The sequence below is a fragment of the Vicia villosa genome, unplaced genomic scaffold (assembly GCF_029867415.1).
Source record: "Vicia villosa cultivar HV-30 ecotype Madison, WI unplaced genomic scaffold, Vvil1.0 ctg.000032F_1_1_3, whole genome shotgun sequence".
Lineage (NCBI taxonomy): Eukaryota > Viridiplantae > Streptophyta > Magnoliopsida > Fabales > Fabaceae > Vicia > Vicia villosa.
In genome coordinates this window covers 600,188-672,276 of record NW_026704967.1, presented here as the reverse complement: position 1 = coordinate 672,276, position 72,089 = coordinate 600,188, and the positions used below count along the sequence as shown (strand labels likewise).

At 35.4% G+C, this 72,089-nt stretch overlaps 3 protein-coding genes and 1 non-coding gene across 5 annotated transcripts; 3 read left to right on the top strand and 1 right to left on the bottom strand.

Annotated features, from left to right (window-relative positions):
- Positions 1-31,683: 31,683 nt before the first annotated feature.
- On the top strand, positions 31,684-34,843 carry LOC131622546 (transcription factor SPEECHLESS-like). Its single transcript, XM_058893583.1, has 3 exons — positions 31,684-32,178; positions 32,519-33,058; positions 34,484-34,843. The coding sequence occupies exons 1-3, from the start codon at positions 31,783-31,785 to the stop codon at positions 34,547-34,549; spliced, it is 1,002 nt and encodes a 333-aa protein (XP_058749566.1). The 5' UTR covers positions 31,684-31,782; the 3' UTR covers positions 34,550-34,843.
- Positions 34,844-41,372: 6,529 nt separating this feature from the next.
- Positions 41,373-41,444, top strand: TRNAH-GUG (transfer RNA histidin (anticodon GUG)). The gene has a single exon. It is a non-coding gene; the product is annotated as a tRNA-His (tRNA).
- A 192-nt stretch (positions 41,445-41,636) lies between these two features.
- LOC131622577 (arabinogalactan protein 41-like) lies at positions 41,637-42,241 on the top strand. The gene is made up of 2 exons (XM_058893618.1): positions 41,637-41,878; positions 41,972-42,241. Exons 1-2 carry the CDS (start codon positions 41,773-41,775, stop codon positions 42,043-42,045), a joined length of 180 nt encoding a protein of 59 aa, XP_058749601.1. The 5' UTR covers positions 41,637-41,772; the 3' UTR covers positions 42,046-42,241.
- Positions 42,242-42,614: 373 nt separating this feature from the next.
- LOC131622576 (mitochondrial carrier protein MTM1-like) lies at positions 42,615-46,883 on the bottom strand. Of its 2 annotated transcripts, XM_058893615.1 has the most exons (11): positions 46,754-46,883; positions 46,392-46,594; positions 46,172-46,261; positions 45,646-45,774; positions 45,460-45,519; positions 45,182-45,352; positions 44,493-44,595; positions 43,951-44,042; positions 43,713-43,865; positions 43,392-43,450; positions 42,615-43,134 (listed from the first exon to the last, which is right to left on the bottom strand). In XM_058893615.1, exons 2-11 carry the CDS (start codon positions 46,590-46,592, stop codon positions 43,002-43,004), a joined length of 1,191 nt encoding a protein of 396 aa, XP_058749598.1. In that variant the 5' UTR covers positions 46,593-46,594; positions 46,754-46,883; the 3' UTR covers positions 42,615-43,001. The 2 variants fall into 2 exon arrangements, with proteins under 2 accessions (XP_058749598.1, XP_058749597.1); XM_058893614.1 differs by lacking the exon at positions 46,754-46,883 and having other exon boundaries at positions 46,392-46,747.
- Between the last annotated feature and the right edge of the window lie 25,206 nt (positions 46,884-72,089).

Here is a 72,089-nt window from a genome sequence, read left to right as displayed (position 1 = left end):
TCCTAAACAATCCCACTCACTGAAATTCAAAGGTCAACTTCACTTGTAAAAACTAAAAGAGCTCTACGGCTCATAATATCTTCTATTTAGGGTTATTGAAAAAAACATGAACTGAACTGATCCGGCGAATCGAACTGAACTGAGTTGTAGTTAAAATAATTGAAACATAATTAGTAGTTAGTGAATTAAACATATAAATAATTAATTTTAATACTCCATTAATCAGTTTTATTTGTTATATTTTATAATTTACCTTTTTTAATAATATTTTATAATTTATTATTGGAACTTGGTTAGTAGAATGTAAATATTAATTATTAAATTTTATATTTTAATGTTAGAATTTGGTTAATATTACATAATTTATTCGTTAAAAAAGTAGTAAATTTGATCAATAAATTATAAATTAATATATAATTAATAACATGTATTTTTGTGATTAATACAATAGTAAAATTAATTAATATTAAATTGGCTTAAATTCACTTTTGATCCTCCTACTTTAATTTTTTAATCTTTTAATTTCTTTTTTAAAAAAAAACTAATATTTTGGTCCCTCTATTGAATATTTCCTGAATATTTTTTTGTCCCCTTTACGTCACATTAAAAAAAAATTAATAAATTGAATGAATAGTATTTATCAAATTAAATATTTATTAAGTGCCACGTGTCAATATATAATTGGACAAATAATATTTAGGCAAGAAAAATTGTTTCGAACCAATGGATTTCGATCCTACACTCTTTTGAAAGAGCATTAAGCTTCTCGCCATTAGTACCACATTGCAATCGTGTCAGACTTCATCATTTTGAACAATTACTACACCAGATTCAGCACCTTTATATGCTTCTGATTTTGTTAGAAAGTTGTTATCTTTATCTTCTGCATCTTTTAACTATAGAAACAAAACGAGAGAAAGGCATCATTATAATAATAAATAAGTATAAGAGCAAATAAAGTAAAAAAAACATGATCATGCAATTTGGTTTCTATCCATAATCAAAGTAAGATTTATTTTGCCTCCATAATAATACAAACATCAAAGAGTGGAATACAATAATAAGAAAGATAATTGAAGATGTTTAGATTGTGAATAACATTATTAAGCAAAACATATAAATATATGAAGAAATTTATCAACCCTTAGGTGTAGAAGAAGCATCCTGCTCCATGATGATGATTATATAAGAAACTAAACATGTTTTTGACTTTTTGTTGAAATAGGAGTTTATTATGTTATACCAAACCATCCATATAATCATTCTTTTCATTTTTGTGGCCTCCTTTGCAAATCAAATACCTTTAGAAAATATAATAGTTTATTTGATTGGCGTGTATATGATTATTCGGTGGTGTTTGAAAGTATTCCAATTTGGTTTATTAGATTCTCCAGACTTCAATTATCTTCTAAACCACCGGAATGATAAGAATTTGTATCAGGTTATCTATAAATGGATGTGCGAGACTTCCATGATTTTATTGTTGTTCGGAACCCTTCGAAGGGAGAGTGTGTTCGAAACCCACTTGTTGCATTAATTTTGCTTGCCTAATATTCTTTGCCCAATCATATATTGAAACGTAGCATTGAATAAATATTTGATTTGATAAATAATATTTATTCAACTTATTAATTTTTTTAATGTAACGTGGCAAAAATATGTGACATGGTGCCAAGTGTAATTGCCACATAACTGCCACCTCCACAAATCTGAAGGGGGACCAAAAAATATTCAGGAAATATTCAACAGAGGGATCAAAATACTGATTTTAATTAAATATTGGTCAACTAAATTACTGAGTTATGCATGGAAGGTTCACTTAGTTAAAAGCATATCTTTTGCAATTGCGAATTATTGGCTCATGGTTGTTCCTCTTTCGAAAATGGTTATTAAGAAAATCAATGCAGTCTGTAGAACCTATATCTAGACAAGTGCTGATCTAGGTAGCATGAAAAGTCCTGTGTCCTGGGAAAATGTTTGCAAACCGGCTAAACAAGGAGGCCTTGGGCTTGTGGACCTAGAGACTTGGAATAAATGTGCTTTTATTAAGCTTCTATGGAACTTATGTAACAAAAGAGATAACATGTGAATAAAATGGGTAAATTCATAATACTTAAAGGATGGAGACATTAAGGATGCCAAGATAAAAACTGATAGCACTTGGATCCTTCGAAAAATTCTGGAGGAGAGGGATTACATTGAGTCTCACCATAGTACTTGGGACGATATGACTGCAAAAAAGGAATTTAAGATGCATGAGGTCTATTTGTCGTTGAGCCACTCTCCAATTGTTAACTGGCATAAGCTTCTGCTGAGAAATCCAGCAAGACCAAGGGCTAATTTCATACTCTGGCTTGCGTGTCACGAGTGTCTTGTTACTAAGGAAAGACTCTTGAAGTTTGACATGATTTATAATTCTGATTGTATCTTTTGTAGAGAGGAAGAGACTAATGGGCATGTTTTGTTTGATTGCGAGGAGTTGCAGTTCATTTGGGTAACAATTCTGAATTGGATCAATGTTATTCATGTCCCAATGAGTTGGCAGCAAGAAATCAATTGGTATATCACTCATGGCACAAAAAAAGGGTGGAGAGCAATTCTTTTGAGACTAACTTTAGCAGAGACTGTTTACGGCATTTGGTCCTATAGGAATACTATTTCATATGGCGGAAAAGCGGATCGTAATGTTATCATTCAAGAGATAAAGAACAAGATTGTGTATCGGAGTTGGGGTGTAGATCTATCAAGCCTAATCTAATTAGCCTTATGATAGATTAGCTTCTCTTCTTGTTGTTTTGATTTATAGGCTAGCTGGATCCTAGGATCACTTTGTACTTATCTGTTTTTGGTTAATAAAGTCCTTTATTCCAAAAAAATAATAATAAATACTGATTTTTTTAAGGGGATTAAAAGACTAAAAAAATTAAAATAAGAGGGCCAAAAATACATTCAAGCTTAATATATTTTATATTTATTTTATAAAATAATTTTTATAAATTTTATTTTAAAAAACGTTGTACGATAAACAATGCTTAGTGCAACTATTTGGTGTACACAATAGTTAGGAATAATAACATTACTCTTTAAACTGATCAAAGCACTACAAATCACTCGCTATACCGTTTTCGCTCTATACTAAGAGCAAAATTGAAAATATAATTCAAATCACTTTTTGTGGGACATCGATCATTACATTAACAACCCCGTCGAAGAATAAATAAGTATGTCTTTTATTATTTGTCTTCAATCCTGTCAAAATATTAAAATTACTTGTCTTCAATCTTCATAAATAACGGATAATTTATGGTAGGAGCTAGGGGTGTACATGGGTTGGGTTGGACAAAACTTGACCCAACCCGTTACCCAACTCATTCAAACTTCAATGGATTGGGTTCGCCATCCAACCCGCAATTTCATTATCAAAACCAACCCGAATCGACCTGTTCTTTTATGTTTGGGTTGGATTGGGTTTGTGGGTTGTGTTTCAAATTAAAAAATAATAATTTTTTAAATTTTTTAAATATTATAACATAATTCAACATATTTATACTCATTTCTAACACACAAAATGGATGAAGCACATGTTAGAACAAGATTTGTTCTGATCAATTATCTTAGTTTTGATGATAACAATAATATGAATTTTGCTTAAGATAATATGGTACTCTAATCCAATGCAATTTCCCTTTCAGGAAATATATAAAGAGTACGCATAATTCAGCGCTCAGAAGCTTTGTCTCAAGGGTTCAGCATGCAACATCAGAACATGGTCTGGCAAGACATCAGAAGATGGTCGAAGCAGAATCAGAACATGGGTCTATGGAAGCATCAGAAGAACAAGAGATCAGAAGCACTGAAGCTCAGAAGATGGTATCACGCTCAGAAGCACTTCAAGGTCAGAAGATCAGAAGATGCTATGCACCAAGCTGTTTGACTCTGATGATATTCAAACGTTGTATTCACAAACATCAGATCAGAAGAAAGTACAAGTGGCAAGCTACGCTGACTGACAAAAGGAACGTTAAAAGCTATTAAAGGCTACGTCAGTAGACACAGCGTGAACAAGGCTCGAGGTAGTTGACAAAAGCGTATAACATTAAATGCGATGCTGTACGGAACACGCAAAGCATTAAATGCATTCAAACGGTCATCTTCTCCAACGCCTATAAATATGAAGTTCTGATGAGAAGCAAGGTTAACAATACTGAACAAAACAACGCTTATCAACTTGCTGAAACTTTGTTCAAATCTAAACTCAGAATCTTCATCTTCATCAAAGCTCACTACATTGCTGTTGTAATATTTTAGTGAGATTAAGCTTAAACGTTAAGAGAAATATCACAGTTGTGATTATCGCTTTTAAGAAGCATTTGTAATACTCTTAGATTGATTACATTAAGTTGTAAGGAACTAGAGTGATCGTGTGGATCAGAATACTCTAGGAAGTCTTAGGAGTGAACTAAGCAAGTTGTAACTAGAGTGATCGTGTTGATCAGTAGACTCTAGAAAAGTCTTAGAGGGTATCTAAGCAGTTGTTCCTGGAGTGATCAGTGTGTGATCAGAAGACTCTGGAAGACTTAGTTGCGGACTAAGTGGAAAACCATTGTAATCCGTGCGATTAGTGGATTAAATCCTCAGTTGAGGTAAATCATCTCTGCGGGGGTGGACTGGAGTAGTTTAGTTAACAACGAACCAGGATAAAAATAACTGTGCAATTTATTTTTATCTGTCAAGTTTTTAAAGCTACACTTATTCAAACCCCCCCTTTCTAAGTGTTTTTCTATCCTTCAATTGGCATCAGAGCGCCGGTTCTAAGGTGCAAGCACTTAACCGTGTTTAGAAAAGATTCAGGAAGAGAAAAACGCTTCAGTAAAAGATGGTTGATGAAAGTGAAAAGTCTACACCTACACCTGCATCTACATCTGGCTCTGCTGAGCAATACAACGGTAACAATGGTTATACTAGACCGCCGGTATTTGATGGTGAAAACTTTGAATACTGGAAAGATAAACTGGAAAGTTACTTTCTTGGTCTAGATGGTGATCTATGGGATCTTCTGATGGATGGTTACAAACATCCAGTAAATGCCAGTGGCGTAAAGCTGTCTAGGCAAGAAATGAATGATGATCAGAAGAAGCTTTTCAGGAATCATCATAAATGCAGAACTGTTTTGCTGAATGCTATCTCTCATGCTGAGTATGAGAAGATATCTAACAGGGAAACGGCCTATGACATATATGAGTCCTTGAAAATGACTCATGAAGGAAACGCTCAAGTCAAGGAGACTAAAGCTCTAGCTTTAATCCAGAAGTATGAAGCCTTCAAGATGGAGGATGATGAAGACATTGAAAAGATGTTTTCAAGATTTCAAACTCTTACTGCTGGATTGAGAGTTCTTGACAAGGGATACACCAAGGCTGATCAAGTAAAGAAGATCATCAGAAGCTTACCCAGAAGATGGGGTCCTATGGTGACTGCATTCAAGATTGCAAAGAATCTGAATGAAGTTTCTCTGGAAGAGCTTATCAGTGCCTTGAGGAGTCATGAAATAGAGCTAGACGCAAATGAGCCTCAAAAGAAAGGTAAGTCTATTGCATTAAAATCTAATATCAAGAAATGCACTAACGCTTTTCAGGCTAGAGAAGAAGATCCTGAAGAATCAGAATCTGAAGAAGAAGATGAACTGTCCTTAATCTCCAGAAGGCTAAATCAACTCTGGAAGACCAAGCAAAGGAAGTTCAGAGGCTTCAGAAGTTCAAAGAAATTTGAACGTGGAGAATCTTCTGATGACAGAAGAGTTGACAAGAAGAAGGTCATGTGCTATGAATGCAATGAGCCTGGACACTACAAGAATGAATGTCCAAATCTTCAGAAGGAAAATCCCAAGAAGAAGTTTCATAAGAAGAAAGGTCTTATGGCAACCTGGGATGAGTCAGAAGATGACTCAGAAGATGAGCAGGCTAACTGTGCGCTGATGGCGACAGAAGATGACGGATCAGAATCTACATCAGAATCAGATTCTGAAGAGGTATTTTCTGAACTTACTAGAGATGAGTTAGTTTCCGGTCTAACTGAACTACTGGAACTCAAGTCTCAGATTAGTCTCAAATACAAAAAGCTGAAAAAGCAATTTGAATTTGAAACAAAGAAGCTTGAGTTGGAAAATTCTGAACTAAAAGAAAAACTTTTAAAATTATCCAATAATGTTGGATCTCCTTCTGATTCAGAAAAATCCACTCCTAGTCTAAACCATATTCTGAAAGAATATGATTTAAGTTTCAGGAAGTTCCTATCTAGAAGTATTGGCAGAAGTCAGCTAGCTTCTATGATATATGCTGTGTCTGGAAACAAAAGAGTAGGCATTGGTTTTGAGGGTGAAACCCCATACAAACTTGAACCTGTTGATGAAATGAAAATCACATACAAGCCATTGTATGATCAGTTCAAGTATGGCCACTCCCATGATATTAGGCACACTTCACATGCTCAAAGTTTTCACATAACACACACCAAAAAGCATGTGACACAACCTAGGAAATATCATGAAACTCACATTAAGAATTATCATGCTGTTCCTCCTTCTGCTTACAATGTTAAACCTAAGTTCAATCAGAACTTGAGGAGAACTAACAAGAAAGGACCCAAGAAAATGTGGGTACCAAAGAAAAAGACTATTTCTTTTGCAGATTCTCTTGGTGACAAAGAAGATAAAAGTCAACATGACATGTCTCCTGGACTCAAGTTGGTCTCAACACTTGAAGGGAAGAAAGATTGTCTTCCAAGTTCTGGTTCTTAAATCTGTTGAAGAAACTATGCTTGTAGGAAATCAGAAAAGAAGTTTATTAGTCTTGGAACCATCTGTATTGTTTGTCTCTAAAGCATTGATGCTTCTTTCTTGATTATTCTGAATGCTCTAAATGCTACAGAATATACAACATTGAAACATTGATTGTGGACAAATCAATAAACATCTGTTTTGATGATAAACTTGTTTCTGATGAAACAAAGAGCTTAAGAATTTCTGCAGATACAGTTTTGTCTTATCAGAAGCTGCAGAACAAAGAAGTGAACCTCCAGAAGCTGTGTATATCAGAAGTAATGGATCAGAAGATCATTCAGATTTATATCAGCACACTTCAGAAGGAGTGTTTCCAAAAGAGAAACTTGATCAGATCAGAAGTAGTAATCAGAATCTGAAGGCGTAAAGTCTATTCTGAATTGTACAGCTGTCATCTATTATCTGATGGTGAACACGTGTCTGTACGGTTTGTACAAAGCGTGCAGTTGAAAAGACGCCGACCTAGGTAACTGTATTAAATCATTTCATTTACTGTGTTCTCTCTCCTAATGTCATTTCTCATTAAATGCATAATGATTTCTTTTTAAATCTTTTAAATAACCCGCTTCATCTTCATTCCCTCTTTTTCTCTCTTTCTCTCTCTTTTGTGCATTCACTTCGTTGCATCTCTCTTCAAACCCTAGTTCTTGATTTGATCTCAAAGCTTTATCATAATGAATCCATCTTCTCGTTCATCAATCTCTAAAGATAGAATCACTTCCACACAGAACCGTTTAAGCAAAAATGATGCTCCATTGAAAACATGCTTAATACCCACGAAAGAACTGGAAGTTCTATGTGAATCGGCTGTGGACGTCAACAACCTTAAAGCAAATGGCTTTCAGTGTGATGCAAGAATCTTTGAGCAAGGATGGTCTAAATATCTTGATAGATTGGTTGGTCCAATTTATCCTGAACTTGTAAAGGATTTTTGGGTACATGCAACAGTTACCCCAACTGCCATCATTTCATTCGTGCTAGGGCATGAAGTGATTATCACTGAGAAACTCATCAGAAAGCTGTACAATCTTGATGATGAAGAAGGTTGGTCTGAGCTTCAACCCCATACAGTTGACTGGACTTTAGTTGAAAAACAAATCTCTACGGTTGTTGGAACTGATTCTCATTTTACGGGAAACTTAAAGCCTTTTTATAAAGTATGGGCTGAGATTATTCTGGGTTCTCTTCACCATAGAAAAAGGATGCTCTGCTCCTCCTACATCAGTCCGACTCACAAGTATACTCTTTTCTGCATTGGCAAAAAGATAGAGATCAACATCTCTCATATTCTATTTGAGAATCTGAAAACCTCTATCTTTGAGTCAAGAGAAGATGAAAGGGCGAAGTACCCTCATATTCCAAGAACAACCATTCCTTTCGGAAGGATGATTTCAGACATTCTGATTGAAAGCAAAGTGGTGGACTCCATCAGAAATCGTAATGCCTCGCATTTTCTTGGAGTAACTCAAGGTCCCATCTTCAATGGTGTTGATCTGTTCGGACTGGAAGTCATTAAGAATGTACCTGTTATGTGCACAAGCTTTCCTGACATTCTGTCAAGAAGAATTGCTGTTGAAGGATTCATATCTTTGTATCATAAAGAACTTGATCAAGTTGTCAAGTTTTACTTGGAAGATTGTGTGAGGAAGCAATCAGACGTTGATCCTGCTTGGATCCGTGGCAGAGTACTTCCATCCAAAGATGATATTCTGAAGAAGGATAAAAAGGAACGTCAGGCAAGGCTAAAAAGAAAGGCACAAGAAGATGAGGCTGAGAGAGCCAAGAAGTTGAGGGTCACCTATGATCCTGACAAGGTGGACTCTAAAGAACGAAGAGATAAAAGGATCAGAGATTCCTTTCGCAGAACCAGATCTTCTTCTTCTTCTGTACAAATCTCCAGAAAGGTCTTTACTCCACCTCCTTCTGTCCCTAAACCATCTTTCCAATCACCTCCATCTGAACCAAAAGTAAACTTCACCCTACCAAATCCTTCTCCATCATCCTTCTTCTCTCCCATTCTAAACCCCACACCTTTAAGTATTCTTCCCCCAACTCCTTCTGATAAATCTCTCTCACCAATTCCCTTTACAAACACTCCATCCTCGTCTCAATCCATCATTTCTGATATTCCATCCTCATCAATCATTCTCTCAGATATCCCCTCTTCCTCATCCACCGTACCTCCAACTTCTATATCCCATCCCTTACCTACCGAAAAATCTGAACCTTACTGTCTTCTCTATCCTGACTACAAATTCACCTTCAATCCGCCTGAACCTGAACCCTATACCTACCTGGAACTTTTCAGACATGAGGTGATTAGCAGTCTAGACCTTCTGAAGGATGCATTCCTAAATGGTCTGGATGATGTTTCTACAAGAAATCTCTGGAGAAGATTTCGCAAGGATTTTCAAGTAGAAGCAATAGGAGTACAGAAAAGACTAGTGGCTGCTGCCCCTGGTTACCCTGGTTACCTTCTGGAGGAAGATAATGGTATATACGACCATCCTCTCAGAAATTGTGTTGCTGCTGAGGAGAAGCCCTTTGTGGATGAATTGGAACAATTAAGACTCGCTGCTGCATTGGAAGCAAATCCTTGCAGGGAGATTGTGGTTTGGATACCTCAATATCCTGTTCTGCTCGGAGATTTCAAGACTCTCTTTGACTATCTGAGGGAAAACCCGTCTGAGAAAGATCCAAACTTGGTCATTCCAGAAGTTGTTGACCCACCAGTAGTTGAAGGTCCTTCTGCTCCCAGGAATCTAGCTGCCATTCTTCAGGCACTTGAGAATGGAGACTCGGAAATTCCTGCTGCAGAATATGGAGATGCTTCTATGCAAGAAGCAGATGCTGAAGATCATGTTGCCAAAACTGTTCCTGTTGAGGAAATTCCTGCAAATGATCTATCTATGGAAGCTGCAGATCAACATGCCATTCCTGTGGTTGAAAGCGGTGAAGCTTCTTCTGGTGAATCTTCTCGTCTTGCAAGGACTCTAGAAGAAATTCAGAAGAGACAGGATGAGCAAAGCTCACTCAATGATCAGTATAGCGCTTTCATGGTGAGGCAAGAAGGACACAACAATATGGTTCAAGAGATGCTGACCAAGATCTTGTCAAGACTAGGGCCATCTTAGATTGAGTCCGTGTTCTTTCTTTCTTCTCGTTGCATCTGTCTTTGTGCATCTGATCTTTCTTATCTTCATGTACTTCTGTACCTGCTGTTTGCACTTCAATGAAATCATCTTCTTTCTCCGTGTGTTTCATTTTATTTGTCGTTTTATGCATCTAAATCTTTTGAAATATTCTTTTTGATGTTATGACAAAAAGGGGGAGAAGATAAATGATAAATGATTTGATTAATCTATCAGTTGCTGGGTAAAGCTCCCACACATTCACTAACAAGAACTGCAAGTTCTACATGGTTTAAGTGTTTTGCAGGTATAAAGAAGTGAAGAGAATCTTCAAAGCAAAAAGCAAACACAGAAGCAAAACCATGGAAACTGAAGCAAGCCGAGTGCTGTCAAGCTTCAGAGATCAGAAGCAAGAAAGAAGAATAAATCAGAAGCACTGATAATAGAATTTGATCTATATTTGTCTATTTATTCTGACAAAATTCTATTTGCTCTGATACATATAATGTTATGGCTCTGATACATTATTTGCTCTGATACATTATTTCAGCCTATATGGCTCTGATACATATAATGTGTTCAAACATACATCTTATGTTCTAACTCGTTCATGCTGACTTTTGTCGTTTAGTGTTTGTTCTGTAACATTTCAGGATGTAGAGATGCTCTGATGATGCTCTGGTACATTCAACAATGTTTTGATACAAATCTAGCATGAAGTGATGTTGGTAGAAATTCAAAGCTCTGAAGCTATCCGAGGGAAGCAGAAATCAGAAGCTGCGAATGTTCTAAAGATCCAGAAATTCAAGTTCTGAAGCTGTCCTAGATGGAAGCAGGAATCAGAAGCTGTGAGTGTTCTAAGGATTTAAGGAAATTCTAGTTCTGAAGCTGTCCTATGGAAGCAGAAGTCAGAAGCTATGAATTCTCTGAAGACAAGAAGCTTATATGATCGTCTCTACCGAAATAATCAGGGAAGTCTTTTATTAAAGTTCTTCGAGTATTTATTTCAGGGGGAGATTATTTATCTCAGGGGGAGATTGTTAATCTCAGGGGGAGACATATTCATATGCTTATGCTATAGCTGTGTAATTTGTCTTTTGCCTTCTATTCTTTCTGATCGCAAATTCATATCATTTATATATGTTTTTGTCATCATCAAAAAGGGGGAGATTGTTAGAACAAGATTTGTTCTGATCAATTATCTTAGTTTTGATGATAACAATAATATGAATTTTGCTTAAGATAATATGGTACTCTAATCCAATGCAATTTCCCTTTCAGGAAATATATAAAGAGTACGCATAATTCAGCGCTCAGAAGCTTTGTCTCAAGGGTTCAGCATGCAACATCAGAACATGGTCTGGCAAGACATCAGAAGATGGTCGAAGCAGAATCAGAACATGGGTCTATGGAAGCATCAGAAGAACAAGAGATCAGAAGCACTGAAGCTCAGAAGATGGTATCACGCTCAGAAGCACTTCAAGGTCAGAAGATCAGAAGATGCTATGCACCAAGCTGTTTGACTCTGATGATATTCAAACGTTGTATTCACAAACATCAGATCAGAAGAAAGTACAAGTGGCAAGCTACGCTGACTGACAAAAGGAACGTTAAAAGCTATTAAAGGCTACGTCAGTAGACACAGCGTGAACAAGGCTCGAGGTAGTTGACAAAAGCGTATAACATTAAATGCGATGCTGTACGGAACACGCAAAGCATTAAATGCATTCAAACGGTCATCTTCTCCAACGCCTATAAATATGAAGTTCTGATGAGAAGCAAGGTTAACAATACTGAACAAAACAACGCTTATCAACTTGCTGAAACTCTGTTCAAATCTAAACTCAGAATCTTCATCTTCATCAAAGCTCACTACATTGCTGTTGTAATATTTTAGTGAGATTAAGCTTAAACGTTAAGAGAAATATCACAGTTGTGATTATCGCTTTTAAGAAGCATTTGTAATACTCTTAGATTGATTACATTAAGTTGTAAGGAACTAGAGTGATCGTGTGGATCAGAATACTCTAGGAAGTCTTAGGAGTGAACTAAGCAAGTTGTAACTAGAGTGATCGTGTTGATCAGTAGACTCTAGAAAAGTCTTAGAGGGTATCTAAGCAGTTGTTCCTGGAGTGATCAGTGTGTGATCAGAAGACTCTGGAAGACTTAGTTGCGGACTAAGTGGAAAACCATTGTAATCCGTGCGATTAGTGGATTAAATCCTCAGTTGAGGTAAATCATCTCTGCGGGGGTGGACTGGAGTAGTTTAGTTAACAACGAACCAGGATAAAAATAACTGTGCAATTTATTTTTATCTGTCAAGTTTTTAAAGCTACACTTATTCAAACCCCCCCTTTCTAAGTGTTTTTCTATCCTTCAATTGGCATCAGAGCGCCGGTTCTAAGGTGCAAGCACTTAACCGTGTTTAGAAAAGATTCAGGAAGAGAAAAACGCTTCAGTAAAAGATGGTTGATGAAAGTGAAAAGATACACCTACACCTGCATCTACATCTGGCTCTGCTGAGCAATACAACGGTAACAATGGTTATACTAGACCGCCGGTATTTGATGGTGAAAACTTTGAATACTGGAAAGATAAACTGGAAAGTTACTTTCTTGGTCTAGATGGTGATCTATGGGATCTTCTGATGGATGGTTACAAACATCCAGTAAATGCCAGTGGCGTAAAGCTGTCTAGGCAAGAAATGAATGATGATCAGAAAAAGCTTTTCAGGAATCATCATAAATGCAGAACTGTTTTGCTGAATGCTATCTCTCATGCTGAGTATGAGAAGATATCTAACAGGGAAACGGCCTATGACATATATGAGTCCTTGAAAATGACTCATGAAGGAAACGCTCAAGTCAAGGAGACTAAAGCTCTAGCTTTAATCCAGAAGTATGAAGCCTTCAAGATGGAGGATGATGAAGACATTGAAAAGATGTTTTCAAGATTTCAAACTCTTACTGCTGGATTGAGAGTTCTTGACAAGGGATACACCAAGGCTGATCAAGTAAAGAAGATCATCAGAAGCTTACCCAGAAGATGGGGTCCTATGGTGACTGCATTCAAGATTGCAAAGAATCTGAATGAAGTTTCTCTGGAAGAGCTTATCAGTGCCTTGAGGAGTCATGAAATAGAGCTAGACGCAAATGAGCCTCAAAAGAAAGGTAAGTCTATTGCATTAAAATCTAATATCAAGAAATGCACTAACGCTTTTCAGGCTAGAGAAGAAGATCCTGAAGAATCAGAATCTGAAGAAGAAGATGAACTGTCCTTAATCTCCAGAAGGCTAAATCAACTCTGGAAGACCAAGCAAAGGAAGTTCAGAGGCTTCAGAAGTTCAAAGAAATTTGAACGTGGAGAATCTTCTGATGACAGAAGAGTTGACAAGAAGAAGGTCATGTGCTATGAATGCAATGAGCCTGGACACTACAAGAATGAATGTCCAAATCTTCAGAAGGAAAATCCCAAGAAGAAGTTTCATAAGAAGAAAGGTCTTATGGCAACCTGGGATGAGTCAGAAGATGACTCAGAAGATGAGCAGGCTAACTGTGCGCTGATGGCGACAGAAGATGACGGATCAGAATCTACATCAGAATCAGATTCTGAAGAGGTATTTTCTGAACTTACTAGAGATGAGTTAGTTTCCGGTCTAACTGAACTACTGGAACTCAAGTCTCAGATTAGTCTCAAATACAAAAAGCTGAAAAAGCAATTTGAATTTGAAACAAAGAAGCTTGAGTTGGAAAATTCTGAACTAAAAGAAAAACTTTTAAAATTATCCAATAATGTTGGATCTCCTTCTGATTCAGAAAAATCCACTCCTAGTCTAAACCATATTCTGAAAGAATATGATTTAAGTTTCAGGAAGTTCCTATCTAGAAGTATTGGCAGAAGTCAGCTAGCTTCTATGATATATGCTGTGTCTGGAAACAAAAGAGTAGGCATTGGTTTTGAGGGTGAAACCCCATACAAACTTGAACCTGTTGATGAAATGAAAATCACATACAAGCCATTGTATGATCAGTTCAAGTATGGCCACTCCCATGATATTAGGCACACTTCACATGCTCAAAGTTTTCACATAACACATACCAAAAAGCATGTGACACAACCTAGGAAATATCATGAAACTCACATTAAGAATTATCATGCTGTTCCTCCTTCTGCTTACAATGTTCGTGGGTCGACCCGTACCCATGAACACCCCTAGTAGGAGCTGTCATAATATGAAAAAGAAAAGAAAATTTCAAAATTAATATCATTAATTTTAAAACCGAAAAATGTTATTGATAGTTGTTATTTTACAAACACCCTTATCAAATTTGTACTATTGGCCTGATCTTTGACGTATTAAATTTAAGGAAAATGCTAATCAGTGTCTTAAGGACATTTGTTAAGGGATTAAAGTAAAAAAAAATTTAAAAATATATGTATTTAATGGATTTAAAATGTATTGGAAATTAAAATATTGACTTTTATAAAAAATATTTTCTTTATTTAGTATGTTTAAAGAGTGCCTCGAGGGCACTAGTTAGCAAGACTCTAAGTGTAATTGATAAGTTAAAAAAAATACTCCCTCTATCTCACAATAGATATCCTCTTTTTTTCTCAAATTATTTGTCCATTTACGAATGTGATATTTATTATTCCTTTCCACTACCTTATCCTTATTTATTATATTTTAATTCATTTAAGTACTCTACTATCTATTATTAATAAGGTTATTTTAGTAAATGAGACTCATTTATCATTGAAATCAACATAATTAATCACTTTATTAAGAAGAATCAAAATTTCAAAGAGGACACCTATTGTGAAACGGAGAGAGTAACAATAAATTTACTCAAATATAAACTAAAGCAATATAAGGAAAATAAAAGTTAATACTAACTATTGTTAGTTATAGAAAGTTTGTTAATTTTATTCGAGTAGTTGAAAATTTGTTAAGATTGTCATAACTGATTTTTAGTTGGGAAGTTTTTTGGTGTGTAAGTCATGTTTAACTGTTTAAATGTTTCTAGCTTTGAAATAAAATAAAAAGTTAGAATGCATATCATGTCCTCACAAGTGGTATCAAATTAGATGTGCATTCAATAAGATTAAAATTCCTTATTGATCAACTTTGATTGCACAATATGGGTGATAAACATGGGTGTTGCGGTATTGGGGCGTGTAGTGAATTCTTGAGGGTTCTTGAAGGTGATTGTTACCAATCACGGACAACCTTCTATTCCAAAATTTGTTGGCTATTATGATCATTGGGTTAAGCTTATGGAAAATCTTCTACAATTAAAGGAGTATTGGACCACTGCGAAGTAAGGTGTTCTTGTTCTTTCGACTACACCAAAACAAGAACAGAAGAAACTGGTTGAAGAAAGTAAATTGAAAGATTTTAAGGCAAAACTTTATTTGTTTCAATCAATTGAGAGGAAAATCATTGAAACAATTCTTAACGAAAGTTCACCCAAAGCTATTTGGGATTCAATAGCTAAGAAGTATCATGAGTTTACAAAGGTTAAAAGCGCACAGTTACAAGCTCTGTAAAGAGATTTTGAGTTTTTTCATATAAAAGAAGACGAATCACTTAATGATTACTTTTCAAGAACATTGTCAATAGTCAGCAAGATGAATATTCATGGTGATAAAGTGAAAGAACACACAATTGCAGAGAAGATACTTAGGTCCATGTCCTCAAAATTTAACTATGGTGTTTTTGATAATGAAGAATACCACAATGTTGAAGAGCTCTCCATTTATGAACTACAAGGTTATCTTAGTTTATACTCAAAAGGTGAAACTTATCAAGAAGGAAAACTAGGTTTTGATTGTCTCTAATGGATCTAAAATGGCAGGAAGAAGGAGAAGTCGTGGTGTCTTGCAAAATGCTCAAGGTCAAGGAACAAGACTAAAAAATATTGCCGTATATTGTTTCAAATGCCACATGTTAGGACACTTTCAAAATGAGTATCCTAATTTCTAAGAATATGTCAACTATGTTGAGTACTAGGTTGAGGAAGATGTGTTAGGCATATGGAAGCTCTGCCAAGAACTGCTCCAAGAACCAAACTTGGTTCTTGAAATCTGAATGTAGCAATCACACATGTGGCATTAAAGCATGGTTTTGAGATCTTGACTAAGAATTAAGAGAAACTGTGATATTGGGGGGACAACTCACATATACAAGTCATGGGCAAAGGAAATGTCACATTGCATATCAATGGTATTAATCAAGTTTTCATTAATGTTTACTACATTCTTGAACAGAAAAATAATTTGTTGAGCATATGCCAACTCTAGTAGAAGAAGCACACAATTGTATTTAAACAGGATGTGTGTAAGGTATTTCATCAAGAGAGAGGATTACTTATGTCATCACATATGGCCTCAAACAAGATTTTTTCCATAACTATTAAAGTTGAAATGATGTCTTGTTTGAAGACTGGGTGTGAAGATACAACATACCTATGACATTGTAAATATGGTCACTTGAGTCTCAACAGATTGAAAATGCTAGACGATAAGCATCTAATGAAAGGATTTTCTAGAATTGAATAGTCAAAACAAGTATATGCAGACTGCATGGTAGTCAAGCAATAAAGTGATACAATTCTAAATAAGAGTGACTGGAGATGAAAAGTAAAATTGGAGCTTTTTCACTATGACATATGTCGCCCTATAACTATCTCATCTAGCAATAAAAAAAGGTATATATTGAATTTCATAGACGATTTTAGTAGGAAAACCAGGGTGTATTACCTAATCAAAAGTATAGTATATTAGACTACTTTGAGAAATCAAGGTAATGATCGAAAAAGAAATTCGAAGTTTAATTGGTTGCTTAAGGACTAGCAAAGAATGAGAATTCAACTCTCATGAATTAAGGAAGCTTTATGAAGAGAATGGGATAAAAGACAACTCGTTGTAGCAACCAACTAGTTAAGGAAGCTTAATTCAGCACATTTGAATTAATAAAAGTGTGACGTTTTCCCCTTTCTAAATGCCATTGTGGTTATGTTTGCATATTTAAATCTTCGCAATGCATCTTTACCTGCCTATCTAGTATACCCTTAGAGGAAGTAAAGTATACTCTCTACATAATTATGAGGGAGTTTAATCATTCCATATATATTTTATTTATTTCTTACCACCTCCTTAAGAGATGTGTTGTCATTATCAAAAAGGGGGAAATGTCGAACCATATTTTGCAGGTTAAGTAATCAAGGAAGCTCTCATATTCTTAATGATGAACATGCTTTTGATGGTGACAACTAAATGCAAGTATAACAAGCATTCAAAGATGCAAGTAGACTAAGTAGGGGTTCACTACTACAAAAAATAGATTTAACCTCAAATGCAAAATGCATTTTACCCCGACTACAATAGCAAGATAACGAAGGGCGTCATAAAAAAATACCACTTTACTCCTCAGATTTTTAATAACCAAGGGGTAAAGTTATGTGCACATGGTTTTGGTCTCCAACATTTGCATTTTTGTTATTTTCAAAACTAGTGCATCATACCTCTCGATTTATCAATAAAACCAAGGGGTAAGATATATTATTCTTTTTTTAACTCGTTACATTTTTTACACGGAATATTAATAAATTAATTTGTTTACAAACTAGATTGTTTGCCCAGCATATCACATTTTTTACACCGAATATCAAAGTAAAAATAAATTTGTTAGTAAAGATAAAATGTTGGATCTTCAAATCATTGAATTATGGGATAGATCAAATGTTGGATGCGAAATATTCCCTATGACTTTTGCTAGCATTCGCTTATGATATAAAGCAAAAAAATGTTAGATAAATAAATAATTTTTTGTTCAAATAAATATATAAGAATACAAACCATTCACCCAAATAATTTTATACTCTTGCAATCCATAGTAGAGATCTTTTCATGGAAAACCTTAAAGTGGTGGATGTAGAGATTTTCAAGCGCTTCATGATACTTCACAGTGAAACTCATAATGGTAGTGTATTGAGCGTTGATAGTCATGAAATTGACGATAAAAATTTGTTTAAGGACGGTGATCAATATCCTAAAAAAATGCCAAAATTATTCCTTCGGTCTCAAAACTGAGGTAAAATATGTTTAACCCTCGGTATTAGAAGAAAACCGAGATAAATTATCTTCTTTTTTAAGATTTAAATTATTTACACAAAATATTTAACAAATACATATTCGTCATCGTCGTTGTAATTTGAGATTTTGATGCATATCTTGAATGCATCCAACTTCTAATCTTTTCAAAGCTGAATTCCTTCTTTGTTTAACTTAATGCTGAAAATTACTGTATGCACTTGCAATCTATCACAGAGAACTTTTCCAACCTCCTTTAACTGAGCGTTTTTGGAAGAATACACACTATACCAAATTTGTCTTTTAGCAGCACCCCTACGAAAGCGCTTTTAGGAAAAAGCGCTGGTATAGGCTTTGCTAAAAACAAAATTAAAAAACACGCTAAAAAAGCGCTCTTATAGGGGGGTACGAAAGCGCTTTCCAAAAGCGCTGGTATAGGGGGGATACGAAAGCGCTTTCTAAAAGCGCTGGTATAGGGGGGTTACGAAAGCGCTTTTCAGAAGCGCTCTTATATGGGGGTTATGAAAGCGCTTTCAGAAGCGCTGCTATAGGGGGTGGGCTACAAGAGCGCTTTTTCCCCAAAAAGCGTTGGTAAAGGCCTGGCTACGAAGGCGCTTTTCAGAAGCGCTGTCATAGCCTTTATCAAATTAAAATTTTTAAAAACCAATTTTTCTAACGCGCGTTTCATATTTCAGAATCCCTAATTCCTCTTTCATTCTCTGCCCAGAAAACTTAAACTTTCTACTAACATTTCAGAATCCCTCACGATTTCAAGCTCATTCCAGAAAACTCAACCACGAATTCAATGAAGAATCCAATTTCATTCACGAAGCTGAAGCCACCGTCTTCTTCCTGCACTCCCCTCGCCGTTTCAAACCGCATAAAAGGTGTTCAATCTTGCAGACGAGGTGTTCGACGTATCTTCTCAATGTAAGTTTTCTCACAAGATTAGAGTTCTCTCATCCTATTTTAGTAGCATGAAGTTCTATTAAGGTTCTCTCATCCTGAAGTTCTATAAGTGGTGCTTTTATATTCTTGTGGAATATTCTCACTGTCCATATATTTTACAAGATAGAGATAGATATGAAATTTGAGCATGATAGAATTAAATAGAACAGTGATAAGAGTGCGCGTTGCTTTGAGATAGTCTCAACAGTGAGAAGAACTAACGTTCATGGTGTTCTGAGTAGCACCCGATTATTTTGCCTTTGGCTGGAGTTTCATTCATGGGTCGAGTTGGGTCTAATGTACATGAACCAAGATGATAGGATAGGGATAGCACCCGTTTTCTTGTGTACATGAACCAAGATGATAGGATAGAATTAATTTAATTTAATGCTTGTTTATACTGTAATCGTTATTATTTATTCATTAGGTAATTAAAACTTTGTAAAATGTGGAATCTGAATAGAGTAATATGTTTATGTTCTTTGTTAATACTTTTGGGATAAATTATTTGAATTTTTTTATTGTTAGTGTATCTTTCAAAATTAAAGTTTATCATTATGTTCTTTGTTAGTTTTAATAGAATTGAGTTTAGTATAACTGATTTATTTTTGCATAAACTCATATAAATCTGAGTTGAATATCACATTTTTTGTAGTTTATCAAATATAATTTAAGTAGAAGCTTTTGGGTGGAACAATTTGAACTTATTACCTCTTGTCAAGCTCCGATACAATGACAGTGCTATGCATTGTCAATAAGATATTCAATTAAATGCTTAAATTAAATTGTTCAGTGGAACTCCTTGTTGGTTAATATCTCTAACAAGATGTTCAGATTGGTTCAGTGATGTTGAGTTTTCTTATTTCTTGGTTTACTGGTTATATTATCCTTTTTCTTATTTCTAGGATTTTGTATTGTAGTGAGTTTGGTTGTGTTAGGATTTTGTATTGTAGTGAGTTTGGTTGTGTTAGGATTTTGTATTGTTGTATTGTAGTGAGTTTGGTTGTGTTAGGATTTTGAATTGCTTGCTAAAACAGTTTTAGTAAAATCCCTATTGTCTTTGAATTGCTTGCTAAAACAGTTTTAGTAAAATCCCTAGAAGTAGGTTAATTATAAAATGGTCTTGGACTTTATAATTTTAATCATATTATTTAACTGCACCGTGTGTGTGTGTGTTTAATTTTACAGTTACTTTGAAGTCTTTGGTTTCTACTTGTACAACGCCGATTCAAACCTACCCATCTCCCACATCAAGTCTAACTCAGGTTACTATCCCTTTCTTCTTGCTTATAGTTTGTTATTTTCTGCTTATAGTTTATTGTTTATGGTTCTATTTAATATCAATTTAGTGTCTCTCAACCAGTTTTTTGGTTTGTGGACTTATATTACCTTGAAATAAGGTAATGTCTTCTTTAAGAAATCGGGTATTCTGATTAGGTATTCTATTATGATGATAGCTATTTATTATCTTGACAGAATTCCTTAGTACCTGATAGAGAAACCAAGAAGCATTTGTTTAGCCTAATTAAGACATGGATAAGACATGGATGAATTCAAACCGATTGTCGAAAGAGTACGAGAAAGGGGTATGGGAATTCGTTGAGTTTGAGGTTGCGCACTCCGAAGACCCGCTTCGAATGCCGTGTCCTTGCTTGGGTTGCTGTTATGGGGGTAAGTTTGACGGGAATAAGTTGGCATCCCATTTACTACGGTTTGGAATTGATAGAAGTTATACATGTTGGACAATGCATGGTGAGAAAAGTAACGAGAATGCTGAGTCGAGGTGTAATAGGAAGTATGCTTCAAACGACGATTGCACAGACACATACGATTGCGATCGAGTCGAAGAGATTGCAGAAGCGCTTGAAGAAGATCTTGAGGATTGTCCCAAAATGTTTGAGAGGTTGGTAAGCGATGCAGAGAAACCGTTGTATGATGGTTGTTCAAAATTCACAAGATTGTCTGCGGTGTTAAAGTTGTACAATTTAAAGGCGGACAATGGATGGTCGGATAAAAGTTTCACAGAGTTATTAGCCCTTATGAAAGATATGCTACCAAAGGATAATGTTCTTCCCAATCGAACGTATGAAGCCAAAAAGATGTTGTCCTCTATTGGCATGAGCTATGATAAGATACATGCATGTCCAAACGATTGCGTTTTGTTTCGAAACGAGTATGCAGCGTTGAATGAGTGTCCTAAATGTGGTGCCCCTCGATATAAGAAAAAGTTGTCTCCTGCTAAAGTCTTATGGTATTTTCCTATAATTCCGAGATTTAGACGCATGTATCGTAGTGAGACCGATTCAAGACACTTGACTTGGCATGCAGATGAAAGAATTATTGATGGAAAGTTGCGACATCCGGCAGACTCACTACAATGGATGAAAGTTGATACTGATTATCCTGAATTTGGAAAAGAAGCAAGAAACCTTCAGTTGTCATTGTCTACTGATGGAATGAACCCACATGGTATTCAAAGTATCTCGCATAGCACATGGCCTATGATTCTTATGATTTATAACCTACCTCCGTGGCTATGTATGAAGCGTAAGTACATGATGTTATCTATGCTAATTTCTGGGCCTAAACAACCGGGGAATGACATAGACGTATACTTGGCACCCTTAATCGAAGATTTAAAGTTTTTGTGGGAGAACGGTGTGGAGGTTTACGATGGGTATAGGAAGGAAAGTTTCAACTTGAGGGCGATGTTGTTTGGAACAATTAATGATTTTCCAGCATACGGAAATCTATCCGGGTACAGCAATAAAGGTCAAAAGGCGTGTCCTGTTTGTGAAGATGAAACCGATACGACACGATTGGAGCTTTGTCAGAAGAATGTCTTTCTCGGCCATCGTAGATTCTTAAATTCTAATCATCACTACCGTGGGTGGAGAAAAGCATTCAATGGAAAGGCCGAACATCGTACAGCCCCGCCTTTTTTGTCAGGTGATCAAATTTTTGAAAAGGTGAAAGATGTGAGCACTCAGTTTGGCAAGCCTTTTGCACATTCACTTGTCAAGGGTGGGTGGAAGAAGAAGTCAATTTTTTTTGAACTTCCATATTGGAAGTCGTTGTATGTAAGACATTTCCTGGATGTTATGCATATTGAAAAAAATGTATTTGACAGCGTCATAGGTACGTTACTCAATATACAAGGAAAGTCTAAGGATGGCCTTAACATAAGGAAGGACATGGTAAACATGGGAATGAGAACTGAATTGGGACCCGTGACGAAAGGAAGACGAACATATCTGCCACCTGCTATTTACACTCTATCTAGAAAGGAGAAGAAAACATTGTGTAAGTTCCTCAGTGAAGTTAAAGTTCAAGAAGGCTACTCTTCAGATATTAGAAGACTTGTGTCCATGAAAGACCTCAAGTTAAAGAGTTTGAAGACGCATGATTGCCATGTTATAATGGAACATTTTTTACCAATAGGTATACGTTCTATTCTGCCAGAAAAAGTAAGAAGCGCAATAACTAAGCTGTGTTTCTTCTTCAGGTCAATTTGCAGTAAGGTGGTCGATCCCGCGATCTTACCAACATTGCAAAAAGAGATAGTTGTTACTTTATGTGATCTTGAAATGTATTTTCCTCCCTCGTTTTTTGACATAATGGTTCATCTAGTCATTCATCTTGTGAAAGAGACACAATTGTGCGGACCAACTTATATGAGATGGATGTACCCTGCTGAACGTTATATGAAAATATTAAAAGGGTACGTGAAAAACAAAAGTCGACCGGAGGGTTGTATTGCCGAACGATACGTTGTTGAAGAAGCGGTTGAGTTTTGTACTGAATATCTGTCAAATGTTCAATCAATTGGACTCCCCAAATCTCATATTGTCGGAAAAAAAAAGAAGGAAAAAGGCTAATTGGAAATAAAGTTGTGACAGTATCAATGGTCGAACGGGATCAAGCGCACTTGTATGTTCTGCACAATGAGATTGAGGTTGAGCCGTATGTTGAAATGCACAAGGTTGTTCTCCGAGATTTAAATCCAAATAGAAATGAGAGCTGGATAGTACGAGAGCACAATCGAAGTTTCATACCGTGGTTTAGGGATCATATTTATTCAAAGTATCGTTCAGATCCTGCTTCAGTAACAGAAAGGTTGAGATGTTTAGCCTATGGTCCAAGTGTAATTGTGCTTTCTTATAGCGCATACGCAATTAATGGATACACATTTTATACCAAAGAACAGGATGATAAAAGTACTATGCAAAATAGTGGTGTTACCTTGGTAGCTGAAGCAATGCACATATCAAGTGCGAATGACTTAAATCCGAAATTTGCAAATTTGTCATATTTTGGGGTTATCGAGCGCATTTTGGTGTTTGATTACGCGAAGTTTCAGATTCCTGTATTTGGTTGCAAGTGGGTTGAAAATAATAGTGGCATACGAATGGATAAGTCAGGATTTTTGCAAGTGGATCTCAATAGGGTAGGGTACAAAGATGAGCCTTTCATTCTAGCCTCTCAAGCTAAACAAGTGTTCTATGTCAATGATCCGACAAGTACGAAATGGTCTATAATGCTTTTATCTAACAAAATAGTTGATTAAAACATTGAAGATCAAGGTGATATTGGTGTTGGCATTGAATCTTGTACAAGAAACGATCAAAATGAGAATGAATCTTGTACTAGAAATGATCATAATGAGGGTATTTGGATCAATCCAACCGTCCGCGTTGTTAAGAGACGCGTAGAACACAATCATACCAAGAAAAGAAAGAGACGTTAGTGATAAAGGTAATAGTATACATATTCCGACTAATTTGCTTTATTCAATTTGTACCGATTGTTTTATTCAATAGTATAGTACTTATTCAATTTTGGTGCATATTCTCGTTTTGTACATAACTTTTGAACCATGTATCCGTTTGTCGACTTCTTTACATGTAAATATACTATTTTGACGATTCCGGAGCTACTCATGCACTTATCTTTACATTTCGGGACTGTTTTTTTATCGGTTTTGCTTCTGCCCGTAATCAAAAGTCGGGCTTAGGGTCTGAATTTCGGAAAACCGACTTTATTTTTGAGTCCGTGGGGACGTTTTACCATAGCCATGTAAATTTCGTTCAATTCCGACAACTTTCTTTTTTGACGCTTATTTTGATTTGTACCGATTTCGTTTCCGATTTACTTGTACATGCATGGTTTGACTTCCATTTGACTTGTATAGATTGTTAGCTTATTAATAGTGTACTAATGTGCTTTAGTTTGTTTGATACAGGTTCAATGGCTCCGGATAGAGATGCTCCACCAGAAAACTCACAAGAAAACTCACAAGAAAGAGATGCTCCGGGTACAAATGTTCCACCTGATACTGAAGCAAAAGAAGTTGCACGAGGCATCACCATTACGAAGGGAATCATTCGACATAGAGACCAAGGATTAGTATACCATTTGGAATGGAATTCTGAAAACCAACCAATTGGTCCTAATTCTGCAAAGTTGACAAGCTATATTGGTACACTTGTTCGTATGCATATTCCAGTCTCCGTAGCTAAATGGAATCTGAAAAGCGAAGAGTTGGATGCGAAAAAAAAGCGATTTGGGACGAGCTTCAGGTATATATCATATATGGTTAATTGTTGTTATTATCTTGACGATAAATTGTTTAAATTACTTATACTAACACACTATGCGTATGTTTTTTTGCAGAGGACTTTTGAGATACTAGATGATCGTAGACTCTACATACTTAGTTTGGCCGGAAAAAGATATAGAGGGTGGAAAGCTTTTTTGACAAACACCTATCTTAAGGATAAAGATGGAAACTTTCTTGAAGAGGCACCGGGACGGCCAAAAAAGTATGAGATCTTCATTGATGAAAAAGATTGGGTTGAGTTTGTAAATCAAAGAGATGAAGATTTTCGGAAAAGGAGTGCCACGAATAGTGCGAGAGCATCCAAACCCGCACATACAAAAAAGGGCGTTTGGGATATGCACGCTTAGAGGATAAAATTGTAAGTAAATAGAAATGCATTTTAATTAATTGTCTAAATGTGTTTTATTTGACGATTTTATCATTTGTGTCAATGCATAGTTAGAGGAGACTAAAAGTGAGGAAACTTCACTTCCTGTACATGTGTTGTGGAAGGAAGCTCGTGTGGGCAAAAATCAAGTCGTCGATCCCGATGTTCAGAGAGTTTATACTGAATGTGTAAGTATAATACTGTGTCTTTAATTAAATCAAATGTTTTTTAATATATAAATGATTTTTTATCTCCACTAATAATTATTGAAATGTAAATGAATTACATGAGACCTTATCGCAATCGGTGTCCACCGGTGAGGACCAGGATGATAGGAGCGTACTTAGTAGAGCACTAGATGCTCCTGAGTATCCCGGTCGGGTGAGGGGTAAGGGTCATGGTGTGACTCCAACCTCTTTTTACAAGCATCCTAGGAGAAGAAATCCTTCAAATGAAGAAGTGTTGCAAAAATTGCAGGAATTGCAAGCACAAGTCTCTGAATTGCAAAGAGATAAAGATATGTATATGAGAGAAAAGTGCAATACTGCATCGGTGAAAGAAACTAGTGATAAAGCTAGTTTCAACTGTCAAAGAAAACTTCCCGAGGTAATTATAAATTTCTTTTCCTTACAAATTGTTCTATTTTATTAACGATAATGACTTTATATTTACTATTGGTTTAGGGCATTTCTTCTTGCCAACTATACTTATCGTCACCGTCTTATCGCCTAGTTGGCAAGGGAAAAGTGCACAACACTATGGGAGATTTACTTCACCATAGACCGCTCCCGGATGGACACCTGAAAGTATCAGTTGATGTTGTATTAGATCATGATGCGGTGCTACCGGTACCTGACATGGTCTCAGAGACAACATTGATGCGAGATGCAATAGGGTTATTTGTTGCATGGCCCTCGGAGCTCATTATCATTGGTGATGAGGTATATTCAAAACCATTATGAATCATTTAGTTTTCGAATGTCAATTTTGCACCGTTACGTTAATTATTTTTTACATTTTAATTTTAGACTGCTCCTACAAAACCCGCAATTAAGGGCAAAGGGATTTTACAGGAGGAGGAGTCTGTTGCATCACTAAAAGAGGTACATTTAAGGTGTTAATATATATTTTGAATCTAAAACTGCATGATTTTATATTTTATCGATCGTTATTTGATTTTTAGGCATCTGCTCGGGAGTCACAACAAGTGACACAGGTCGTTCGTAGCGTACCGCCTAAGGGTCCTCCGAAGCAAGCGGCAAAAAAAGGTGGTGCTTTTTTTCCTCGATACCGGACGACGCTCGTAACACTTGTTGATATGTCCGATTTGTAGGAAGGTGCTCTCCGTAAAATCAATATGGAGGAAGGTATCTATGGTGTTGAATTCATTTCACATATTGCAATAGATGACTTGGAAGAGATTTTTACGCAAGAACAACTAGGCGTCGCTAATATGCACTCGTACATCCGGTAATATTCACTCATCCGATATATTATTTAATTAGTCGAACAATTTATTTACACATTATGTTTATTGTGTTTTTCACTCATCCGCTAATATGTTTATAATGTTTTTATTTAAGGTTGTTACATGACAGAGTGTTGCGCGGGACTGCATTGTCAAACAGATTCCGTTTCGTGTCTTCCGCCCATTGCAGCGGAATGACAATTGCTTCGGAACCGGAATCAGTTAGACAGCGCTTAGTCGATAGATTCATGTCATCCGGCAATACAGAAAGTCTGATTCTTTGGGCGTATAATACCCGACCAGTAGGGTTAGTTTCTCATTCTTGGTTCATTTAATCTTTGTTTCTTTTGTGTAGCAAAACTTTTATATAACCTATTGTTTTAATTTATAGAGCACACTGGTTGTTGCTTGCTATCAACCCGATAAGAGAAGTTGTATATTTTCTGAATTCGGTAGATGGTGAGTGGAGCAATTATCCAGCTATGAAGGAAATTATTGATTTGTAAGTGGGATCGTTCTAAATATTCTTGTATATTTATATATTTAATTATTTGTGAGATTGATCTAAATATATGCTTTTATATTTTTGTTAGATCAATACAAGTGTACCGTTGTCAACGAGACGCACAGGTATCCCGGACTAAATCAAACAACATTACTTGGATCAAAGTGCAGGTACATTATTTTTCACAATTTTGCTTATAATATTTATGCTACTTGATAAAACAAGACAACTATAATTTCTTATTTGTTTTTCTATGTAGTGTCCGATACAGCGGAATAGTTCAGACTGCGGATACTTTGTTTTGAGGTTTATGAAAGAAATCCTTCAAATGAATCAATTAGAGATTCCAATCACGGTATGGATTTATAACTTAATTAGATAACTTCTTATAATTTATTACATTTAACTAAATCATTCATATTATGTTTTTATTCTATAGTACTTTGACGAATTCCGTGCTGCTTCTTACACGAAACTCAAGTTGGAAGAAATCAAAGAGGAATTGTGTCAATTTTATATTCATCAGCTATTCATGTAGTAGGATTTGTGTCGATTTGAAGAGAATATTATAGTACTCTAGGATATATGGTTACTAACTTTGTTCATATTGTTGCCAATTAATATTTGAAGTATAATATTGTTGATGTTAGAGATTTAGTTTGATTGACATAATGATGTATATATATAATTTTGGATATTATAATGGTATTATATTAGTATATATATAGTCCTACCTATGGTTGAAAATATATCGTCGAAAATATATTACAGGTCGAAAATATTACAGGTTGAAAATATATTACAGGTCGAAAATATTACAGGTCGATCTGGGAGGCTGAAATTATAGGCTGCACTTTAAAATATCTCATTTAGCAACGACAGCGCTTTTGAAAAGCGCTCTTAAAGGTCCACATACGAAAGCGCTTTGTTACAAAAAGCGCTGCCAAAGATTAAATAAAAGAAGAAAAAAAACGCAACCTACCAAAGCGCTTTTGGAAAAGCGCTCTAGTAGGGGGGCTACCAGAGCGCTTTTTCCAGCAAAAGCGCTCTTATAGGTGGTCTACCAGAGCGCTTTTTCCAGAAAAAGCGCTCTTATAGGGGGGTCTACCAGAGCGTTTTTTCTGGAAAAAGCGCTCTTATAGGGGGGTCTACCAGAGCGCTTTTAAAAGCGCTTTCGTAGCCTACGCCAGCGCTGGCTTTGGCAGCGCTTTAAAGCGTTGTTAAAGGCCAAAAAAAAGCTCTTTTAAAGCCCACGCGCGTTGTAGTGACAACAACAACAACATCAACACCATTATGTGAGAAAGATTGGAAGAGAAGAAAAAAAATTTCAAGGATAGAAGAACATTTAAGATTTTTCTTGCTTGAAAAACATCCCAAAGAATGATCCGTACGAGTTTGGGACGGATATATATAAGTCAGGATTAGGATAAAATATTTTTAACGAGTGATTTTTTAGTAAAATCTGATTATTTTATCTCTTAGTTTTTACGAAAACCAAAGGGGTAGATCGTTAAGTTGAAACTTATAAAGAAAAAACATAAACTGTAATAGATAGGATTCGAAGCATATCCCGGGTTGTTTTTTCCCTCGGTGATATTAAAAATCGAGAGAATATGTTGTTTTTATTTTATTTTAAAAAAAATTATGGCGCGCCTTAACATTATACCTCAGTTTATTTTTGTCTGAGGTGAAAACTGTCATAAAATATATTATTTGTAGTAGTAGTTGATGATCACTACAAACATTCTCTGATAACGTCACTAAACTGGAATACAAATTAAGCCTCATCTTCGAGAAATTAATTTAATTATATAATACAATAATATATTGAGACTATCAATTTCTTAATTAAGAATGTCCTTTTATGTCATTTTGTATTTATCAGCTAGTATAACAACTAATTTACCAAACACTCAAATTAACTTATCAGCTATCAGCTACGAGCTACCAGCTACAAGTCATCAGCTACTAGCTAGTTTTACCAAACAAAGTATTAGACAACAACTTTTCATTTAATATACAAAAATAACATTAGAGAAAAGTGGAATAAAAACATTAAATAATAGCATAGCACAATATCAAAAATATTATAATGAAATAAAAAACAGAGGAGAAGAAAAAAACGGAAGAGATTGGAGATTAGAGAAGAAGAGATGCATTAAAAACGTAATTGAAAGAGAGAACAGTAGAATAAAAATAAGAAAATGAAAAAGAAAGAACATGAGAGATGAGAAACTATAGAAGAAGAAGCAAGATGTATGTGGAAAAGAAGATGAGAAGAATGTGCGATACTGCTAAGAGAGATTTGAGAAGACTTAAACTGAAACTTTAAGTGTGAGGAAGAGAAAAGCATTCATAATTGTAAGTTTAAGTCATAATAGGTTTGGGTTTAGTTGAACGTGGGTTAAATGAAGTTTGCAAAATACAAACCGTAAACCGAATCGAACTGCATGATTTTATAAAAATATGGCCCAAACACATCCGAATCAAATGTGATTTTTTGTAATTTCAATTCAATTTAGTTCGGTTGGCAATTTTTTATTGAATCAGTTCGATATTGAACATTTCAAGATATAATCACTTGAAACAAAAGAAAATCATACTTAAGAATTATACGTTGAAATTTTACTAACAGTTCGATAATAATTGATAAACTCTTTAGAAATGATAATGTCATTGGATAAAGAAAATTCAAGTCAAATTTAGAGGTCTTCATGTTAAGAAATGTGATAAATGTGGTTAGGTCTAATTCAACCCTATAAAATTGAATAGTAGGGTGAAGATTGCTCTCACTTATAAGAACATGTTGAGGTCATATATTGTCCAATGTGAGATTCTTAACGCTTCATACACCCACTAAAAGACAGAAAACTCACCACTTATGAGAATAACCGAATAAAATTAGTTTTGTCTATGAATACACATTGTATTTATTATTTTTAACACACTGAATCCAACTTATAATTTTTTTCATAATTTTTCTTTTATTTTTATGTTTTCATTAATGTAGTAGCTCGTAAAAAGTCCAACTTCTGCAGAATCTTCAATTACAAATCACGCAGAAAACAACCGGCCATGATATGCAAGGACAAGTCCGCTATTTATCTCATGAGTGCCGTCTCTAGGCGGTTAATTGTATAGTAAGATTTGATGCACAACATTCTCCATATTTGGCCATGTAATGTAGCAATAACGGTTTCCCACATTTATGCACCCATTTCCTCCATTTTCTTATAAATTAAAAGGTGACCTAGCTACCAAGGTTTCTTTTTAGATTCATTTCCCATGTCATCACTTCTCTTACACACCTAATTGAACACGGCCGTCTTTGTCTTTGGAGAAGTGTAAGACAGACTATTGTATAAGACCTAAAGTTTGACACGTCTAATCTATGATTAAAAAATGATTAAACCATAAAAGAATATGACATCTATTTAATTTGTTAAACTTCATCTGTGGTTAACTTACATAGAGTCTATAAAAATTTAAAACAATCATGTAATTGAACATAGACATTAAGCACCTCTATAAAGAATTATATTTGAATTCAGGACCCCTAATTCTTACAATCTAGGGTTGGACAATCGTTCAGTTTGAGTCGATATCGCATTCAAAACTTAAATTTGATGTAAACCGCAGTTTTATTTTAAAGGCTCAATTTTGACAGATAAAATTTTGGTTAAATTGGTTTATCAGATAAATCGGGTAGATTTAATAGGTTTAATATTTATCAATATCATTTGATATTAATTTGACCATTATCATACTTTAAACCATAAAATAAGTAACAATCAAAATTTTGTATTTCATTTTCTTTATTCTTGTGAATAAACAATGTCATTATTAGATTATAAAAATGATAATATCATAGCAATATTATTGAACTCCATTTTCAAAATGGATCAATATATAATAATAAAAATATATAGAAAATTAAATAATAGTCGAGTTTGGTTTTTGACGGATCCAAAATAATCATTTGAACTCGTCCGAATTTTCATACTATCTAAATTTAACAACTGAAGCAAACCGATATCCGATCCAATCTAAACTATTTGCACAAAAATTACAATAAATTGGTCTATTTGAATCAGTCGGCTGAAATATGTCCCCCTATTATAATCTCATTCAAATATCTTTGAATATCAAATCCATAGGTAACCTATGATATATTATAATAGATTTAGTAGTGATTGCTTCAATAAACAATCTTCTTCTTTAAGGACTCTTTAAAGACTGGTGTAAGGAAGTCAGTTTATAGTACTATTACAAAATGGTGTTGCATTATTTGAGTGCTAGAAGTATCCGAGGTACATCAAATCAAGTTTAAATATTTTACCGTTCACTCACTCCCAAACAAAAAAAACACAAACATTTCAGTGACATATTAATCAACAACATCAGAGGTATTTATGAATCACAATTTCAATGCTCTCCCCTCTCTCATCTTCCTAATTACAAACAGCATTTTTAACTCATGCATAGTACCCTCCACTTGCTGTCCTTGTAATAAATCATTATCAGACAAAATAACTAACTACCTCAATTTAAGTTTATATATATCTAGTACTTGTATATATATAAATATATATATTTTTATTACTCCATCAACATTACTCCTTTAGCACTACTATCACTATATAAAACTTGCAAAAACCCTTCTCTTTCTCCATTCTATCTATCTCTTCTCTCTCTCTCTCTCATTACTTTTCTGTATTCTGTCTCTCTGCTCTGCTACTTCTGCATATTGCATTCAGTGATTCCTTCCTCTCTTATATTTACTTTTACTCCATTTTTGTCTGTCTTTTCCAATGGATGAGAGTTTATATGATATATTTGAAGACAGAACAGACGATGATCTTTTTGCCATTTTGGAGAGTCTAGAAAATTTCACTGATTTTCCTCTCATTAACAACAACAACCAACCTGAAACTGTTATTACTCCAAAAGAGAATGATTCAACTTCCACTTCTAGATTACTGTCTCAGAAATCAGTTTCTTCACAGCAAGATTCTGAAACTGAAGTTGAAACTGAACACAAAAACAAGAGACAGAAACTCACACCGTCTTTGCTACAAGAACAGATCATTAACAGTGATGGACAACAAAGAGTTTCTCACATTACCGTCGAACGGAACCGAAGAAAGCAAATGAATGAACATTTGTCTGTTTTAAGATCACTCATGCCTTGCTTTTATGTCAAAAGGGTAAGCACTCACCACAACATCATTTATATTTTGTCACGACCAGAGTCGTCTTTGAGAGTATGCAAGACGGTCTTTTTCATAATTCAACTGAAAGTAACTTCAACTTCTTATACAGAGTTTCTCAACTTTGAGACAGCTCAGGCCATAACGTATGGTCTTTTTTTGTTTTTTAAAAGGTCTTTTATTTTTGTCTTAATAACATTTTTGCCTATGTTTTTTTGACAAGATTGAGAATGTCTGTCGATTAAAACACATTTAAAACTCAAACAACAATAGTACTAAAACACTATTAACGCAAAACATAAAGTACGATTCATTAATATCTCATTTCTTTAATTAGGGAGATCAAGCATCAATAATTGGAGGCGTAGTGGATTACATCAACGAGTTGCAACAACTCCTCCAAGCACTCGAAGCGAAAAAACAACGTAAGGTATACACCGAAGTACTAAGTCCGAGAATACTTTCATCGAGTCCACGACCTTCGCCGTTAAGTCCCCGAAAACCACCGTTGAGTCCAAGACTAAACCTACCAATTAGTCCAAGAACACCACAACCAAGTAGCCCTTACAAGCCAAGAATGCAACAAAGCTACAACAATATTTTACTCTCACCTCTTGATCCATCTCCTACTACTTCTTCATCTGCTTCATCGGTGAATGATAATATCAATGAACTTGTGGCTAACTCTAAGTCTCATGTTGCTGACGTGGAGGTGAAGTTTTCAGGTCCTCATGTTTTGTTGAAAACTGTTTCTCAAAGGATTCCAGGACAAGCTTTGAAGATTATATCTGCGCTGGAAAATCTTGCACTTGAAATACTTCATGTTAACATTAATAGTACTTCTGATGATACCATGTTGAACTCATTCACTATTAAGGTACGTTTATTCAAATGCATGTATAGTCTTGTCAATTTTTTCCTTTTTTTTTTACACTTTAATTTAGTATTTTTTGATGAAAAATAAAGTTAAATTATTTCTAGAGCTTTATTATCACATGAATAGTATAAAAGTCATTTTTAGTATTTAATGTCTGACATGCATAAAAACAAATACTACAGTATATGTAACGGAACAAATAATTGAAGAAAAATATTTAAAAGGTCATTTAATAATTAAAATTTTAAAGTGTGACAGCACATAAGGTGAAGTGATGGGAAAATCTCATAAATAAGAGCATACATCTTTGTGAGCAAATAAGGTTCATTACTTCATTAAGCTATGCAGAGATAGGCTTTCCCAAGATGGTCTACTAAAGTCTAAATTTGCCTTCTGTTAAAGATTTATTTTTAGTCGTTGGCTTATTAATCTATTCAAAATTTATTTCATTTGAATAAATGTAATTGATGTTTAAAAAAATTAGCAAATCAAAAGAAAAATAAGATAAAATATTTATTTGTATTGACTTGTCCGAATTTATTTAGGATAAGTTTTGTGAAATTATTTGTTTTTTTTGAATTTATGAAAATAATCTATAGTATTGTTTATTAAATTTATTTAGTTTATTTTTACAAGTTGTTTAAAATAATAAAATTTTGTTTTTATATTTTAATTTAAAATAGAAAATATAATACAATGATAATAAATTTATTCTTATTTATTTAAATAAATTTGATAGGCTTAAAAATATTTTTGTTTTTATGACATGTGTTTAACACTTTTAATTAAATAGGTTTTTTTTAATTAAACTTAGGTGTTTTCTATTCTAGAAAAAATCGAGTATATGGTATGAGTATGTGTAAACTCGGTATACGTTTTTTGGTCTGCGATATTTGCATCCCTTATCTATATATCTTAGTTCAATGACCTAAAATCAATATTACCAAGTGAATGTGAGCATCAAGATTCAAACTTTAAACTTTATGGTTGTGTGTGAGTTTAATGGTTTATTCACTTCTTATATTCTTACGTAAGGTGGTAAAATGGATCAGGTCCGTCAAACATGTATGTTTTATCTACACTTTTAGAAACGGATTAAAATTTTAGACCCGCACTCTCGTATCCGCTCTGCTATGCCCTTTTTTTATAAACTTTTACATTGCAGATCTAAACAATGAGTATTAAATATTAAAATAAAAATAAAGTATGCATCTTTACTATGAGTATTAAATATGAAAATTAAAAAGACAATGGTTAAAAATTTGATGCAGTGTGAAAGTACTAACTGCACCTTTCCGACAAACAAAGATGCATGCATTGAGAAAACTTGTCCTCATTTAGTGAAAAGACATGTCTACATTATTGATTATTATCTGATTAAAGAAGCTTATGATTGACTATACTAACAAATGTTTTGGTGAATAGATTGGAATTGAATGCCAACTGAGTGCAGAAGAATTGGCTCAACAAATCCAGCAAACATTCTGCTAAAAATGCATATGTCTAGTGGACACTCCTTACCAAACATCACTCTCTTTGTTATTGCTTAATGTAACGTTGTATGTACAAGTAACAGAGTACGTGAAAAACTCATTTATTTTACAAGCATCTCATCATCATTTTTCTTTTGTTTTTTCCTTAACTACAGTATAGCAAGTTAGTCATCATGAGTATAAGCTAGCTAGCTAGTACTAGTATACAGGGACTGTCTTGTAATTCAACATCTTCAAGCTTTTGTTTTATCTTTTTTTTCTGTTTGTCATTTTAAACTCAGTTGTTACATCAAATTTTGGTGTCTGTTCCGTTTGGGATTCTACAAAGATTGATGTACAATTACAAATAATATTTCATGATAATAAATTAAACTCATTGAAGCTTGGAAACTATGATTTTCTTAAATGCAAGAGCAAGTAGGGAGCATGAAAAACATGATGTTGTTTTCTGCTAGCGAAAATACAAGAGTTTTTTTGGTCATCCTAGTTTCTAAAAAGTCTTTTAAATTAAACTCATTGAAGCTTTCTTAAATGCAAGAGCAAATAGAGAGCATGAAAAACAATGCTATTGTTCTCTCCTTGCAAAAGTACAATTTTTTTTTGTCATCCTTTTAGTTTAAAATCATACTATATTAACTAATTAAAAATAAGATAAAGAACCACATGAAACACTATTTCAAATAAAATGAGAGGTTGGATTCTAATATCTAAACGGGAACCAATAAAAAATAAGAGGGAAAATGATTCGAGTAACCTATAAAGTACAAACAACTCTAAGAGTAAGTAAATCGTGATGTTTAACATGGGTTGGGGTTTGACACTTGTATATCACAAGTACAACATCCGTTAGAAAAAGCCAAACAAGCACGTAAAGACTCTTGCACCATAGTTAAAAAAGGGATATCATCACGGTTAACAAACCATAGTAAAACACGGTGTAGTTGTAAGTATGTTGTTTTTCACTACGGACGTCTGACCGTAGTGATAAACTAGATAACACACTTCCTATCACAATGGTTATCTTAAATAACTGTTTTGACATATACAGGTCGTGGGTTCGAAACCCAGCAACAACAATTTAATTAAAGCGCGAATAAAATTAACATTTCACCACAGTTATATATTCCAACCATGGTGGAATGTATATGAGTATTATAAAATATGTGGATTGCTTGTTTCTTCTTACCCATCAATAAACATATACAACCACTCAAATTGGTTTAGAAGATACTAATCTGAAAAATTAACTTGTTTTTTAAACAACTTAAAAGATGAATTACAAGATGCATACAATTCAAAAAATATTGATTGATATAAGTTGGTTTTTAAATATAACTTAATTTTCTGATTATCATCTTCTAAATCAATTTAAATGAATGCATATGTTCAGTGATGGATTAATGAAACAAGCAATCTACATACGATATAATAAACTCAACTGGAATTAGAGTTGGACTAAATCACATCTAGCTGCACAAACAAGTTTGTTCTAGAACATACAAAAACATGAACAAACCTCGACAAGGCAAACATTTTGAACAACAACAACATATCAACTCATAAAATGTTTCACAAACTTACCTTTTATTGAAAAGATTCATGGAGAATGAAGACAAAGTAATGATCTACTTGTCTCAGAATAGAATCCACAATGAAAGGAAGATGAAGCTGAAGTGAGACCTGCATACTTGTGTTAAATCTAAATGGAATTCTTTCTGGGTCTTTCACACAAGTTTGTAGCTTTCACTTCCGCTTCATCCTCCTTGTATTTTTTCTTCATAGCAACACAAACAATTTGTGAACCACACTCATAGTAAGCGTTTCTTTGAGTTAATTTTTTTCATTCACCTTTCTTGCCAGTCAAAATGTATTAGCATGATATTGAAATTTAAACAAGGCAAACATTTTGAGCAACAACATATCAACTCATAAAATGTTTCACAAACGTACCTTTTAGGGTTTTACAAAATGTTTCACATCCATAATGAAAGGATGATGAAGCTAAAGTGAGAGTTGTAAACTTGTGTCTCATTCTAGATCTTTCACTCAAGTTTGCAGCTTTCACATTAGCTTCGTCCTCCTTGTGTTTGTTCTCCGTAGAAACACAAACAATTTGTAAACCACACCCATAGTATTAAAACTCAATTATTACATCAAATTTTGGTGTCTGTTCCGTTTGGTATTCTAGAAAGCTTGATGTAAAAAAAAATATTTCATGATAATAAATTTAACTCACGGAAGATTGAATCCTAAGATTTGATTAAATGCAAGAGCAAGTAGGGAGCATGAAAAACAATGCTGGTGTTTTCTGCTAGCGAAAATACAAGAGTTTTATTTGTCATTATTGTTTCTAAGAAGTCTTTTAAAAATTTAAAAATGTAATTAAACTATAGAGTATTAACCAATAAAAAATAAGTTAAAGAGCAATATTTCAACTAATAGAGGTGTTGGGATTCTAATATCCGAAATGAGATCAATCAAAAATAAGAGAAAAACAATCTGATTAGCTATGAAGTACGAACACTTTAGAACTAGGCGTTTTGTGATGTCTAGTGTGTGCGTCAATGTCTGAAACTTGTGTTCTGTAAGCAAGAATGATATTAAAAGAGTATTAAGGGGTACTCTTGCCCTTTTACAAAACACCGGAAAACCAGAAAAAAGATAAATTACAAACCAATAACATCCTAAATTAAACAAGACAAAGAATCCTTATAAAACTCATAAAAATTAGAGTTGGAATGATGAATATCTCCTACAAAAGACTATTTCCAAGCCTTCAACTTAATTGACCAACATAAATCCTCTAAATTGTAAAACGCATTGTTAAATACAATGTTTCAAATTTGACCCATCTAACAATTAGTGTGATTGTTTCATTAACTTTAAGCACACCAGTTGGTCTTTTTGTAGAAGCGGGGTAACTCATGTGGTTTTGCACTGATAAGTGTTTGCAATAATACTCTCTATAAACTAAAATTCTTCTATATATGAGTAAATATCTTTATGAGGATGCATCCAACATGTTCCTTATTAAAGCTACTAACCCATTATAAAATGTTTCCAATTGAATACAAATAAGAATGCCATGACGAGGGCATTGCCTTAACATTTCGTTAAATTTTCCAAGTATCAAACAATGTTTTATCCTCTCCTTGATTTAATGAAGTGATTTTATTCCTCATCTCAACACTATTGAAAAAAAGAAAAAAAATTCAATAAATTTTTTGCTTAGTCAATATACGTGGCAATGGAGTTTGGATTTAGTGAGTTAAGCCAACTTTTAGCTTAGTTCTTTAAAGAATAAGGAAACAACCTAAGTGTGAATGCATCATCTTATAAAATAAAGACACAATAAAAGTTATCTAAGAAAATAAAGACTTTTTCATTTGATTCTAGATTATTTTTCATCTCTTAGTGAGAGTACATATATAATATTACTAATGAATAGTAGAATAAAGCTCCAATGGCTAAAAAGCCCAACTAAACAACAAAAGGCCCAACTAAGATAAATTTTACTTCTCACTTAAATATTTAAATGGTCTAAAAATTAACTCCATAATCTTATCAATCAGTAATCTTACAAATATTGAAATTAAATGCAACCTCCAGAAATTTCCTAAGGTGTGCGAGTGAGGATGTTGTAGTACCAGAATATTGCCCCTAGTTTGTAACATTTGAAACATCATAGGTTTAAGCTCGAACTTGACAACTCTAATCTCATATATGAATATTTCATTGTTCATAGCATTTGGATCAAATAGAGTACATTCTTTGATGTTTTTCCTTATCATTAGCAATGTAAATGATGTTTTGATCTTCCAAGTCTTCCTCCTCCTCTGCATGATCTTATATTTCTTCTTCAAATAGCTCTGCAACAGGGACAAAGTGTTCCTCAAATAAGTAATGAGTTCTTTGATATCTCCTTAGAATTCTAAATGTTATTTCAATCTTAAGATATGGTTTGTATTCAATTGAAATCAACTTGTACATACAGGGTAACTGATGCAACATGTTGTTTCAACAATGAATAGAGAACTTGTGAGTTAAACTACAAGATTGAATGAATAAGTGAAAATTTAAACCATTCCATCTCCGAAAACAATGGCAAAAACTTGTTGTGCAAGTTATCAAAAACTTGTTTTTTTGATAATGTGAGAATATGCAATGGTTCATTAAAATTCATTTATGTCAAAGCACTCTTTAATACCATTACACTTCAAATAAAACTTTTCATATTTTTTCTTATGACCCTAATCACTCATGTCTAAGTTGATTAAGTAAAGAATGACATGTATACTAACTATTTAACCATATTAAATCTTTCTATCCATTTACTAAACACTACATAACTTCACAAACTAATATTTAACCATAAGTTAATCACGCTTGGAATCAAACATATCGCATAATAACATGTGAACTAAACATGCCACAAAACCATAAACTATCACATTAAAAAGACCACATTAATTGAACTTCACAATATCCAACACAAGAGTTTCAGTTCATGGTAAGCTTAGCAAAATAACTAAAAATTGAGAATTCAAATTATACATTAATACACAATAAGTTGTGAAAATGTTAAATATAAGAAGTTACAACAATTTCTTGCAATCTTCCAGCTGCACGCGATCTTTGGTGTAATGACTCTTTGCGTCGACTTTGATTCAACAATGGAGATAGGTTGAGAGCGATGGTAGGCGTAGAAATTTCTTCCAAATCTGTCATGGTTGAAATAGGCTTTTGTTTCCTTATATAAATACACTCTTGATAAATGGGTCAACCTCTTTTATTTATTATAGGTTAGTCCAAAGAATAAGGCATGTTCCTATGTGTGCTTAAATATTACACTTTTGTACATATTGTGATAGTTTGACCTTTTATGTGCAATTTTTCACCATTATCCAAATAAGTCATCTCATAATAAAATATTTGTTTTGGAATTCATCAAATTTCAACTCCTACTAGTGTGTCAACTTTATTCGGCTTCTTATGACAATTAAATCGGCTAACAATTAACAAACACATACTGTCGCGACACCAATGTATCACCAATATTAACTTTGCCTGTGAAAACTCAAGTGAAATCCACCTAAGAGAGTACCTAGTGTTCTCACTATAATACCTATTTGAGACTTAGATAACTTGAGTTATCGTGTTTTTTGTCCACAACCTTAAAACTCCATAGACCATTACTTAACTAATAACTCTTAAATCATAATAGACAGACACGTTTCAATAATGTTTGAATTTACGCTTCATCTTCTTCTTGTATTGCTTATACTTGTCAACTCTTTCAAATCCCAACACAACAAATGGTTTTTTTATTTTTATTTTTTTGACTAGGTTCAATTTTAAAATGACAATAGTAAATCCTAAATTTTCTGCTTACCTTAAGACCATGTCAACAGCTCGTTTGGTTAAGTAAATTTTCTCATGGTCGTGAATTGTAGGCGGCAATCAATACAGTATGCAATTGGAGGTATAATGTCGACTTTATAATCCATGTTAGAAACAGTGCAAACCAAATTAAAGAAGAATTCCTTCAGTAAACACATATTTCATATTCTACAATCCGAAAGCGCATTATGGACTTGCTTTTTTTCCAAATTGTAGAATTCAATAATATGCATGTGGGGATTCTAAAATCTGAATTATACCAATACATAGTGTGTGACGCAATTGGAACAAACACGTTAAAACATGTAATGTTGAAGGTTTTAGAGTCATATTACATTTGCATTCAAAATTCATTTAGTCTTAAGGAAAACAAGATGCCGCGTATATGACATATTTTTAGTAGGGTTTGGAGGGAGAAGAGAAAGGATAGTGAGTATGAGTTTCTAGTTATGCATAGTGTATTTTTATAATTTTAGATTTTAGAATCCAAACAATAAAAAATCATCTTACATATTTTAGAATATGAAAGGGAATTTTGAGTCAAATTGCATGATTGTTTTAATTTTAAATTTATCTCAATTTTATAGGCATGTTTGGATTGTCTTATTAAAGTTTATCTAATCATAGAAATTTTATGAAACGGTTGGGGGAGAAGGTATAAAAACATCTTATGATAATTTTATAAAAAGTCAACTTATACAATCTTATAAAAACAGTTTATAACATATACAAAAATAATTTATTTTTATAGTTTGCTATAAAAATAACTTATACAAGGCTTGTCATAATAAATGTGTGGACAATAAATTGCAAATAAGTTTTGTTTTAATCAATATAGAGCTTATAAACTTAAGATAGAAAAAGAAATTTTTTTAGGGTTCGTCTGGGAAGAAAGTTTTTTAGGGTTCGTCTGGGAGTTCGTTTTTAGAGGATTGTGTCTATATCTTTAAATGTGTTTGATATTTTTTTAAAAATAATATACTACATTAACATATAAAATCATATTATTTCTTAAATTTTTTTAAATATCAAACACATTTCAAAATATAAATGCAATCTTTGAAAGTCTTTCTCTCCAAAATCCTCCAAAAATTAGCTCTGACCCTGTTTAGAATATGGAAGATTAATTCTAATTCATTTTTATGAGTAAGTTAATTATAATCTATAGTTTATAGATTCACATAGAGACAATTAGACTAGCCTCTTTAAGATATCTTTAATTCACATTAAAAAATATATAGTTGATCTCCATTTTTTATTAATCCAATTGAAATGTGCCTTTTTTTGTATATATTATATTAACTTTTAAAAGGATTTAAATTGTAGATGCCAAATCAGTGGAATTATTATAACAGGAAATATATTTGTACCCAACAGTATTCTGTCTATAATTCCTATCAATTTCGTGAGTTTAACATCAAGTGGCTGTAGTTTAGTGGTAAGAATTCCACGTTGTGGCCGTGGAGACCTGGGCTCGAATCCCAGCAGCCACATTTCCCTTTTTTTTTTCAAATCTTACACTCTGGATTTGCATCTGTCTACAGCTTGAAATCGCTGTTGAAGGATTTACGTCTAATATTATTGATGATTTCCCTAAACGTGCGGGTGCACTTTGAATTAACATCTCAACATGGCTGGCTCATATCAAAACTTGCATTTTTCCATTATAAAAGAAATTCCACTGACCTCTTTCATTTTCACCACCCGAACATCTTTCTCCAACACAAGTCTTGTTTTTTTCTTTTCATTTCTCTCTCCTTTCTTTCTCTTCAAAAATTAATAGAGAGAGTGAAGGAGAGAGAGAAAAACAAAACATAGATCATGGCTTCATTTAGGGTGGTTGTCTTCCTTTGCATCATTTATGCAACTCTTATGTCTGTCGTTTCTTCGCAATCTATTGCACCTGCTCCAGCTCCTACAAGCGATGGTGAATATATTTTATTTTTTTTCGATTTTATGTAATTCATATAACAAATATGATTTTTTTAATTGTTGATGAATTGTTGTGTATAATTTGCAGGAACTACCATTGATCAAGCGGTTGCATGTTTACTAATGCTTTTCGCTTTGGTGCTCACCTATATCATTCATTAATTTATTCATCACAGATTTCTCATTTGCTTCTAATTCTTAGTACATGGATGGCAACAGAGCTTAATTTTTTAGGCAAAGATGCATTTATTCATGTCATAATTAGAGAGGAGGGTGAGATTTTAATTGGGGAAATGCGTTGTGTATAATTCTCTTGTGCTTCCAATAAAAATCTCATTTTAACTTTCCAGTTTCTCTATAGATTATTGTGTTTTGTTTCTGTAATAAAATTCATTCATTTACTAGTCACAAACCAAAACCTTTCAAAAAACTTGAAAACAAAAAATATATATTTTGCTTAAACCATTTATTTTAAAAGAATCTAAATATATAAAAATTAACTGTCTATACCATTTACTTGGACATTGCTTTTCGCTAGAACTCATTATAAGTTTGTCACTTCAAATGAATTCAAGAAACTGCAAATTAAGTTCATTTTTCCTAAAGCTTTAGAGCATTTTACTTATGTCACAATTTGAGGGAGGGCGTTGGAAGAAAAAAAAATTAACTAAATGGAAATAGTAGTTGGGAGTGAAACTTCGAATTCATGCATTTCAAATTTGTGCCCATAATAATAGCTTAACAAGAAATCTATATAGAATCACCAATTCGGTTAATAACTTAATATGTGTATACATAGTCAAGTGTAATGCTGATGTTTTCCAATTAACTATAATTTTATTTAAAATTTGCTTTTGGGAAGAACCCCAATTGTAACAAAATTGAACTCTGCTGATCAAAGACAGAGAAAACACAAAAAGGTTCAAAAACCTATATTTGGAGGTTGTCCTATACTGGTTATTTTTTGTTATTTTTTCCTATGCATGAACGTTGGTTCATGAGCAGAAACGGACTGGAATAGCTTCTTTTCCACGGAAAACTAGCTGCACAGTATCCATAGGTTCCCAACAATAAAATCCGTTTTGGCAATAAAAAAGTATCCACAATATTTGACCTGGTCACGTTGTTACGTTCCGGTGATTTAAGGCAAACTTCACAACTTCATAAAACGAAACCACGATTCCAACAGAGGGGCCAGCTCGACCAACTCGCGGACTAAAACCAGTAAAAAGTCCTTTCAAGCCTCCGTCTCTGACAAATGGTAAAAAAATCAGATCATATAGCATGTCAATAAACAGTTATATTGATATATTGATAAACTCTAACAATGTACACCCAAATAACATATTAATACAAGAGGCAGCAGCAGTTCAGTCATAAAAACATGGAAGAAACAAACAAAGAACTTAAAGCAAATCATCAATTATATGACACATAGATGCAGCAGCAGTTCAGTCATAAAAACATGGATAAAATCAAAACTATCTAAAATTCAAATTATGGCATACCTCCAAATCTCGATCAGTGTCTGTCTCGTAGTCATCTTCAAAGCTCTGACATGATCCATCTGCATAAACATAATGCAGAAAACATGACAAGAGAGTAAGACCCAATGTGCAGATGCATGCATATAAACTGTCTCTAGTTCAAATGTAACAGTTAATCTGAAAAGAATGCTACGCTGCCACCTCTATTTTCCAGAAGGAAAAAAAAAGTAGAATGAGCCGAGCAAAATCCTCTACTCTACACAACCCTACCTTCCCCTTTAAGGTAAGGTTTGAATAAATAATACAGGAAATGTGACCGACTCAAAACCTAATGAAACAAACCTCTATCTGTCTTCGAGTTTTTGCAACATCTAGTGGACACGTAGCTCCAGCCGCTAGAGTTCCTGCAACAACACCAGCTGAAAAATTTGCGCCAAGAACACTCAATATACCGGCATCATCGCCTCCAACGAAACTAATAAGTTTCCTTCTAGTCTGCAAAAGAAAAATAGTTGGCATAAGATGAAAATATTATTAAGAAAAACAACTCCTTATTCTTAGGACTTGGAAAGAAACTCACAGGCTCAAGTGTCGACCAACAAATTGCAGAGAATGGAACATCACGAGCAAGCTGCGCACCCATGCCAGTCCACAGGGCACGGTAACCTTGTACTGTAAGTAAATAACAACTATTACTATACAATATTGATACCTTTGATAGGTTTTTAACTCATATGTATCTTTATTTAGTCTTGTACTGTTATACTATCAAATATGGCAGCCAGGTTAGTGCAATAATTGATTATCAAAAGAAACATGGTCATTTTAGAATCAAACCAAACAGATCAGAAATGCAAATAATTCAACCATGCTACTTGCTTTACTTGACATACATACAGAAGATCTCTGCCTTGAATAGCCATTAATAAGAGCTGTTTAAATTATCAGTTCATTAACAAGTTAAATTCATTATTTAATCAGACTAAAGATTATATTATGACATCAACAGTTAAACCATACTGTATTTGTGCAAAATTTAATAAATTAAACAAAAACAAAAACCCAGTCAGTGTACATTTATTTTTATCAGCTGTTCTATTGTTGCAAAAGCTGTGGACTTACAGCTGTTCGGTGAATTACTTGTGCCCTTGACATTAGAGACAACACCTAACAAAGTCTGGTATACTCCAGGTGGCTTTTTACCAACTTGAGTCTCTTTAAATGCCTACAAAAACCCAAGATCCATACACCAGTAAGAATCCATATTGAGAATAGGAAATGTAGCTAGATAACACTATGACAACATGGCTTTTCAAAAACCCACTGACTAGGAAGAAATAAAAAATGAAAAACACGATTGTCGCACCAATTAGTCCACAGCAATACCAACATAAAGCACATGAACTGCAGTAAATAGAAGTAGAACAGAGAGAACTCTGAGGGACAAACAAGTCAAGGTAAAAATCAAAACAATATCCGGCCACAATGCAGTTCTTTAACTCTAAGCCATGACCCACGACCACAGTCATAATCATAATTTGAACACAATGCTGCCAATTGGAATTGATTTGAGATAAATCATGACATCAATGACTTGGTACTTGTAAAATAAATAGGAAAAAAATAAACCATGCACTCTTCAGACCAGTTGCAAGCAATAGTCAGGCTAAAATCCACTTTGAACAGCTGGTTAACTTGCACAATTACAAGTTACAACATAGATTCAAAAAAACATGGAACATAACTATGACTTGAACAACATGGTACTTCAAGAAGAAAATAACATAATAGAGATTATCCTAATTGAATACCTGCATGCGAGTTTTGGCAAGTTCAATAGGATAACAAGTTGCACAAGCCAGTGAGCGTGCCAACGAACCAGCCACTAAAGGTACATACGGAGTTGCAATAGGGGCATTTTTGGCTGTATATTCCTCAAACCAGTTGCGAAATATGTCATAGCAGGGAAGGTAAATTCCAACCTGATTTAAGTATATAAAAGAATACATTAACCAATTCGCCCGCTCTCATTATGCAATGTCTGGTACTTAGAACAGTAAAAACACAGTTAATTGGCTAGTGAACCTACAGTCGGTACTGCAAGTGCGAGGCCTGCGTTGGTTCCTCTCCATAGCCTAGTAAATCCTTCCTGAAATAAATACCACTCTGGCATTGATTAACAATGTGTGTGTATTCAACGCATATGCATGCAATACAAGTAAATGATTGTTTTAATCCGTCCAATACCAATATTTTACAATGTTAAACTACCAACCTGTTGAGTAATTTTATACATGACATCTAGAGTTCCTTTGTACCGAAAACAATCGGGAGGACAGAGTGATACAGTGCCATGGAATCCAGCCCGGGTACACGACGGAGAACATCTTAAATCAGCAAACATCTGAAAAACAGTATTGCAAAGGTCAAACTATTTGCACAAATTACCCTTCTAAAGAGACATGATTTTTTCCCCGCATGTTAATATTCAACTAGGTTGGCTTCAAAAAGACGCACAATGTAATTTAACCATGCAAACTGTCTGACCGCTAATTTTATTCAAACACTTCAAATGTGATGATCAGCTAACTACCAACTACAAGTTCATTTGCTATCATCTTCTATCAGCTAGCTTATCAGCCATCTGCTTTTGGTTACTTAATACAAAACAGAACCTACATAGTTTGTTTTCGAGCTTACCATACAACTAAATACATATACAATAGTTCAAAGCAATAACAATTCTCTGATAAAAGACAAAATGGGTGAAAGGACAGAAACATGATCCACACCAGACATACCATATTTGGACCAAAACATGACATCCTGCTGATCAAATTACTGAGTGGATGAGAATAAGCAACCCCTGCAGCTTGTGCTTGCAACCTTGTCTGATAAAACCAGAAACAAATCAAAACATCATTTCAAAAACTAAAATTATTATACAAAAAACGAGAATGAAAACCGCACATCAAAAACTAAAAAGTACGATTCAGTAATTGTCAATAAGAAAGAGCGCACCTTGGCAACATCAAGGGGGTTGACAATGACGGCGGATAGAACAGCGGCGCCGGCGGCAGAGAAAGCGCGTTCAGCAATCCCTAAATTATCACTTTTTGACGATTTCTTCGGAGAAGAGCGTTGTGTAGCAGCGTTGTTGAGATTCATTGAAGTTTGTTCGGACGCCATCCATGGGTTTTGGATTCGGTCTGAATCCACCATTTCTGTTTAACGGCCAATTAAGCGATTAAATTGGTTTTGCTTATTTTGATAATTGATTAAATTAAGAGAGAAGAAAACGAAATAAATTGGGTTGCGAATATGTGGGAGGGAAAATGCGAGAAAGAACGGCGAGGAGGAAGTAGAAGGTGTGTGTTGCGTACGTAAGTGCTTATGCCACGTTTGTTGACAAGTAGTGGTAGACGTTTTTCTGTTCCCGATGTAAAACCCTAGATAGATGGATGCGGTAAAATCTAGATTCAGAAAATACTGCACAGTTTCATCTTTTTTTTCTTTTTTTATAATTAATTAACTTTTTGGTTTTAAGAGAGGTTTTTGCTATGTTATTATGGAAGTTGGATTGATTTTTTGTTTTTCTTGTTTTTTTGGTAACAAAAATTGTATTTCTGTGAAGAAAAATTGGTTACATTTAAGAGAAGGGTTATACTACATTTATATGAAAAATATAAATATATATTTAAAGTAAAATAGCATATATTTGTTTTTAAAATATAAAATTTATGTATATACCGTTAATGTTAAAAAATTATTCAATTCATTATAATTTTCTTTTGGTCATATTTTTCTATTTTTTTTCACAATTAACTTACATAATATATATACAAGAAAGTATGTAAGAATCTCATTTAATTGAGATAAATGTTTGCATTAATATTGGTCAAGCTAGAGAAGTTATAAAATGAGAAAAGGGGTGATGATTGACGGTGTAAAATTATTTTATACTGTCAATCAATCACAAGCAAGTATTCAATTAAATCAGTCTTTTATTTTAAATTTTTTTAATGACATGGCAGTTTGATGGTTTTTTTATTGAATGAGAGTGTAAAACAATTTTACCCTACTTGTTATAACAGTTATACCAATAAGGTGAGGACAGATTTGGCTTTAACCATTATAGTGTTCTCAAGTAAGTTTGCAATATACTTATGTAGGCTAAGAAAAAAGCATGTGGTAGTTGGAATGACCTCGACACCAAGAAAGTAGTGTAAGTTGCTTAAGTCTTTGATGGAGAAAGAGGTTGCAAATGATGCAATGCACTCAATGACTTTGTTAATGGTGCTCTCTATAATTATGATGACATCCACATACACGGTCGTGTATAAAATAATACCCTTATTTCTAAAAATGAACAAAGATGGGTCAAATTTTGAATTGACAAAACCATATATAATCATAGAGAAACTTACATAAAGTTTGAAACCAAGTCTGTGTTACTTGTTTGAGTTTGTACATTTACTTCCTTAGGAGGCAAACATGGCTAGGCTTTGCAAGATCAATAAATTCTAGAGGTTGTTGCATGTATACTTCTTCATCGAGAGAATCATGGAGAAATGCATTGCTCATATCAAGTTGATGAAGAGGTCAATTATTCTGCAATACTAATAATAAAACTAGTTGGACGGTTGTTGGTTTAACAACAGAGCTAAATGACCTGAACTCCGACGACCTCCGCCACCGCGCAACACTGTTCATCACCAGTTGCCGTGGTACTGTTCCATACGGTCATCGCGGCTCTGTCGTGCGACATTGTTCATCACCCTCTCCCTGACTTCCTGATTTTTTATTCAAACTCGCTATCCATATTAGAAGAAGACACTCAAAAGACTATTCTTCTCTCTTGTCCCCGGTCAGGACACATCAGGATCAGATCACTCAAGTTACTTTCATCCCCAAACGAAGATAAAAAATCCCCAGCTGGATATCCTCGAATGGAAGACAGAAATTCTCAATCCCCTTGTCATCATCTCCAAACACATACAGAGATTTATTTTCTCAACCCGCAATTGCTATACGGAGTTACCAATATGCTTCGACTATATAGTTCATCCCTGCATCATTCATAATACATGCATAACATATAGTATTCTTGTTTATTACGAGAACCTCGTCACACAATACCTGCATCATGACATTGCATAAAACTAATTTTGCCTTTTCAGGTCATCTCTCAATCAAAAGAACTTTCGGTGCAAATACGATCATATCAACGATTTAATATTGGCACTCATTCAAGACACAAATACAATTCTGATGCTTCATTCCGGGTCTTTCTGCAAAGATAATTCAGAAACAATCAAAGAACTTCTCATCCTTTTTAGGAGCCTTTCTAGGTTAGTCTTGTTCAAGACATTTCTCATCCTTCCTAGGAACCTTTTTAGGTAGTCTTTTCTAAGACCTTTCTTATCCTTTCTAGGAGCCTTTCTAGGTAGTCTTTTCTAAGACCTTTCTTATCCTTTCTAGGAGTCTTTGTAGTCAGTCTTGTTTAAGACGTATCATATCCTTTCTATGAGCCTTTATAGGTCAGTCTTGTTTAAGACGTATCATATCCTTTCTAGGAGCCTCTCTAGGTCAGTCTTGTTTAAGACGTCTCTTATCCTTTCTAGGAACCTTTATAGATAGTCTTTTCTAAGACGTTTCATATCCTTTCCAGGAACCTTTCTAGGTAGTCTTTTCTATGACGTTTCTTATCCTTTCTAGGAGCCTTTCTAGGTCAGTCTTGTTTAAGACGTATCATATTCTTTCTAGGTCAGTCTTGTTTAAGACATATCACATTCTTTCTAAGAGCCTTTCTAGGTAGTCTTCTCTAAGACATATCTCCACCTTTTTAGGTAACCTTCTTTATCATATTTATCCAATCTTTTTTAAAACATCTCTTGCCCTTTCAAGGAGCTTTTTACTCAGTCTTCTCTATGACAATTCTTCCCGAGCTTTGTCTAAAGCCTAATCTTCTTTACATCCGTTTTCTATCCTTTGTTTGAACCTATTCAGGTAGTTTCCTTTAAGACATCTCTTATCCTTTCCAGGAACCTTTTTAGGTAGTTTTCTTTAAGATATTTCTTATCCTTTCCAGGAACCTTTTTAGGTAAGTCTTCTTTAAGATATTTCTTATCCTTTTCGAGGAGCCTTTTTAGGTAGTCATCTTTAAGACGTCTCTTCTTGAGCTTTGTTTAAAGCACGGTCTTGTTTAAGACAGTTTTCTATCCTCTCTAGGAGCCTTTTTAGGTAATCTCTTTTAAGCCATTTCTTCTGAGCTTTCTTCAAGATATTATTTCATTTAAACTCTCCTTCAGGTACAGTCTAATGTACGACTCATTCTCAATACTCGATAAAGTATAGTCCATCAGATACAATCAAGACATATGATTCATTCTGAAAAAGCATTTACTTCAGACAGACATTTTGAAAAAGTATTTACTTTGGATGGCGTCGTTAAGCCCATCTCCAACATTATTTCCTACATCGGCGAGTGCAAAATTCTGGGTACTTTAGTGTTCAATCCTCTTCCACCTTCAGATTACGACAAGCCGACAAGTCAGTATACATCCTCAGGTTTAAGAAGGTCACACCCCAAAATTTGCCCTCCAGATTTCGTTTTTTTAGCGTAGGCTTTGCATATCATTTGCATCTTGTCATTAGGACATTAACTTAATTTTTCATTTATTCAGAAAATCGAAAATATGCATTACATGTTCATCATTGCGTATTTTATTTGTTTTTACGATTTAACAATATTTTCGGTTTACTAATCCTTTTTAGGTTTACAATTCTAATTTTAATTCAATTTAGATTTAAGTTGAATTTTAATTAAAATTAGTAAATCATTTTATTATATTGTTATTTGCATTGGTTCTATTTCTTTTTGTTTTTAGGTGCAAACAAAGATGAAGTCCATTAAGCTTAAATTGATCCAAGCCCATTTTTAATTTAACCTAATTTTCATTATAAATAAACCCTAATTCACACACACACACACACACCTTTAGGGTAACCCTCTCTTATGTTGCCTTTCGATAAATAATAGTCAAGTCCCTCGAGCGTAGGGATACCTTAGCATATGCTGCCTACAATTCAAAATCATCATAGTCCCTTCGGAATAAAGATCGTAGTCCCTTCGAGCTGCCTACGATAAATGATCTTGTCCCTCGATATTGCCTACGATAAATGATGATAGTCCCTTCGGATTGCTAAGGTATCCTTCCTGGTTGCCTTTATGACTATTCACATCTCATAGGACTTCCTACCCTCTTTATGGTATGGATAGCCCCTATGACGATTCGATGACCCTTCGATGACCCGCACATCCAATGTATATGACTACCTACCCTCATATGGTATGGATAGTACTATCGCTCAAGGAAAGTCTTTAGAATAGGAAAGACCTTACGAACTTAGGGTAGGTAACTCTTAAGTGCTTGCTCAAAATCAAATACTTTTCACACCCCGTTTTCTAACGTTGTCTTTTTAGACATTTTCAAAACAAAACTGTTTTTTTTAAACACACACTACTCTTTCAAACAAATCAAACATTTCAAACAAAAGTGAGCTAAGCAATTAAGAGCCCATGGATAACCATGGATACGAAGGGTGCTTACACCTTCCCTTTGTATAACCTACCCCCCAAACTCAATCTCTTTTCAAAGAAGGTCTTTCCTGTTCTTTATGCCTTTCCTAATTGGATAAAATAAAAGTCGTTGGCGACTCTTGTTCACCGCAACATTGTTTGTGAAATAAAAATAAAAGTCATTTCTCCCACCGTGTTATAGTGTGATATTGTTCATCAACCCCACCCCCAACTTCCCGATTTTTTTTCTGATTTTTTATTTTAAATGCATTTTTGGGAATTTTTTGACTTCCTTGGTATTTTTTATTTTTTAGAAAAAATTTTCATTTGGGATATTTCATGGTTTTCTCAGTTTTAGTGTTTATTAATATTCGTGTTAAATTGATCCCAACAGCCCCAAAAACAAAGTTACACAGCCATATACTATCATACCATAATCTGATTATTAAAAGTTTGCCCAAAAGGCGTAACCATAACTCATCATACAACAACAATGCATCAACAACGATTCAAGACATAGCAATCATACAATTTAATAACATATACAAGAGAATAAAGATAATCTATCAATCAATGCATCAAAGAGTTTTGCTCAAACCCTTTTTGTTTGAATTTAGGTGCAGAGCCCCTTGTAACGTTGTTTACGGGCCTTAGCGAGGTTGACTGAGTCGTTTCTTTGGTTCAGAGCCCCTTGCAAGGATTCATCGAAGATTGTTTGAGAGCCTTGGCGAGGTTGACTGAGTCATTTCTGTGGTTCAGAGCCCCTTGTAAGGATTCACCGAAGACGGTTTGAGATCCTTGGCGAGGTTGACCGAGTTGCGGATAGAGGTCCGGAGACTTAACCGGCTTTGTGCGGACAGAGGCTCGGAGGCGTAACCGGCTTTGTGCGGACAGAGGTCTGGAGACTTAACCGTCTTAAAGGCACATAGCCCCTTGCAAGGATTTACCGAGAACGGTTTCAGAGCTTGGCGAGGTTGACCAGGTTGCGGACAGAGGTCCAGAGACTTAACCGTCTTAGAGGTACATCGCCCCTTGCCAGGATTCACCGAGAACGGTTATAGAGCCTTGGCGAGGTTGACCAGGTTGCAGACAGAGGTTTGGAGACTTAACCGTCTTATATATGGACAGATGCTCAGGGGTGTAACTAGCTTCGGTGCGGACAGAGGCTCGGAGGCGTAACTGACTTCGGTGCGGATAAAGGCCCGGAGGCGTAACCAGGTTTATAGGTTCAGGCTGACAGTCTTCCTACTATTTTACACTGGTGTTACATTTTTTTTAGGCCGAGTGTTTATACTTGTACTACCCGACCACAACCGATTAAAGATTTTGTTCGAATTTCACCTAGTTTTTTTTACTAATAAGAATAAGGTGCCTCGCGCCCAAGCAGGGGAAAAGGACGGCACCTTGTACTTCTTTTATTGAGTTTAGATGATCTTTTTTACAAACGGAAGAGATAATAGCTCACCTTATACAACGAAGGTAACTAGTTTTTAAAGTATAAATCTAGGTTTATGTCCGGCTTTGTGCCGGGAGAGGAGACGAGTCAACTCGTCTTTCTTCAATTTCCAAGTTGTGCCGACTTTTGAGAGTTCAACATCTTAAGGTTTTTCAATTTCCTAATCTGGGATACCTATACAACCCTCCAAGAGTGAGGCTTGTGGAACATGATGAAGTGCTTTGATCAAGAGTTATCCCGGTTAGATATTCTAATTTTCTTTTGACCATGATGAAGGATAGAAAAACACTTAGAAAGGGGGGGGTTTGAATAAGTGTAGTCTAAAAACTTGAACGATAAAAACAATTTGCACAGTTATTTTTATCCTGGTTCGTTGTTAACTAAACTACTCCAGTCCACCCCCACGGAGTGATTTACCTCACCTGAGGATTTAATCCACTAATCGCAACAGATTACAATGGTTTTCCACTTAGCCCACGACTAAGTCTTCTAGAGTATCCTGATCACAACCTGATCACTCTAGGAACAAATGCTTAGACACAAGCTAAGACTTTCTTAGAGTATCCTGACCACCACGTGATCACTCTAATTACAACTGCTTAGACACAAGCTAAGACTTCCTAGAGTATCCTGATCAACACTTGATCACTCTAGTTACTTACAAATTAATGTAATTAATTCTAAGAGTATTACAAATGCTTCTGAAAAGCTATAATCACAACAGTGATATTTCTCTTAACGTTTAAGCTTAATCTCACTAATATATTACAACAGCAATGTAGTGAGCTTTGATGAAGATGAAGTTTCAGAGCTTTGATTTGAACAGCGTTTTAGCAAGTTAATATTCACAGAAATCGTCAAGGAATTGGTAACCTTGCTTCTCATCAGAACTTTATATTTATAGGCACTTGAGAAGATGACCGTTGGGAGCATTTAATGCTTTGCGTATTCCGTACAGCATTGCATTTAATGTTTCACGCTTTTGTCAACTACCTCGAGCCTTGTTCACGCTGTGTCTACTGACGTTGCCTTTAATAGCTTCCAACGTTCTTTTTGTCAGTCAGCGTAGCCTGCCACCTGTACTTTCTTCTGATCTGATGTTTGTGTATACAATGTTTGAATATCATCAGAGTCAAACAGCTTGGTGCATAGCAGCTTCTTGTCTTCTGACCTTGAAGTGCTTCTGAGCGTGATACCATGAGAACTTCAGTGCTTCTGCTTCTGATCTCAAGTTCTTCTGATGCTTCCATAGACCCATGTTTTGATTCTACTTTGACCATCTTCTGATGTCTTGCCAGACCATGTTCTGATGTTGCATGCTGAACCTTCTGAGACAAAGCTTCTGAGCGCTGATTTGTGCATACTCTTTATATATTTCCTGAAAGGGAAATTGCAATGTATTAGAGTACCACATTATCTCACACAAAATTCATATCCTTGTTATCATCAAAACTAAGAATATTGATCAGAACAAATCTTGTTCTAATAATCTCCCCCTTTTTGATGATGACAAAAACATATATAAATGATATGAATTTGCGATCAGAAAGAGCAGACAGCTAAAGACAAATTACACAGCTATAGCATAAGCATGTGAATGTGTCTCCCCCTGAGATTAACAATCTCCCCCTGAGATGAATAATCTCCCCCTGAAATTAATACTAGAAGAATTTTATAAATAAAAGACTTCCCTGAGTATTTCAGTAGAGACGTTCACATGTGCTTGATCTTCAGAACATTCATGACTTCTGATTTCTGCTTCCATAGGACAGCTTCAGAACATTGAATTTCTTTAGATCCTCAGAACATTCACAGCTTCTGATTCCTGCTTCCATCGGACAGCTTCAGAACTTGAATTTCTTTGATCTTCAGGACATTCACAGCTTCTGATTTCTGCTTCCATTCGGACAGCTTCAGAGCTTGAATTTCTTTGATCTTTAGAACATTCACAGCTTCTGACTTCTGCTTCCACTAGGACAACTTCAGAACTTGAATTTCTTTGATCTTCAGAACATTCACAGCTTCTGACTTCTGCTTCCATTGGGACAGCTTCAGAGCTTGAATTTCTTCTTACATCACTTCATGCTAGATTGTATCAGAACATTGTTGAATGTACCAGAGCATCATCAGAGCATCTCTACATCCTGAAATGTTACAGAACAAAACTATACGACAAAAGTCAGCATGAATGAGTCAGAACATAGAGTATGTTTCATAACACATATTGTGTATCAGAGCCATATGGTATGTGTCAGAACACATAAACATAATGTTTCAGATCATATTCTATCATCAGAATATCTGAACATTCTTCCTTCTTGCTTCTGATCTTGAAGCTTCATAGCACTCAGCTTGCTTCATGAATCCAAGAGCTTGATTCTCTAAAGAATTACTTTTCCTCATCTTGTAGCTTCTTATGTTGATCTTTTAAAGAGGATCTTCAGTTCCTGCAACAACACAACTTAAAGCATAGAACTTTGCAAGTTCTGTTAGTAATGTGGGGCCTTTTTACCCGGTAACTGATAATATTTAATCAAATCATTTATCATATATTTTCTCCCCCTTTTTGTCATAACATCAAAAAAAATATAAAAGATTCAGATGTAGAAAACGACAAAGGAAAGAAACAGAAATAAACTTTTCATTGATTAAACAAGCAGGATTACAAAAGATGTATGCAGAATAAGCAGATGCAATCAAGGAAAGAAAATTACAAGGACTTAAGGACTACAACCCTAGCCTAGTCATAATCTTAGCTAGCATATCATGAATCCCTGCGGCGTTCTCTGCATGCCTGTCCAGACTAGAACCTCCACTGTAGGAGAGATGCATGAATTCAAGGAGGAAGTGAGAGACAGTTCACAGGAAGAGAGTTAATGTCTCATACAGGGCTTTCCCTTAACATAGAAGTCAAGAACATGATCCTTAACTTCATCCAATATCTCAAGAAAGTCTTCTTCCTTTGGATAAATGTTGATAACAGCATCACAGAAGAGATCTGACTTGAGACTTCTTGGAATCTTGACAGATCCGTCTTGAAATCAATGTCAGCGATCCCCGAGATTTGTTTCTCAACCTGGAACCAGACAACCCTTCCAACCGTTCTATTCAAATAGATCGACCATCCTTGAGCCTTCGTCTTCGTTCTTGGTTTGAAACCATAAGCACCCAAGTCATCAGAGTCCACAGAAGATTTACACAAAACTTCCATTTCTGATGGAGGAATGTAGCGAGTTTTCAGTGGAGAAACCTCTTGAGAGGAACTTGAAGACGGATTCATGGTGTATGCTAGGTTGAAGATGAATAAACTAGGGTTTATGCAAAATGCAGATAAAGAGAGAGAAAGAGAAATCAATAGAGGGAAAAGAAACGTTTGAAAAGTATAAAAAGAAACTGAAATGATGAATGGCATTTAATGTTACATGACGTGAGGAGAGATAATAATGACAAAAGAAGTGATTAGCACAGTTACCTAAGTAGGCGTCCCCTTAACTGCACGCACGCTTGTCTAGAAATAGTGAACACGTGTTTACCATCTGGATAGCCAGTTACAGCTGTTTTACTTTTAAAGAGATTCTGAGTCAACTTAGACAATGAAACGTTAGTAATAACAGAATCACTACTTCTAATTGATCACAATCAGAACTTCTTATAAAAAAAATCTAATCACATTTCAGAAGATACTCATACATAAGATCTTCTCATCTTCTCATTCTAGGCATAAATCCACACTGATATTCTTCAGAATGAACTTAAACCTATCTTCAGCAAGGGGTTTTGTAAAGATATCAGCCCATTGATGGTCTGTATCCACAAAGTTTAAAGATATAACACCCTTCTGAACATAGTCCCTTATGAAATGATGTTTAATCTCAATATGTTTAGCTTTTGAATGTAAGATAGGATTTTTAGATAAACAAATAGCAGAAGTATTATCAAATAAAATAGGAATGTTACTCTCATATATCTGATAATCTTCTAGCTGATTTCTCATCCAGAGCATTTGTGTGCTACAACCAGCAGCAGCAACATATTCTGCTTCTGTTGTTGAGAGGGCAATAGTAGCTTGCTTCTTGGTGTACCATGAGATCAGGTGACTTCCAAGAAATTGACAACTTCCAGAAGTACTCTTCCTTTCTATTCTATCTCCAGCATAGTCAGCATCACAGAATCCTACTAAGTTGTAATCTTTGGATCTTCTGTAAACTAAACCAACATTAGTAGTACCTTTCAGATACCTCAGAATTCTCTTAACCGCAGTTAAATGAGATTCTCTCGGATCTGATTGGAATCTAGCACACAAACAAACACTGAAGAGAATGTCAGGTCTAGAAGCAGTTAGGTATAGAAGAGATCCAATCATACCTCTGTACAACTTCTGATCTACCTTCTTAATTACCTCATCCTTACCTAGGACACATGTTGGATGCATAGGAGTTTTGGCTTCTTTACTTTCAGAAAGATTAAACTTCTTCAGAAGTTCTTTCACATACTTCGTTTGATGAACATAGGTTCCATCAGAAGTTTGGTTGATTTGAATCCCAAGGAAATACTTGAGTTCTCTCATCATGCTCATTTCAAATTCAGCCTGCATAGACTCAGCAAACTCCTTTCCAAGTGTAGCATTAGATGTTCCAAAGATGATATCATCAACATATATTTGACATATTAAAATATCCTTTTTAAAGGTTTTACAAAAGAGAGTAGTGTCCACTTTTCCTCTAGTGAAACCATTTTCCAGAAGGAAAGAACTTAAACGTTCAGACCAAGCTCTAGGAGCTTGCTTCAATCCGTATAATGATTTCTTTAATTTAAAAACATGATTTGGAGACTTGGAGTCTTCAAAACCAGGAGGTTGATGGACATAAACTTCTTCATCTATATAACCATTTAAGAAGGCACTCTTGACATCCATCTGATAAAGAGTGATGTTATGTTGAGTGGCAAAAGAAATTAATAGACGAAGAGATTCTAACCTGGCCACTGGTGCAAAGGTTTCTGTGTAGTCAATTCCTTCTTGCTGACTATAACCTTGAGCAACCAGTCTGGCTTTGTTTCTTACCACTTCTCCCTTCTCGCTTAGCTTGTTTCTGAATACCCACTTAGTGCCGATGATGTTAAATCCTTTTGGTCTAGGAACCAAGTCCCATACATCATTCCTTGTAAACTGATTGAGTTCTTCTTGCATGGCAATTATCCAGTCTGGATCTTCTAGAGCTTGATCAACAGAAGTTGGCTCGATCAAAGAAACAAGACCTAATTGACATTCTGCATTGTTCTTAAGGAATGCCCTTGTTCTGATGGGATCATCTTTCTTCCCAAGGATCACATCTTCTGAATGAGCTGAAGCAAGTCTAGGTGATCTTCTGACTGTTGGCTCTTCAGAAATCCTGAGATTCTCTAAAGATGCAGCAACTTGATCTTCTGATCCATTGCTTCTGAGACTATCAGCTTTTGCAGCTTTGCTTCTTGGTTCTACAGCTTCTGAGATATCAATATCAATATCTGCAAAATTTTCAAACTGCTTTGGCTTTTCAAGACCAAGCTTATCATCAAACCTGATATTGATTGATTCTTCTACAACTAATGTTTCAGTATTGTATACTCTGTAGCCTTTAGTGCGTTCAGAATATCCAAGAAGGAAACACTTTTGTGCCTTAGAATCAAACTTACCAAGATGATCTTTAGTGTTCAGAATAAAACAAACACATCCAAAAGGATGAAAATATGAAATGTTGGGCTTTCTGTTCTTCCATAATTCATAAGGAGTCTTATTTAGAATAGGTCTTATAGAGATTCTATTCTGAATATAACACGCAGTGTTTATTGCTTCTGCCCAGAAATGCTTAGCCATATTGGTTTCATTGATCATGGTTCTGGCCATTTCTTGTAGAGTCCTATTCTTTCGCTCTACAACTCCATTTTGCTGTGGAGTTCTAGGACAAGAGAAATCACGGGCAATACCATTTTCTTTGAAGAACTCCTCAAAGAATCTGTTCTCAAATTCGCCACCATGATCACTTCTGACCTTTATGATTTTGCACTCTTTCTCAGATTGGATCTGAGTGCAGAATTCAAAGAACACTGAATGAGACTCATCCTTGTGTTTTAAGAACTTTACCCATGTCCAGCGGCTATGATCATCTACGATGACTAATCCATATTTCTTCCCTCTGACAGATGCTGTTTTGACTGGGCCAAACAGATCAATGTGCAAGAGTTCTAACGGCCTTGAGGTAGAAACAACATTCTTAGACTTGAATGCAGGTCTAGAGAACTTGCCCTTCTGACATGCTTCACAAAGAGCATCTGATTTGTATTTCAGATTTGGGAGTCCTCTGACCAGATTTAGTTTGTTAATCTGAGAAATCTTTCTCAAACTAGCATGTCCTAATCTTCTGTGCCAGACCCATTGCTCTTCAGAAACAGACATAAGACAAGTCACCTTCTGATTCTTAAGATCCTGAAGATCTGTCTTATAAATGTTGTTCTTTCTCTTGCCTGTAAATAGGATTGAGCCATCCTTCTGACTTACAGCCTTGCAAGACATTTGATTGAAGATTATATCATAACCATTGTCACTTAATTGACTTATGGACAATAAGTTATGCGTTAATCCTTCTACAAGAAGTACATTAGTTATGGAAGGAGAGTTACCAAGACTTATGGTTCCAGAGCCAATGATTTTGCCCTTCTAATCTCCTCCAAACTTGACTTCTCCACCTGGTTTAAGCACCAGGTCTTGGAATGTAGACCTTCTTCCTGTCATGTGTCGCGAGCACCCAGAGTCCAGGTACCATGACATTTTGCTTTTTGTCCTCTTTGCCGCCAAGGATATCTCTTCAGAATCTGATTCTGGTGTAGATTCTGATCCATCATCTTCTGTAGCCATCAGCGCGAAGTTGGCCTGCTCTCCTTCAGAGTCTGATTCTGATTCAGATTCAGAATCATCCCATGTTGCCATAAGACCTTTCTTCTTATGAAACTTCTTCTTGGGATTCTCCTTCTGAAGTTTTGGACACTCGTTCTTGTAATGTCCAGGCTCATTGCACTCATAGCAGACAGCCTTCTTCTTGTCAGATCTTCTGTCACTAGAAGATTCTCCTCGTTCAAATCTCTTTGAACTTCTGAAGCCTCTGAACTTCCTTTGCTTGCTCTTCCAGAGTTGGTTTACCCTTCTGGAGATCATGGACAGTTCATCTTCTTCTTCAGATTCTGATTCTTCAGGATCTTCTTCTCTAGCCTGAAAAGCGTTAGTGCATTTTTTAACATTAGATTTTAATGCAATAGACTTACCTTTCTTCTGAGGCTCGTTTGCATCCAGCTCTATTTCATGGCTTCTCAAGGCACTGATAAGCTCTTCCAACGAAACTTCATTCAGATTCTTGGCAATCTTGAATGCAGTCACCATTGGACCCCATCTTCTGGGTAAGCTTCTAATGATCTTCTTTACATGATCAGCCTTGGTGTAGCCTTTATCCAGAACTCTCAATCCAGCAGTTAGATTTTGAAATCTTGAGAACATCTTCTCAATATCTTCATCATCCTCCATCTTGAAGGCTTCATATTTCTGGATTAGAGCAAGAGCTTTTGTCTCCTTGACTTGAGCATTTCCCTCATGGGTCATTTTCAATGACTCATATATATCATGGGCAGTTTCCCTGTTAGATATCTTCTCATACTCAGCATGAGAGATAGCATTCAGCAAAACAGTCCTACATTTATGATGATTCTTGAAAAGCTTCTTTTGATCATCATCCATTTCTTGCCTTGTAAGCCTTACGCCACTGGCTTTCACTGGATGTTTGTAACCATCCATCAGAAGATCCCATAATTCACCATCTAGACTAAGAAAGTAACTTTCCAGTTTATCTTTCCAGTATTCAAAGTTTTCACCATCAAATACTGGTGGTCTAGTATAACCATTGTTACCATTGTATTGCTCAGCAGAGCCAGATATAGATGCAGGTGGATCTGTTGGAATTTCACCAGCCATCTTTTACTGAAGCGTTTTTCTCTTCCTGAATCTTTTCTAAACACGGTTAAGTGCTTGCACCTTAGAACCGGCGCTCTGATGCCAATTGAAGGATAGAAAAACACTTAGAAGGGGGGGTTGAATAAGTGTAGTCTAAAAACTTGAACGATAAAAACAATTTGCACAGTTATTTTTATCCTGGTTCGTTGTTAACTAAACTACTCCAGTCCACCCCCACGGAGTGATTTACCTCACCTGAGGATTTAATCCACTAATCGCAACAGATTACAATGGTTTTCCACTTAGCCCACGACTAAGTCTTCTAGAGTATCCTGATCACAACCTGATCACTCTAGGAACAAATGCTTAGACACAAGCTAAGACTTTCTTAGAGTATCCTGACCACCACGTGATCACTCTAATTACAACTGCTTAGACACAAGCTAAGACTTCCTAGAGTATCCTGATCAACACTTGATCACTCTAGTTACTTACAAATTAATGTAATCAATTCTAAGAGTATTACAAATGCTTCTGAAAAGCTATAATCACAACAGTGATATTTCTCTTAACGTTTAAGCTTAATCTCACTAATATATTACAACAGCAATGTAGTGAGCTTTGATGAAGATGAAGTTTCAGAGCTTTGATTTGAACAGCGTTTTAGCAAGTTAATATTCACAGAAATCGTCTAGGAATTGGTAACCTTGCTTCTCATCAGAACTTCATATTTATAGGCACTTGAGAAGATGACCGTTGGGAGCATTTAATGCTTTGCGTATTCCGTACAACATTGCATTTAATGTTTCACGCTTTTGTCAACTACCTCGAGCCTTGTTCACGCTGTGTCTACTGACGTTGCCTTTAATAGCTTCCAACGTTCTTTTTGTCAGTCAGCGTAGCCTGCCACCTGTACTTTCTTCTGATCTGATGTTTGTGTATACAATGTTTGAATATCATCAGAGTCAAACAGCTTGGTGCATAGCATCTTCTTGTCTTCTGACCTTGAAGTGCTTCTGAGTGTGATACCATGAGAACTTCAGTGCTTCTGCTTCTGATCTCAAGTTCTTCTGATGCTTCCATAGACCCATGTTTTGATTCTGCTTTGACCATCTTCTGATGTCTTGCCAGACCATGTTCTGATGTTGCATGCTGAACCTTCTGAGACAAAGCTTCTGAGCACTGATTTGTGCATACTCTTTATATATTTCCTGAAAGAGAAATTGCAATGTATTAGAGTACCACATTATCTCACACAAAATTCATATCCTTGTTATCATCAAAACTAAGAATATTGATCAGAACAAATCTTGTTCTAACACATGATGCGTATATTCCTCTTTCGAATTTCTCGGTCACACCTAAGTTCCTCTAGCGACACCTTTGTATAACTTCTAAGAGTTGAACAAAATATGAGGTGCCTCCTGCCCATGCAAAAAAAAAGAGCGACACTCGTTACTTAAAGTAAGTCTTAAAAGTGCTTAAAAATATTACACATTACCGAGACAAAGTAAGTCTTAAGGAGTGCTTAAAAATATTACACATAGCCGAGACAATACCCAGTCTTTTCCAATCATAATTTATATAACAACAAATGAACACCCATGAGACATTTTAACAATGAATTCAACCACTTAGTTTGAAGACTAAAGAACAAGGGGTGATTTGAAAGGTGATATGTCTCGAGTTTACTACTTCCAGGATTCACCACACATCTTGAAAAATGTTCCTCTGCAGGCAAACACTTAAAATATGAAGATAACTTGTTTAGATACCCCACCGAATATCCTAGAACAAAAATGTCTTCTTTGTGGTTTCTGTTCAGCTAATTGCTATAACATGAACTAATATTAATATCAATTTTTCCACTTATATTAATCATGTGCTTTACCGACCTGTCCACTTAAGCCAAATGCATTTAGATTGTGTATATCATATTTACACGCAAGTCTTCATCGAAAATAACCTGTTTCTTTGAGAACGAACAATTTCCCTGGTCATACATGGGAATGTTTCTTAGTTTCTTCTTCCTTTGTTGTTTTAATCTCAGGTTCGTGATGTTACTTCCATGTAAGGTTAACGCTGAGAGTTCAATTAAATTCACTCCACCAGTTAATTTCATACAGAAGGAGCTCATTAATAGCAAACGAACCGAAGTTTCTGAATGGTCGGACTGAGTGCGATGAGGTGATGCACACTTTTGCTTAGCGGTTGTGATGCACACTTTTGCAGTGGATTTCTCCTCGAAATTTCAGCTTCCTCTGGATAGAAATCGATGGATTTCTTCTCAGAAACCTTGTCATCCGCTTGTAAATTGATTCGTCGGACTCGAGCTGAACCGTGATTGGCTTTCCTATCCTGTGGCACCATGACGACTGTAAAAACGGGCATGAATTTTCTCAAGAAAGCTTCGTAGAAATCGGTTACAATGGAGGGTCTTAAGTTCTTTCATCTCCTTGGTATGAGGCATCTTTGAGCCTTTGAATGCCATATGCAGGATTAGGTATTGAAACGACCTAATTGCGAATGTTGCCATAGCCAAGAACGAATGAACCTTGAGGCCATATTAGTTTTACCGGGCGCCAAACTAGGTTTATTGGAGCTTGCCTTCAGAGACGAGGGAAGTCGGGGAACTTGATGTTATTGTGACTGACTTTGAGGATTTTGGTACTACCATAGTGATAGGTATTGACTCAAGATGGTGTCTCGCTTAATCCTCTTGCAGAAGCCCCTTTGTAACCGCCCATAATAGCTTGTAACGTCCCAGCCTCCGGTTAAGTATTCGATTTCTGCCTACATGCAGTTCTCGGTTGAATTACATATTTGTCGGGTAGGGCATAGCACTCGACTGTTAAGAGTCCCACATCGGACAATATATGGCTTGAACATGTGCTTATAAGTGAGGACAATCCTCACCCTACAAGCTGGTTTTGTAAGGTTGAGTTAGGTCCAACCACATTTTCTTAACATCCAATTGTGTGTTCCTAGACGTGAGGGAGTGTGTTAAGAGTCCCGCATCGGGCAATATATGGCCAAAACATGTGCTTATAAGTGGGGACAATCCTCACCCTACCAATCGGTTTTGTAGGGATGAGTTAGGCCAACCACACTTTCTTAACATGATATCAGAGTCTCGTTTAAGATCTGGTGGGTCACCTATTATGGTTTCCTATATCGGGCCACCTACTATTTATTTCCACGCTCTAGTCCTCTAGTCCTGGGCGTGAGGGGTGTGTTAAGAGTCCTACATTGGACAATATATGGCCTGAACATGTGCTTATTTATAAGTGGGGGCAATTCTCACCCTACAAGCCGGTTGTGTAAGGTTGAGTTAGACCAACCACATTTTCTTAACATCGGCCATATGCGTAGTCTATGTTATAGGTCGCGTCTTTATAAATATCCCGAGTACAAAACAGGTATTATTGAAGAACTAAATCTTGTTTTGTGTAACTACTTTGTTTCTCAGCGTAAATTCAAATGGTAATTCAATGAAATGCAATTTCTCTTCCATCTTATATTGTCTTATTCTAACTTAATGGTAAAGATGATGGTCATCCGAAATTCACATGCGTTAAGATATGATGTATGTGTAGTATAAGCTCACGAATGAATGAAGAATTACTCATTTTGTCATCTTAATTCAATCTTATTTTACTTATATTGGTGATGATGAACATAACGGGCATGACTCCAAATTATGACTTTTATTTACCATAGTGATAATGATGACATAAACCACGAGGCTCTAAAATTGAAACAAAAAACTCAACTTTAAGTTCACCTTGTTTATTTTGCCTTGTATTTTATTATATGGTAAAATGATCACTAAACATGAAAGAATTGATGGATGACTAATCTTAAGTCACAAATGTCCTTTAAATGATGAAGAATTTTAAGTATTCAAAGTTATTGAAAATGGTGTATAGGTGACCAAGTGAAGCACACTGTATCACACCCAATTTTACATGGAAATGGTGAAAATGAGACTTAAGTGTAATGAAAACCAATTTAAAATGTAATTCAAGTGAAAAACGATGTCAAGAACAAAGTATAATGCAAGGGAAGAATAAAACACAAGGAAGAATAAGAACACAAGAATTGGTTATAACTGCTATTCTTTTACTTTCTCTTAGAAAATAAGATTACAAGTTTACAAGAATAACAAATAACCTCTCTCACCCTAAATCAGGATTTGTTGTGTTGCAATGATGAGAGACTAGTATGCTATTTATAATAAAACCTAACATACTAACTAATGGGCTTTTTCCACAAGGCCCATTACACAAGCCAACTCAATAAACAAGCTAACTTAACAAATTAGGGTTTAAACACTAAAACTTAATTTAACATGCTAACAACCCTAGCATCTTCGACACAAGCATGTGAACAACCTTCGACTTCATGCTTAATTTTGTCGAACCAATAAGCTACCCTTCTACTATTACTAGAGTTTGATCCAATATCTCACAAATCTCCACCTTGGACCCAACTCTACAACGTCAAGGGAACAAACTAGCTTTCTTCATGCAGCTTTATCAACTGCATACAGTGGAAAAACTTGCAACTCGGCAATGTCTTTGTAATCATATCAGCAGCATTGTCCTCAGTCGAAACCTTCAGCACTTGGACTTCTCCACGCTCGATTACTCCTCTGACGAAATGCAGCCTCACATCAATGTGCTTAGTTCGCTCATGATAGGCTGAGTTCTTCGACACATGTATTGCACTTTGACTATCACATTTAACAGTGATACCTTTATCTTGAAGTTTCAACTCCTTAGCAAAACCTTCAAGCCACAATACTTCTTTCACAGCTTCAGTTAGAGCAATATACTCCGCTTCAGTGGTTGATAGAGCAACAACCTTCTGAAGTGTTGCTTTCCAGCTAATTGTTGTGCCAAACATGGTGAAAACATATCTAGAAATAGACTTTCTAGAATCCATACAACCTGCATAATCAGAGTCGACATATCCTTCAATTATTGCTTTAATATCTTCACCCAAGGCTCCACCATAAATTAGGACTCTGTTTAGAGACCCATTTATGTACCTTAAAATCCACTTCAATGCTTGCCAGTGAGCCTTTCCAGGATTCGCCATGTACCTGCTTACAAGACTTACTGCATATGCTATGCCGGGTCTAGTACATACCATATCATACATCAAAGAACCAACTATATTAGCATATGGGATGCTATTCATACAGGCTCTTTCGACATCAGTAATGGGACACTGATCAATACTCATCTTGAATTGAGGGTTTGTTGCAGTCACAACTGGCTTCGAATTCGACATACCAAACTTTTCGAGAATCTTTCATAGATATGCCTCTTGAGATAAGCATAACTTTGACTTCTTTCTATCTCTTCGAATGTCAATTCCAAGAATCCAGGAAGCAGCTCCCTGATCCTTCATATCGAACTCCTTATTTAGTTCAGCCTTCACCCTCGTCACATCTTCAACATTGTTGCTTGCTATGAGAATATCATCCACATAAAGCAACAACATAACAAATGAATTACCAGGTAGAAATCTGAAGTAAACGCAGTGGTCGAACTGACTTCTAATGAAACTTATGCGTGCCATGAACTTTTCGAATCTCCTATTCCACTGTCGAGGAGATTGTTTCAGCCCATACAAAGATCTATTTAGCTTGCACACATACTCTTCCCTCCATTTTTCGACATACCCTTCAGGTTGCCTCATCAGGATCGTTTCATCTAGATCACCATACAAGAACGCAGTCTTCACATCCATCTGTTCCAGTTCAAGATCAAACTGTGCCACCATGGCAAGCAACATTCGAATGGACCTATGCTTCACAACAGGAGAAAACACATCATTGAAGTTGACACCTTCTTTCTGAGTTAAACCCCTTGCAACTAACCTTGCCTTGTATCTTTTCGACGTCACTCCTTCAATTCCTTCCTTAACTTTGAAAATCCATTTACAACTGACTAACCTTGCCCCAGCAGGTTTCATGATCAGTTCCCAGGTATGATTATCATGAAGAGATTTCATCTCATCATCCATGGCCTTCATCCATTCAGTCTTATTTCGAATCCTCATAACTTCCTTGTAGTCTCTAGGTTCTTCGTCTAGAACCTCACTTGCAGAGATTAAGGCATAAGCTATAAGGTATGCATACCCAAGTCTCTGAGGTTCCTTGATGAATCTTCTCGACCTATCTCTCGACAATAGGTAGTCATCAACAGTTTCCTCATCCTCATCATCTTCTGCTTCTTCTTCGACTTCATCTGGGATATGCAATTCAGCATCAACATGCTCCACCTCAACAGGAATCTCTACTTGTTCTAGCTCTTTGTCAAATGTTTTTGTACTTCGACCAACATCATCATTTTTCTTAAAAGCCATTTCAGCTTCATTGAAAACTACATCTCGACTGGTGATACACCTCATGTGACCTGGCTCTAGGCACCATAGCCTATAAGCTTTAACTCCTTCAGGGTATCCCATGAACATGCATTTCAGAGCTCTAGATTCGACCTTGTCTTGCCTAATGTGAGCATAGGCTACGCAGACAAATACTCTCAGTTTGTCAAGATCTGATGGATGTCCCGACCAAACTTCTTTAGGTGTCTTCATATCTAACGCCGTCGAAGGACATCTGTTTATCAGATATGTTGCTATCTAAACAGCCTCAGCCCAAAACACCTTCTTTAATTCGGCACTAGTCAACATGCATCTGGCTCTCTCCAAAATAGTTCGATTAAACCTTTCAGCCAAACCATTTTGTTATGGAGTACCTGCAGTAGTTCTATGCCTTGCAATACCAGAGGCCGCACAAAAATTGTCGAATGCCTCATTGCAAAATTCAAGGCCATTGTCGGTTCTCAACCTCTTGACCTTCCTGCCAGTCTGATTTTCTACCAGAGTTTTCCAACTTTTGAAATTCTCAAAAGTTTCATCCTTAGTCTTCTGGATGAATACCCATAACTTCCTGGAATAATCATCAACTATGGATAGAAGATACCATGCTCCTAAATGTGATGGACACCTTGCAGGCCCCTAGAGATCAGCATGGATGTAATCAAGGGATCCATGTGTTCTTTGTTTGCCTTTGTTGAACTTCACTCTGCAAGATTTTCCAAGTACACAGGGTTCACAAAATTTCAGCTTCTCGACTTTGTCTCCACCAAGCAGATTTTGTTTCCCTAATTCGACCAGGCCCCTTTCACTGACATGACTCAATCTCATGTGCCAAATTTCTGTCTTCGACAAAGGTTTCGTGGATGCAACATTTGTTGAACCACTTACAACTTCAGCCTCAAGTGTATACAAGCCTTGTTTCTTCACGCCTCTCAAGACTTCCTTCGACCCCTTCATGACTCTTAGAATACTTTTCTCTCCTTGAAAAACATATCCTTTCTTGTCGAATTCACCGAGAGAAAGTAGATTTCTCTTCAAATCAGGAACATACCTGACTTCAGTCAATAACCTTATTGACTCATCATGAAGCTTGAATCTCACAGATCCAACACGTGCAATTTTGCCAGCAATGCTGATCCACCATCTTGATCACATAATTCCTTGAACAAGTCTTTGTTTGGAGTCATGTGCCAAGTGCAACCTGAATCCATAATCCACTCTCTTCTCGAGTCACTGCTTGAAACCACAAGAACATCAGATGATTCAAAATCATCTTGAACAATGGCTGCATTGCCATTATCCTTACCTCCATGATCTTTCAGGCGTTCAGGGCACACCTTTCTCGTGTGAACCTCCTTCTTCCAATGATAGCATCGAATACCACATGCTTCGCCACTATAAGAATTCGACTGGCTTTTGCCCTTCTTCTTGTCGAACTTACCATCATTTCGCAAGAATTTTCCTTAAACGGCCAAACCTTCACCAACAGTCGAAGGTTTATGCTCATTTCGTTCGTTCAAGTCCTTTGAACACAGGGCTGATTGAACTTCTTCAAAGGACAGGGACTCCCTTCCATACAGGAGAGTTTCTTTGAAGTGAGCATGTGATTGAGGCAAAGCGCACAATAGTAACAGCGCTTGATCTTCATCATCGATCTTCACATCAATATTTTCAAGATCAAGAATCAGCTTGTTGAACATATCCAACTACTCATCCAACACTTTATCTTCAATCATCTTGAATGAATACAAAGCTTGCATTAGGTAGAGTCGATTTACCAGCGATTTGGTCATATACAAACTTTCAAGTTTCAACCATAACCCTGATGCCGTCGTCTCCTTTGATACCTGCCGGAGAACCTTATCACCAAGGCTCAACAAAATTGCGCTGTGTGCTTTCTCGATCATATTCGTATTCTCCGCTGCCGTCAATTCTGCATTCATGGCTGCCTCTCCCTTCAATGCTTCCAAGAAACCTTGCTGAACCAGTAGGGCTTTCATCTTCAAGCGCCACAAACCGAAATCATTCACTTCGGTGAACTTTTCAATCTCATACTTTGTTGAAGGCATCTTCTCCATGCTCACCGCACCAATTTGTTGTGAAAAACGATGTCAAGAACAAAGTATAATGCAAGGGAAGAATAAAGAACAAGAAAGAAGAAGAACACAAGAATTGGTTATAACTGCTATTCTTTTACTTTCTCTTAGAAAACAAGATTACAAGTTTACAAGAATAACAAATAACCTCTCTCACCCTAAATCAGGATTTGCTGTGTTGCAATGATAAGAGACTAGTATGCTATTTATAATAAAACCTAACATACTAACTAATGGGCTTTTTCCACAAGGCCCATTACACAAGCCAACTCAATAAATAAGATAACTTAACAAATTAGGGTTTAAACACTAAAACCTAATTTAACATGCTAACAACCCTAGCATCTTCGACACAAGCATGTGAACAAACTTCGACTTCATGCTTAATCCTGTCGATCCAAGAAGCTACCCTTCGACCATTACTAGAGTTCGATCCAATATTTCACAAAATTCACTTTGGTTTAATGATGTATGAGATTTGGAATGAAGTACTAATGTATCATGAATGGGCGACTATGCATCATAATAACTTGAACTTAGAATTGAAGTTAAACAAACTTGAATTGGAAGTGGTTTTAAGAAAGAATATGGACTAAAATAAATTCAATGATTCTTACCCTTTTATATGATCTTCCAAACAAGTGGCCTTTAATGCAAGAAACATGACCTAAAAACCTAAAACAAATGGTTCATGACCTACAAGAATGAAAGGGATTAAAGATGCAAAATGCAAAGCAACCAGATGGATAAATTAAAATATTGACTTTTTCTCTTTTGGTTTTAATGTATTTTTTTTACTGAGGAATGCATATGATAATCAATGACCAAATGAAATGGTCATGGTATCTTGATGCAGATGAATTAGGTACAATTAACGGATGAAAATCTCAGGGACAAATTTAGGATTTGACATTGGCTAAGACTCCCTCAATTGGTTTTATAACCCGCATAATATGCTACCCATAACAATGATTGCAATAAAATAGATATCACTATGAAACACGTGCCTTGAATCCCATCATCAGATCCAGAGGTCTCCACACCACTCAAAGAAAAAACTTTTCCACTTGATTGAGCTTGCTTCAGTTTCTGGAACTGAGTATGAATATGACCTTACTCTCCACAGTTGAAACATCTCACAACATCACTCTTGCATTCATTAGTATGATGTCCAAGTTTCCCACACTTGAAACACTTCACACCCGTATATTCTAAAGCACGATGACCCAAATATCCACATTTGAAACACTAAAGATAAGTAGGAGCATCTCCCCCACTTGTTCGTTTTCAGCATAAAGTCTTTTGTTGAGGTTTTTAATCCTCCTTTGCGATTGGAATTGCATTCAGTTTGCTGCAATTCTAATTTCCATTCCTTTTCTCACTAACACTCTTGTGGTGAGGAGATATGGCCTTCTTATCTTCCTCATAAATTCTACATTTGTTAACTGACACTAAGAAATAATAGATATCCTGGTAACCTAATAAATTGCTTGATCTCACAAGATGTAAGTCACTCTCAAACTTTACACACTTAGAATCTTCAGCTCTCACACCAATATTGTGAGGACAAAACCTGACCAGATCTTTAAACTTAGTCGCATAGTAAGCCACAAACATATTTCCTTACGTGAGCTACAAGAACTTAATTTCCTTTTCTCTATGAACATCAGGTGGAAAGTACTTCTCAAGAAACTCGATATTGAAATTCTCTTAAGTGACCTCATTACCTGTAGCTTCCAACCTATGGCAGGCATTATCCCACCAATACTTAGCCTCCTCTAACACCATATGATTCCCTAACATAACCTTCTAGTGATGCCATAATCTGGATGTCACATGATCGATAGATCTAGTGAGCACGAAGCAATCACTAGACCATCCAAGAAACCATCCACCAGTGTGTACATACGGCCCCGTCAAAGCTGCAGCATTAACATCTGTATCATCCATATGAGTAACCTTTGTACCACATGTAGAATTCACATTCATATTCACATAAGAAGTAGCCTCCATATCTGCTGGAGGAGTCACCTTTGTAACAATACGAGGCGTCTCCATATTAGCCAAGGCCTCTGCCTCAGTTTAATGGGCCACCTCTGTCTCGGCCACCATCCACCCTTCATCCTGACCCTAGCCCTCCACATCCTCAATTGATTTATAAACATCATCAATAATCGGGTCATCAACAAGATTTTTGGCCCATCCATCAACTATACCTACTCTACGTCGAATATTGCGGGGTGCGCAAGCCTACTAAGCCATCTGCCTCTTGTGAGAACCGGTCGGGGTAACTCTCCCCGCCTAGATATGTGAAGCCTCTACATCATCGACCCATGTGCGAGCCCTCGTTGCAGATCTATCATGATGTCTATAATCAATTGCCCTCTCCGATCCTTTGGTCCTTACTGCAAAAATAAAAATAAGAAAAAATAACTACCAAATTTTTTAAAAATTCAAAAATCAACATGGATTTCTAGGATATTTCTAAATCTTCGGTAAACATCTCGACATTTTCTTCTACCAATTTTTTGAAGAATGTTTCAAAATATCAGTTAAAAATACATGAGAAACATAAGTTTTTCCCAAATATTTTGAAAATTCCGTTAAAATTGAATGAAAAGCTTGAGTTTTTACTGGAAATTTTGTAAAATCTGTAAAAAAAATGCATATTTTATTATGAAAAATTCGATAATAATGCTAAATCGCCGAGAAAAATGCATATTTAATTTGAAAATTTTGATAGTTGACTTGAAAAATCCAATATGACAACGTGGTTTTTGAAAATTTTGAAAAGTTACAAATAAATAGTGAAATGGATTTTTAGTTGACCAGGGTAATTAATATACTCCCTCCGTTTTTTATTATAAGTCGTTTTAGACTTTTCACACAGTTTAAGAGAAATAATAATTGTTGTATGAAAATAAGAAATTATGAAGGTTTTTACAAAATTATCTTTCATTAATGACATATGGAAGATAAATTTATATAATTGAAAGGAGAGAGAATAATAAATATTTAAGGATATAATAGGAAAAGTAGCTTTAATTATTCATTGGAATTGTAAAGCGACTTATATTTAAATACAAATTTTTTTTCCAAAACGACTTATAATAAAAAACGGAGGGAGTAGTAAAAAGGGGTGTCAAATTGAAGTGTAGGGTGATAAGTAAAAATCTCTTCATTTTAAACCAACCCAGGTCCAATAAACTCGGGCCAT

Excerpts from the sequence above, each read along its gene's own strand:
- LOC131622546 (XM_058893583.1), top strand. The coding sequence starts at position 31,783 with ATGGATGAGAGTTTATATGATATATTTGAAGACAGAACAGACGATGAT. Across the intron at positions 32,179-32,518 it reads CTTGCTTTTATGTCAAAAGG|GGAGATCAAGCATCAATAAT; the intron begins GTAAGCACTCAC and ends TTCTTTAATTAG. Across the intron at positions 33,059-34,483 it reads TGAACTCATTCACTATTAAG|ATTGGAATTGAATGCCAACT; the intron begins GTACGTTTATTC and ends TTTGGTGAATAG.
- LOC131622577 (XM_058893618.1), top strand. The coding sequence starts at position 41,773 with ATGGCTTCATTTAGGGTGGTTGTCTTCCTTTGCATCATTTATGCAACT. Across the intron at positions 41,879-41,971 it reads TCCAGCTCCTACAAGCGATG|GAACTACCATTGATCAAGCG; the intron begins GTGAATATATTT and ends TATAATTTGCAG.
- LOC131622576 (XM_058893615.1), bottom strand. The coding sequence starts at position 46,592 with ATGGTGGATTCAGACCGAATCCAAAACCCATGGATGGCGTCCGAACAA. Across the intron at positions 44,043-44,492 it reads AAGTAATTCACCGAACAGCT|TACAAGGTTACCGTGCCCTG; the intron begins GTAAGTCCACAG and ends ATTTACTTACAG. Across the intron at positions 43,135-43,391 it reads ACACTGATCGAGATTTGGAG|AGACGGAGGCTTGAAAGGAC; the intron begins GTATGCCATAAT and ends ACCATTTGTCAG.